Raw genomic sequence first — 71,689 nt, 5'->3', positions numbered from 1 at the left:
CTGGTACTAGGCTGCTGCCTGTCACTTAATTGCTGCTCAAAGCTTTTTTGAGTGGCTACATGTCATTTCAGGGGTACTTCAGGGCCTAAAGTCCGCATTGCACAAGGCTCTGGAGCAGAGCCCCGCAATCAGCTCCTGCCTCATTGCACTGCTGTGCCTGGCTCTGTCTCATGAAGTGACCAGACAGCCTCACTCAGGTTCACTTGTCCCTCATGGAAGATGAGGCTCAGACACTGAAGTGGCTCTGAGCAGGAACCAGCTGCTTCTCAGTGAGATCATCCTCAAAGCCACCATCCCCCAGTGATGGGGCCATTGCTTTTTGAAAGGAGAAGGCAGAAGAGGGGAAGATACGGGACCAAAATAGGGTCCTCAGTTCACCACAGAAATACATCTAAATCCCCAGTATGGGACTTGGCATGCAAGCCTTGCACAGACATATTCCTCAAAGACTTGCACACTCCTGCAAGGCTTTTCTTAGAACTAAAGATGCTGCAGCAGCTGCTGCTTTCATGGTTTAATCTGAAACAAGTAAATAGCTATCTCTCAGTGACTCCACTGTGTGCAGCTTAGCCAAAGCTGTCATCTCCCTGGGGTCACTGAAGGGTGGTAAGGTCAGCTGTGACACAGCCTCTTCCATCAACTGGTCCTAGCAGCCCTTTGCTGGCTTCGTTTAGTGCCAACATCATCTTTCTTCTCTTTCACATGCTCCTTCAGCATTATGGGCTGAAGCGCACAGCCCTGGCTTACCAATGAGCACTGCCCTAGGGAATGAACCTTTGAAAATAGGCATGTGGCCCAACTTAGCTTGCCTACCTTTGCTCTGGGCATCCTGGGATGGTACCTTCTGCCCTGGGCTTCCAAAGGATATACAAGAAGGAGAGTGACATCCAGGACATCTCTTTATGTTAGGAGAATCTGCTCCAGCAGGCAGCATTACCCAGTGATGGTATTTGGGGCTGGATGTTTGTTGGTGTTGCTAATTTACAAGAGATGGGTTTGGGTCTGAACCAAATGTTTCCAGCATATAGAAGTCTTTTCCATAAGCTCGCTTATGTCCATCTTTGCTAGAAGATCTCAAGTGGAAAATTACTGAGCAGAAACTAATGGTAAATGTGGAGTCCAGTGTACCAAATATTTGGGCAGATGAAAGGAAATTGCCTCTGTTACAGGGAGATAAAGAAAGTACAAACATAGAGTTTAACTAAATGGTTGATTTTCTCCAGTTAGTCCAAAGGAAAGCTTTAATTTCCCTAGAAAGGACAAAAGAAGGAAAAAAGTACAGCCCAAGGGAAGGGAGGAAAGAAAGACATTAAAAAGCATAAGACAGTATTTCCCATTATGAAAGGGGGTTTTTGGAGGCATAATGCTCAGAACTACATTATTACAAGATTTCTTGTGATTTATGACAAATCTTATAGCTGACAGAAAATACTTGACATAATTCAGCTAATATTACAAAAGGTCTTTGGAGCAAGCTAGCACAAGTTTTAAACTTTCAACTTTAGCTAAATTAAAATTCTTACACGAAGAGTCCATAAAGACAGCGCATGTCCCAGCAACATCATGAATGTTATGGTTGTTATGTGGACATATGCAAACCAGTTGCTGGGAATTGTGCTTTAGTCTCCTGTTTTGGAATAATCTTGAAAACTAACTACAGAAAAGAAGCCCAAAATGTGTTTCATATCCATCCTTACTTTCAAAAATATAAGCGGTCATTGCTGCTCACTGAATACTGAAATCTGCTGTCAGACAGTTCAGTGTCAATCCCACTGGACATTGCTTTTCTCAAAATACAGAGCTTCTCTCAGATTACAGAGATTCTGTGCGTAGGAGAGGACAAACAAACCCACATAATTACTCACCAAAAAAAGCATTGTCCCAAGATAGAAAATATGAATCACTGCCCTGAAGATGGGGGCTAACCTTTCACAACTGCGATCTATGAATCACTGTTGACTTTTCTCCAAGCTGTGTTTTGAACCTGTGCTCTTGGTTCTGTCTCTGTCTTTCCTTGCAGGCTGAGATAGTTTGATTGCTTTCATATTGTCTCTATTCCTGTTGATTAAATGTATACCCCAAAAAATGTATTCCACATCTCCTTGCCTTTCAAAGAATAGTGAAGTTTGCTCAGATTTAGTGATGTATTGCTGTAGCAATGAGGAATGTGCTGTATGTAAAATAGAGCAGCAGATCAAAATGAATACTGCTTTCCGTTGGAACACTTTAGAATAGAATTTTTCATGAAATAGCTTTTAAAAAAATGGTTTCAGACAAGTATAAAGATTCTTTTATTTAAGCCCTAATAGAAAAAACCAAACTGCTCACATTTTTGCTTCTTTCTTTTCTCTGGCTTTTCTACGGTAGAAAAGAGAAATAAAGAGTATGGGGTAAGGGAGAAGCTTCAGTTTAGATCAGCAAGCATGAATGCAATGTTGCTTTATACATCAGAGGATGGGTAGAGAAAAAAATTACCCCTTTAATTTACTTTAAACCATATCAAATCCCAGAACTTGTTCTGCATCCATCCAGTCTGGAGAGGGAATTCGTGTCTTGAAATGTGTCTGGAAATCAGATTATTTTCTTATTAAAATAAAATGCATTTCAGACACATCAACACATTTTTATGGAATGAAAAATCCTTTTTCATTTGACCTCATTAGACACTAATGGCACTAAGGTCTGACATGGCAGACCTCTGCTAGATACATGTATTGAGCTGATGGCTTCATGCTTTTCCCCATTCTCCCTTTCATCTCCTTCTTCTTCCTTTTGTTCTTTGGTGACTTTCTGAATGTCAACTTGTTTTTCTTGGCTGCATCTCAGGAATGTCAGTCGACATCGGATCAATGCATCTCATCTTCTTTGATTTCAAACCAATTTTAAACCCGTTAAAAATCTGAACCATTTGTCCTGTGGTGTTCCCACTCCTTCCTTGTCTCCAGAAGCTGAGATGTGTTTAGGCAAGGGCAGTAAGATGCCAAAATACCTCCCAGTTTTTGGTCTGAGTTTTGTCCTGGCTGTCCCCTGCGTTCCAGGTCACAGTGCTGCAAGTGCTGTGGTTACACAAGGCTGCTACAGCTCACAGCCTGACCCCGGCATGAAAAAGCGACCTGGGTGCACCCCATGTCCCTGATAGTGTTTTTAGAACCCCCCTCTCCAAAGCAGCAGGTTTCTGGGGGGCATTGTGGGTGAATGGGGCTCAGACCTGACGTTTCAGTCTGTAGCCTCCTGCAGACATTTTTGTGCCAGGTACATACAGGGGGGAGTAGGATGCAACTGGTCTACAGAAGCAGCAGCAGATCATTCCCACTGCCCAGATCCACAGTGGCTCCTACAAGACATGAGGAAAATTTGGTTACCTCCTTGAATTCCCCTGCACTTGGGAAATCCTCCCCTTGCTGATGATGAGGTGAATCCCTGGTATCCAGCCTAGCCATCAGACTGTTTCCCTGCTGAACTTCTTACAGCTTACACCCACAGCCCTGCCTAACTCTCACAGTCACTGCAGCTGTTATAAATGTCTAAATTTATCCTTTATGAAATGTAAGTGGCCTCGTATCAGCTCGTATCTCTCCAGATGTTTGAGGATCTCATCTGTTAGGAATGTATTTAGAATTTTGTCCCATGCCAAAATCACAAAGCTATAAAAATATATTCCCATCCTTACTAACTCCTGAATCATTCTGAAATTTCCTCTTAAGCATTGCTTATCTCCCTTCATGATTTTCCTGTGCTTTCAGCTTCCAAACCAAGGAGAACACTATCTCAGTCATAATTCAGTCATTCAGTGTCCCGTCTCTGAGAATTGCCAAGACTTGGTGAAGAGCCAAGTAAGCCCAGAATGGAAAACTGTGAAATTAAATTATTTGACCATAATTAGAGATATTCCCCAGAGTTTAGCATCTGCTCTGTGTGTTAAAAAAGTTTTTGATCCTGTCTGTTGCTGTTCATTCACATGCAACTATGTACATGTTTATTTGCTTCCCTTAAAAATCTTAGTTCTGCAGGGCAGCACATTCTGTTTTATGGTCTGTAAAGATATAGAAACTGGAAATGGAAAAAGGAGTCTCATATGTCTCACTCTCACAGTGCTGTGATATCCTTGTATTATCCATTAATATGTATTTTAATGGAGCTGGAAATTCCCCAAACTCCTTAATTTCTTCCTTCATTTCATCTTTCATGTAATTTTTCCTGGCATTCAGTTATGATTTTCTTTTGTGTAGCACAGCTGCACACTGCACTGCCTTGAACAACCATACTATGACTCATACACCCTCACTATACCATCAGTATTTCTCTGCAGTCATTGTTCAGCCAGATCAGACTTCATTTTCTGTCTGTCTAGCAGAGGTCTGTCCTCCCCCTTTGTTTCCTCCTGTTCTTGTATGAATCCCATCAACATGTCAACATCTTTCCGACAGTGGGGTTTCCAAGTTGTTGAACAGCCCTCTACATCCTGTCTAAGGAGTTTTGCTGTTACAGAAGAAGTCTTAGGGCAAAGGGAACATTAATTCATTGCCCGGGTTATTGGAGGGCAGTGAGCCCACTCCCCTTGGCATCATAAAACTCAAGCTAAAGGACTAGGGTTGAAAGGCTTAATGGTGCTTCAGTGACTAGGAATGCAATTTCCACTGGACTGGGGCCACAAGCAGGCAGAAGTGTTGCAAATCAGAGCATCCTGTCATCTGCTTTTTAGGCATCTTGCCACCTTCATGTCCATATTTCCCTAAGTGAGTTGTCTGTGCTCACTGGGAGGAGATGGAGAAAGCTAGGTGCCCAGGAATGAGACTGCAGGGGTCAGGACACTGGAGATCCAGGACATAACGTTCCTTATGTTAGATGGACCCATAGATAAAATCAGCATCTACCCTGTGTCTGTACAAGGGGTTTTCTTTGGACTGTAATGTCCCTATCAGGCATGTGGCTTATAGCTGCCTGAAGGACTAGTCATTCATGTGATCCCATGTGTGGCCCTGGGTGCTGGAGTGCTGCTGATGCTCACCTGGAGCAGAGACTCCAGTTTAGTAGTCTTTGAAGGAAATCTCATTCTCACGTGTCAGGACCGCTCTGCAAATCCAACCAGTGAGCAACAAGTGGAAATTATCAGGAAATTTGTTTACAAACTGCACTACTACTCCTGAAATGCCAGGACTACTCCAGTGTTCATCTATCAGAGATTTTATGGTCGTAATGGTGGAAACATGCCACTGCATTGCTGGACTTTGCTGTTTTCAGATGCTAAGCACAATAGTGGCTTTGACACTACAGTCACTGTGCTTGCCCTGTGAAGGAGGGGTTTCAAGACTATCAATGGACATTTTCCAAGAGGTCTAGACTCATTTTATAAAGACAGGAAGCACAAAGACTGATTGTCTCATATTTTTTTCATTCTGCAGAATCACTTGGCTTTTGGGCATGCTTTGTAAAACAAAAGGATGTTATAATGACCCAGAAGAGTACAGTCTGTCATGCTTGAGCATTTCCTTTATTATTTGTCTAATATTCTTTATTATCTGTCTAATATTTATGTAAATATTCTTTATTATTTGTCTAATATTCCAAAGTAATTTCTTACACACAATCTTATACTACTTTTGTAAAAAAAGATACTAGCAGAAGGGGAAAGAGTGAAGACAGTGGCTACGAAAGACAGATCAAGGAAGGGAAGACAGATATCAGGTGTAGGTGTAGGACGGATATCAGGGATAGGATTGGCTTTGTGAACAGAAGGGAATTAAAGGCCATGATGGCAGGAAGTAAAGATTGGGTTTAGGCTGCAACACGGAAAAACAGAGCATGTTTGAGAGTCAAGAAAAACTTAGAGTAAGGAAGAAAACAGCAAGAAGAGATAAGAAAGGAACAGTAGAAATGAAAACTCATTGAATTTTATTTTCCAACCCAAATAGACACCTTTTTTTTCCTCCTTAAAGTATACAATATGTGTTCAGGACAAGGAGATAAAAAAAAACCTCTGGTCAAAGCTTTCACTGACTGAGAGATGCAGTTTGGAGTAGCTGAAAAGCTTGTGGGTTAAGGGCGTAGATTTGGCTATAAGAAGAAATAATGATCTAGAAATGATGGAATAAATCTTTTCATAATGTCCACAGCAACTTTTGGTACTCGTTTGTGTCAATGGCAAAAGTTTAAACTCAAGCAGCAATAGTATCAGCAGTGACTGCTGCTGGTGTCATCTCAGTTGAAATAGCAGTGCATCCAGGATGCCTGTTGAAATGTCTTTATAGGAGTCCACAGGTCTTTGGTGAAAGATGTAGATGAACTAATGCACCTGGCTGCATTTAGATTTGGCAGTCCCTTTTGCTCTCAGGTAGGACACTCATTGATGACTACTCATTGGTGCTCAAAGCCCATTTGCAGACGTGACTTGGGCATTTAAGGCCTCTCAGCCCCGTAGCATTTCTGTTCTTCCTATGAATTTACTAGATCAGCCTGGTCTGTGCTGGTGAGAAGAGGCTGTGCAGAGTGAAGTTGGCTCAACTTCTCTTTCTTCTCTGAAAGCTCATCCTAAACCTCTTGGGTAAAGTTACACAGCCAGTGTGTCCTGGTGTAACAAACTGTCACTGTTCTGCTATGTACTGCAAAATGTCTCCAGATCTCCATGCTTCTGCTGGAAGTTGTGGAATCAGAGGCACACCAAGGCCTGGAAATCTGAGCTGCTTTGAAGAGGATGAAGAACCCCCAAAGGCCTCAATCAGAGGAGATCAGGCTTTTTTTCTGGCTACACTGATATTTCATGTCTTCACTGCTGCCTGCAGCGTGGTTTAGAGGTACCAAAACTAGCTGTAAGCAAGAGCTTAATACAGGCTAATTTAGCTTAATTGCTCAATTTTCAACCAGAGCAAAAGTCATGAGGCCCATGACATCTTTAACATATGCTGGAATAAGGTAGTTGGGAATAGTGTTACTTAGGCCGGTTCCTTGTCTGTCTTCCCACTCCATATGTGTTCTACGTCCAGACACACAGAACAACCAGGGCTCTCATATATAACTACTTATAAAAAATTACATTTAAAAAGTCCCTAGTGATCCGAGCTTGAAAGCAGCCCAAGGGTGTCTAGAGTAAATGTAGACTCACAAACACGAGCTACTTGAATTGGTAGTTCTGCTACATTATGCTGCCTCAGCAGTACAGACGCAGCAGGTTCCACATTTATGGAGTTCTTTCTGTTTAAAGAGTGAAGTGCTCTTCTATTTCCACTTCAAGAAGCTGACTCATTTGACTGCACGATACACTCCAGATAATTTGCTAGATGCACGTTAGACATACCCAAGGTGTATTCTTTTAAAGGTGTATTTTTCACCACCCAGCACATAGTGACACTCACACCTAGTAATCTTCAACTTGAAGTCTGACTGTAATGAATGTACCTCAAGGAGCATGAGCTCTTTCTATCATTAGATCTTTCCCCTGAGTCCTGAGTGATGAGTCTTAGTGTACACATTTTCCTGCACATCAGTCTCATACAGTCAAGGAATCATAAATATGAAATGAATTTGTCCTTTGACTATCAAAACAGAGGAGATTATTGTCAGAGACCAGAAATAGCCATGATGTCACCATGTGTGTACATCCAGCAGACAGCAAAATAATGTCTACAACAGGTGGAAACACTGCCAAAGACCCCAAAGCAAAAGCAACATCTGAGTTGAGATTTTGATACTAAGGAAAAGAACATGGGAATAGGCAGATTTCTCTAACATTCTGGAGGACAAGATTTTAAAGATAGCCTCATGATTTGAGTGTCATGCCTTTACCTTGTATATTATTCACACTCTTTAGTATATACAAACTATCTCAGATGTTTAATTTTCTGGTGGGCATACTTAAGACCTCTCAGAGGTCTACAGATGATAGTAAGAATTAATGACACTCCTTTATCCCATGCATTACTTTTTATGATTTACCTGCACAGATGTTACTAGGTTTGTATAGGGAGAAATAGAAGCATAGCCAAATTCAGCCCAGTTCTGTGCCATAGGAACTCTAGCTCTTCAGATACATGGCATGACTTACCTGAGCCCAAAAAGAGGTGTGACCAGCACATCAGGATTTCCCTGGGTATATATATGCCTGCATGGTTATACTCCTCTGTGCCTGAGAGGTTCCAGCACATCTCCAGGCTGCATTTTTCTCATTCCCAGTCTTCCTGCTCAGCCTTGCCAATCCATAAATGCTGTATGTAAAAGAGGAAGTGGCACTTTTGACCCTGAGCTAGCAGAACAAAAGATGATGTTGAGCCAGGAGGACAAATTACACCTTTTTTGTGTCTTCCACCAGCAGAGAAGGCATAGCCTGAGCCCACTGTCAGATCCAGTGCCCAGTACTCCACCATATCCATGCTGCCACATTCCCTTTCTCTTTAGCAACACTGTGTGACACTTTCACTCGGGAGTGGACAAAAGGACCAAGCTACACAACACTGAATTAAGATTGTGAGGGCAGGGGGAGGTAACACAGGTTTCTTCTCGAGTCTCGTGGAAAGGAGCAGCAGTAGTAGGAAGCCCTCTAGCAGTGGGCACCTTCCACCAGACTGGGGCTCACCAGACTGCATGGGTATCAAGACCGTGACTGGTAAAAGTGACTGTGTGACCAAGTGGATGTCCCAAAGAGAGATTCAAAAACAGAAATTTTCACAAAATTCTCACTAGTAACAAAGCCAAGCAGGCAAGAAGTGAACAAGCACAAAGGCCAAGGTTTTCCAACTTGGTTTGACCTTCAGTGCCTGCTTTTTGAATGCCCTACCAGAGACACCTAAGAGGGTGCAGGCAGACTGAGAGTATTAACACTGTATGTGCTCATTTTAGGTACCTGAAAACAGGGACACTGCAGTATGAGTGAAATATTTGGTGGGAAGGTGTCACCTTCAACCACCATCAAACCTTCCTGCTGTTTTTGGCATGCTGAGATCTGTGATTCATGTGCAGTGACTGATCCTACTGCCACCCCAGGATCATATTCAAAGATCATATTTTAGGCTGTTCTGTGTTGCATCCAGCACATGCCTGCTTCTCACTGATACTGGGAGATGTGAATGATGTGTGCTGGTTGGGTTGACACTGTGTAGGATGGCCTGAAGGCTTCCTCTGAACTGGGTTAACCCAGAATTCATGTTGTGACCTGCAAATGTGGCCTAAGAAAAAGACAGAACAGGACCCCCATAGGGTTCCACCTACCTAGCCATGCACTGCATCTCCCAGGCAGCTGCCAGGTGAATTCCCAGAGCATCCCTCCATGAAACGGCTTTGGCAAATGTGATAGTAGGGTGCAAAATCCATTGTGGTTATGTCTACTTAAAAGATAGACTTTCATGCCAGCACAGATGCAATCATTAGAAGAAAGGACCTTTGTGTGACACGGCCAGTATCTTCCTCTGAGCCAGTGCTCTTTCTTCCTTGGATTATTCCTGATGTCCTTGATGCAGATACTTTGTTTTCCAAAGAAAGGAGGGAAAATAGACCTTCTACAACACACCTCTTTGTCAGGGGAGCTGTCTCATCAGTACAGGACAGACATGATTTCTTTCATACTTTTGTGGAGTCTCTGGTACACAGAGGGGAAGGAGGAGGGCAGCCAGTCATGTCCTTGCCCTCTCTGGCCATGCCGTCACACTCAGGGCCATGGTTCCTTTCCATCTTTGCTGCTGGTTCATGGGAAGGAACTCCCTATCGCTTCTGTGTGGAGCTCTGCCTGCCTTTGGAGGCTGCGCCACACACCCTGTGGCAAGTAGGGTGGGAGCCCTTGCACTGCTTCCCAGAGGGATTCAGGGTCAAGAGGGGACCAATGCTCACAGTACCTCTGAGATCCAGGAAGGGACTTTCTATACCAACAGCTCATTCAATCAAAGTGCAATCCATTTAATCAATGTTTTTCTACATGTTTTCTGACAGTCATTTCTCACTTTTCAATGGAATCCAATGAGATGACAAAATGATAATGTACTTTCTCTAAATGCTGCCTTTATTGCTGTGTTTGATAAATTGCCATTATTTAAATTAACCTGGAATGCCTGAAGGGGGGGGATTTTCAGTCACCTAACCCTTCCCAAGTTTGCCATGAAACCACTGCCAAATGCTTCTTTGAGCGCTTCTAAACTCAGTTTGTCAGATTTTCATTGCTCATCCTGTTGATCAGGCAGATGGAGGCATGTTTTTCCAGTCTTGCTTTCTACTAATACCATTTTCCTCCGCATGAGTAGTGATTGTAACTGAAGGCTATTAAACCTCATTTAATTCAAATGTAATGCAGTTCTCAAACAGTCTCACTGGGGAAGCAGGTTCAGCAACAAGTCACTGTCCTGGAGAAAGCCCAGGAACCATCCAGTGATTGCTACTAGCTTGTGACATTAGATTTTAAGCTGGTTTCCTAAATTCCTAATCTCCATATTTGCATCTAAGAGTCCCTGCTGCTGTCTCTGCTTATTTACCTTTCTGTAAAGTGCACTACAATAGGCTTGTTCCTTCACTTTGATACTTAAGTCCCATTTATCAGGTCACCAGGGAAGAGCTGGATGCTGTGACAGCCCCCAGGACGCCTGGACTGCTCAGTAGCGTAGAAGTGAGGAAGATCACAGAAGGATGATGCTCAGGGACTGAACCAAAAGGCAAAGAGCAGAGCCAAAGGTGGTGGCGTGGCTCCACCAACATCTGTACCTTACACATCCGAGGTCCTGCCAAAAGGTCCTCCTGACAGATGTCCCAGCTGAGAAGCGGGAGCAAACACAATTACATTGTCCTGCTTTCCCATTGAAGGCACGTAGGGGAGCACAGCATGGTGATTTCTGTCTCAACAGTATCAACACCCGCTGGTAGAGGACACCTCCCTCGGTCACTGTGAACCCCAGCTTTGGGGGTTTGGTTCTGCAGTTACATCAGCAGTGAGGCAGAGCCATGCCAAGAGTCATTCCCCTATCAGGAATTAAGAAACAGGCTGTGATATGCCAGGGCTGGACAGGTGTTTCTTGGAGATGAAAGGTGTGCTGACTGCTGCACTTGATGGATTTCCAGCACAAGGCAGCATCTGGACCAGCTCCCCTGTGTGGGCTGGAGGCTAGTGAAAAGGAAACAGCAGTTTTCCTCGCCTTTTCCCTCTGTCCCACCAACCCACTCCTCCAGCCCCACAACCCACGGCTGTGGCTGCTGCTGGCTGTTGGGCTGTCCTCTGGCACCCTGCTCCCAGGTGGCAGGGTGGAAACAACAGTCAGTGTGAGAGCTTAGGAGCACTGTGCCCAGCCTCATCCCACTGCCAGCCCCGTTGCTACAGCCCATGGCCAGCTGCCTCACCATCCCAGCCACCTCTAGCTGCCCCAGCTGCTCTCCGTGGCTGCCAGGAGTGTTTTGGAGACTTTCTGCTGACTAGATGATGAAGTTGGCAGAGGTGGCATTCAGGAAGCAGCCAGCAGGTTAATCCTCCTAATAATTTGTAGGATGCAGGATGGAGCAGAGAACTGACATAGAAAGCATCAATGCTGTGGGTTTCTATAGCATTGAAATTTCATCATTGTTTTGATATTTGCATATCAATTACCCAGGAAAGGAGAGAAGGAGGAAGGGCAGAGGTTATGTGGGAGCTAAGAAAACAGTGACAGCAATAATCCAGCAAGCACAGGTCTTATTGCAAAAAATTACGCTGAGTGCCTACCAACACTTTTCTTTCTTTAGCAAGTCCTCCCCAGCTCTTTCTGTCTTTTGCTTTGCTTTATTTCTCCTGAATCCCCTATAAATGGAGCATGGGGAGATTAGCTGGTTTCCCTTCATTCCTGCTTGTCCAAAATGGATGGTAAGAAGAGAGGGAGAGAAAAAGGAGAAAAAAAACCTCAAAATGCCTGGAGCCATGACTTGTGGATAAAAAAACAGCTGCACGTGAAAAACAATTGATGTGGGTTTTGAGCTACTACAGCTTGGAGAATGAAACACTAACTCAGCCCTTAATTCCAGAAATATAGCAAAACCATTAAGAAGTATTATTGAAAATTAGGCTTGGGGGTTTTTAGCAGTGGATGTAGAGAATTTAATGCTCTTGGATCCAGCCCTCTGTGCTGCCAGGCAATCCCCTGCGGCACTGGGCTTGGAGACTGACCTTTCTTCCTAAAACAAATCCCTGTCAGAAGGCATTTTGGCACTATTAGTCAGAGAAGTGTTTCAGCTATGGGACCTCCTGGACACCTGAAACAGCATTAACCCTCTCTTCCCTCCCATGAATCCCAAGAGAGGACTGTAAGTGGAAGCACTACCTGATACTTAGGAATCAAGCTGTTTCAAGGTCTGATGAGTCAGTGAAAAGTTTTCATTGCTTAATGGATGACAGTTGGAAGAGTTTCAGTGATTTGCAAAAAAGTGGAGAAGTACAAGACTTAACAATGTGTTTTAATAGAAAGGATTAAAGATGTGGTATCAAAACAGACAAGAGGGAGATGACTTCAGACTCCACCCAAAATCCACTGATCAGATGTCAACTTCCATTGACTTCAGTGGGCTTTCTATCAAAATCATATTTTTTGTTGAAACAAACAACTTTCTATTCCTTTCTACAAAGCGCTTTTAACATGTTTAAATGTGTATGTGGTGTATTAACCTCTGTTCATGTCTAGAGGAGTGGACCATCTTCTGAGAACTGCAACAGACACCAGATCTGGATCAAATATTTTCTGAAGTCAAAAAGACTGATAATCCAGTAGATCCTTCACAGAAACACTAGCATCACCATTTCCTGCACAGTAGAGCAAAGGACGAGTACCGCTGATGAGCAGTGTGTGACATACACCCAGTTCTGCCCAAACGACACCTGAAAGGGCCGTCAATGAAAAATAAATAACAAACTGAAATAAGCATCTCTAAAGCTAGAGCAAATAGGTAATTGTTCAGCTGGAATTGCTGCCCTGCAGTTATGCTGTTCAGCAGAGATTTCTCCGATCCAGCCTCCCATCTTCCTGCCGAAGTGTGATGCTCCACTAGGATATCACCTCTGTTCCCTGCACAGAACTGAGTGGGCCATGCCCGATTTGTGGAGAAGGAGTGAATGCACTGGCAGGTGCAAGATGGCACATGTGACACCACTTAAAATAGTCAGGCATGTCTGAGGGACTGTGTTGGCCCCAAGGGCCCCCTGTTAAACTGTAACAGGAGTTCTGCATACCTACACGGATGGCAATAGAAAAAATGGTGATCTTTGAACAAGCCTCTAGTTAAAAAGTAAGTTTGATCTTTTGAATTTTTGAGATTTTTTTATGACAGAAGCCTAAACCAGATGGCTCTGACTGGGTGGCAGGTGAGGTATTCCCCCTGTGATCTGCTTCTAAAATTAGCTTCATACATTGACTTGAAAACATTACTCCCACTTCATCCTTACCCTTGGCAGGAGGCTTGCAGGAAGAGATTCAGAGAGGATCCTCTCTCCTCACACAATTCAGGGGCCTGGATTTCACTCTGACAGATCAAGCTCAAAGGCTTCTGATGCCTCTCTCTGAGGACAGCATCACACCCTCTGCCAAAGTAGGTCTTTCCTTCAGGGTATCTACTCAGCATCTCTGAGGAGGAAGAGGCCATCCTCCCAGGCCTTTCATCCCTGCTAATTTCCTTGAAACTTACTGTGGCATGTATATTCAAGGAACACCATCACTCTTTAAAGACTTCTTAAGTGTAATTGAGAAATGCAGACACCAGACAGGTGATCTCTGCATTTCTGGGCCTTTCCATCTACCTGGCTACCCACAACCATATTGCAGGAATCATAGAATCATAGGATTGGAAGGGATGAATATCATCTAGTTTCAATGTCCCTGCTGTGGGCAGGGACACCTTCCACAAGCCCAGATTGTTCAAAGCCCCATCCAACCCGGCCTTGAACACTTACAGGGATGGAGCTTCTACAGCTTCTCTGGGCCACTCTGTTCCAGTGCCTCACCACCCTCACAGTGAAGGGTGATAATGAACTATTGAATGACAGCTGTAAACATCTCTTGGTCTTCTTTAACCAGTAGTACAGTATGAACCCAAAAGCTTATGTTCCTGAAGAAAGCTTGGGGAGGGGTGAACATTCAGCTCTTTGTAACTATGTGATTTTTTCTCCTGTCACCTCAAGAGGCAACACTGACAGATAAAGAAAATAAAACTGCGCTGAAACACCTCTGTGTACTTCCTACCCTCTGCTGAACTCCCACCAGCCCTGCAAAGCAGCAAACAGCAACACCTGCCCTGGGAAGATGCCCTCAGTTTGTGGCCATGCACAGCTCCACAGGGGGTATTCACCGAGCCACTGGCTTGGGTGCATTCATGGCTGCGTGTCTGAGCAGGTCCCGTGGGGCCACCAAGAACCTGGGAGGAGGTGTCACAAGGATATGAGCTGGCCATGGCCAGAGTTGCAGACTGTGTGGCCTCCAACAAAGAAAACAAATTCATCTAGGAAGAGCAGGGCTGCTAGGTGGCAAAGTGCAACTCAGTTACCTGGCTTGTGAGGACTGAGGCATGTGAGACAGGGAGCCTCTCAAAGGAGTGGGCTTATGCTACCAAGCTCTTAAATGTTTGGATGTCCTACCTGAGGTTATCTGGAAATTGTCTCTCCAGTTTTCTATGGAATTATTCTGTTTCAGCAATATCAGGCCTCCTACCTCTGACAATGCTGTGAGCATGTCCTTACCACATGCTCTTTCTCTCTCCTATCCCTGCAATTGCATACCCACTGCATAGCCTTTCTCCTCTCATTTCCCCTCACTGGCTGCTGCTCTTCCATTTTCCAACTCAAGCTGAAGCCTGGTTGCACTCTTCCACTCCAGCCAGTGATACCACTGTTCATCTCCCTCAATATTTTGTTCTGCAGTTTTTCAGTCCAGATCATCTCCTTTCCTCCTGCCATAGGAATTTCTCCAGAGCCATCCTCTGCCCCTTGTCATCCCTGTCATCTCCTTTCAAGAAAATGACTTCTCCTGCTCATGGACCTCAACCTGCCCTATGCTCCTGACGCCAAATGGGTTGACGCAGTAGCATGAGCTCTTGCTCAGGTCCACCCAGACTTATTACCCTACAGCAGATTTATCACTTGGCACTGTTGATACAGGAGCAACTACGAGTTATGAATTAAAATGGAGATAAATTCCCCACCTGTGGCTTGCCCTTTTCCTTTCCCAGCCCTGCATAATGTGAGTGCTGCAACCTGTCTGTAACAACACAAACCCCTGCATGGTTCAGTGGCAACACATCACTGCTTTGAAAGATGCAAAGCAGAAACCCTTCAGAACACCCTTTTCCCCCATGGCCACCACCATCAGGAGGCTAAGAAGTGTGGGAACAGCCTTCCCTGTAACAGGCAGGTTGCAGGACAAGCCCCTGAGTAGCTCACAAGCAGCCGTAGGGGCTCGACAGGTCCCTGGAGGCTAGAAGCCCCTGTCTAGACGCTCTCACCTGGAGGGCAGAGAAAATGACAGCAGCAACGTGAGCAGAATGCTTCTCTGTGGTATGTAACTCAGCACTGAAAAATTAGAAAGATGACAATGATCAGCCTATCTGTACCTTTTAAGGTAAAAACACAGTGATAACACTGCTGTGTGAGTCAGATGTTTGACTGCTATCAGGAGATTATGGACTTATTACCTTTCAGGAAGCATTTTGGTGATGATATAACCACAGCAGCACTTTTGAAATGCATAACAGAAAGCAGCATGGTAGTCTTAAGATACTGTCATGCTGCTCTTTAAAACAGAATTGTTCTTAAGTTGTCCAAGTTCAAAGTGCAGAGAAAGACATAAGCAACATTTTGCAGCGCTTGCAATATGCTTGCCTCCCAGGTTAGATTCAGGTAAGTAAAAACTGTGACTGCTCGGAAGAGTTCCACCCTAATGGCCCTCTACTGAGACCTAAAAGTGGTCTGGTAGAGAAAAGGAGATGTAACTGAATCGTTTCCTATTTTCAGAGCTTAAAACTGCTGTGAGGTATGATGACCGGTGTTATTGAACCCATCGGACCATATGGGGCTTTTTGGCCCTAAAATGTGTGAACTAAGCCACAGATTTCCAGTTCCCAGGAAAGAAGGGAAAACCTCTTACAGTTACGTGGCTCCACCGGTCAGTTACCAGAAAAGAATCGATAAGAAACGTCTTCAAATTGTGAGCGACCCGGGGTTAGCTACTGTCACTTAAGTCGCTCGTTTAAAACCGATCCGGGACGGAGGAAGGCTGCGTTTCACAGTTTCACTTCCACCCTCTCCGCCCCGACAGCACGCCCGGGCTCGGAAGCCAGCGCCTGCGGGCGGTGACGCAGGGCAGCCCCCTGCCCCAGGGCGCGGATCTCTGTCTCTCCAGGGACCAGCCTGCCCGCCTCAAGGTGCCGCGGCAGAGCCGCCGGGGCTGCGTGGACGGGGTGTGTGCGGGGCGTGTGCGGGGGGTGCGCTCCGCTGCAGTACCGCGCCTGGCCGCGCACCGGCAACAGCCCCCGCGGCGGGGCGGCCCCGGCGGGCGGGGCGGGGCGCGGCGGGGCGGGGCGGGCGCGGGCGCTGCGCGGCGGGCGGCGGGCGGCGCGGGGCGGTGCGGTGCGCGGCGGGCGGCGGGGCCGCGCGGGGCGCTGATGCCGCGCGGGGCCGGTCGCGCCGCGGGGCGGCGGGGCGCGCAGGGCGGGCGGCCGCGGGGCGCTCGGCCATGGGGCGCGGGATGTGGCTGCCGCTGCCGTCGCTGCTGCTGCTGCTGCTGCTGCTGCGGGCTGCCGCCGCCGCTGCAGGTGGGTTCTCCGTCCTCCGCGGGCGTGCGAGGCAGATACGGGCCGTGTGTGCGTGTGTGCGCGCCCGTGTGCGTGAGTGGACGCGGGCGTGCGCACGGCTGTGTTTGCCCGTGTCCGCGCACACGCACACACGCGTGCACATACGCAGGTGTGCGCGCACACAGTGTGCACGCCCGTGTCCGCACATGCGGTGCGTGTCGGTGCGTCGTGTGCCCGCGTGTGTGTGGAAGGGCAGAGGCCGGGATGCGCATCCCCCCCGCATCCCGCGCCGCAGACAAAGAGCGCTCCGGCCGCGGCGCCCCGCGCTGCGCGGGGCCGCCCCTGCCCGCGGAGCCTCTGTGGGGCAGCGACTCCGGCTGGGCTCGGGCCGGGGCCTGAGCTCGGGGGATGCCCCGGGAGGGGGGCCCGTCTGCGGAGCGATGCGGGTGGCAGCGGCGGGGCGCTGCGGGCTCCGCGGGCGCTTTGGGCGGCGGTGCCCCGAGCCGTCGGGGTGCGGAGGGCGGCGGGCAGGGCGGGCAGGGTTTTCAAAGCCTCTTCCCGTAGCGTAAACAGTTCGCGTTCAGAGCTGCCCGCAGCGGGGTCCCGCAGCAGAGACACTCGGGCATAAACAGTTTGCATAACACTTCCTCGGTCGGTTGCAAGCCGAGTGCCAATTTTCTTCTTTAAAAAGAAGAAAAAACCCAGATGAGAAACAAACATTTAATCAGGCACAAGATATAAACGAAACATCACAAGCCATGTGTTGCTAAAATGCTTAAGCAGGAAGCATATGATTTTCCATGGATGTTTTACAGGTGAGTCATGGTATTCACTGCATGCTCTTACTCATTAGTGAAGATCCCGGTTCCGTGGCATGTACAGTACATAGAATGGGAGGATTTAGGTGGGCAGACGCATTAAGTGCAAGTAGGGAAAAGCACCTTTCCCAGGGCTGTGGCAGAGCAGTCGTGCTGCCAGCATGGAACTCTCCATGCTCTTGATTTGTCCTTTTACTGAATTCCTGTGGCAGCCAGCGTTACACTAGAAAGCTGTCACTTTTCATAACATGCGGTGCTCTGCATCGGTCATGCAATTCTTTTCCAATTCAAGTGAAAACAAACACCCTTTCAAAGGGGGTTTCCTCTCCCCGCTTTCATCCCCTGGGACCCACGTCTGTGTGCCAGCAGCATTTCTCAAATCTTGCTGAAGCCAAGGTCTGTTGCCCCAAATCTGACCCTGGGTGAGGAAGGGACCTTCTGTGTCTGGCCGAAGGACAACTGCAGTCAGTGACCATGCATGACCAGGGCTGGAGCATAGCCGGAGCTTGGAGCAATTAAGTACTCTCAGCTCCCAGGGTCTCACATGGGATTTGGTAGCCAACCCTTCCTGGTTGGGCTCAGGCAGAGCCTTGTCCCTCCTGCCTTGGGGACAGCTACGCCAGGCCTGCCAGGAACGTCAGTCACTGGAAACCTCCCATTGGCCAGATCCTCCTCCACTGCATCCCCAGGGGCAGCAGTCAGTGTGCAGAAAACAATAATCTCTACCTGTCCCACGGTACTGACCGAGCCCTGCTCTTTTTCTGCCACTTCCCAAACCTCTTTGCAATCCCACAACTGAGGGAACCGCAGTAAATGTTCATCTACTTGTTTAGCGGCTAACTGCACTGTGTTACACGTAGCCAAAGAATCCAGGAAAGCAGCCAAAGATATAAATTAGGCAAACTACTGGCTGGCCTAACTGATAATATGATAATAGCACTTACTTACCTATCCCTCAGGAATGCTACGTAGTTTAGTTAATGTTTATACAACACTTTGAAAAGGATGTTTGGGAGATGTAAGTGATGTTGCATTAACCTTACAGTTCTATTTGTTTACTTTTCTAGAGGAAATATGTTCTGCACTGTTACTATAGGTCATCTCAGACACAGCTTTACCAGCACCCCATAGGAAGCTAACTTGACTGAGCATTTCTTGTTCACTAAAAATTTCCCAAGACTGCTTACCCACTGAAATCCAGAGACTGGATTCAGATGTGCTTTGTACTGGGTTCGTAGTGAGCATTCCACATATGTTCTGAAGAATCACTATTGAAAGCCTTTGGTGGTAGAAATGTTTTTTATCCAGGGTGTTTCTTGAGGAGCAGTAGAAGTGGGGGACACTGTCAGTCTTAGAAGGCTTAGCACTGCTAGTGCGTAATATAGCTTAATTGCAACTATGACACTGTAGACAAAAGCTGAATTAACCCCAGAGAAAGGACTTATTGGATGCTAAACTGAAATGACCTTTGGACATAACAAAAATGCCAAGAAGACATTAATTGGTGCACAAAGCTGACTATGTATGACTGGCCTGGTGATAAAGAAGACGTTATGCACCTCAGATGCTTTGGCCTGCACACACAAGAGTCATCAGAGATTTTTTTTTTTTTTGTGTCAAATAGTTATAGTTCATCAAATACAGCCTTGACCTACTCATATCTATTAATAAAGAAGTGGAGACCCCCTAATCAAACATTCCTGCACCAGGAGAGTTATGTTGCCAATGGTTTCACCTTAAACCCCATGGTGATTTTATTTTTCTTTGACACTTTAGCTGTGGATTTTTAAATCAACAAGGCTTCCAGAAAAACTTGAACAAAAACCACAGAGCCTCAGCTGTGAGGCAGGTTGCCAGCATAATTTCAAGCAAAGATTATTTTTTTCCTCCCTTTACACACATCAGTGACAGCCTTTCCAAAATTAGGCAGTGATTCAATTAAACACTGAAGTCGGCAGCAGTTTGGGACTGTGGGGAGATCTGGGGTAGGGATGAGTGGTGGGAAAGGGCATGAAGGCTTGAGGTCATTGCTGACAGGAGATTGTCCTGTCTGCCCTTGCAACCCAACACCTGATCTGCTGCATGGTGAGCTGGATCACAGCAGTGCCATCCTACGTGGCCATCATGACCATCTCCCGGCCTTGTGGTGGCATGTGGCCTTGGCAGCAGCCTGTCTTTCTTGTGCTTTTCTCCACTTCCCCGGGATCACCTGGATCCCTGTGGAAGCCTCGGGGCGTGAGTGGCATGCCCACTCATTGTCCCCAAAGCCTCAGCCCTGCTCTGGTCCCTCGGGGCAGGAGGGCAAGTTGGAGGCATCTCTCCCACCTGCTGCCTGCTCTGCTCTGCAACTCATGGTAGGGATTTTGCCAAGTGCAGGGAAAACCTGAGGGGTTTTAGGTTTTTTTTTTTTTGTTTTCATAGACACACTGAGCTCCCCAGTAGGGAGAGCTGAGCAGCAGTGCCACACTCTCCCCCAGCCCCGCCAGGGCTCAGCGGGTACCAGCATTACGTGGTCTCGGCAGGAGCAGTGTCCCTGTAAAGCGTGCTGCAGGACATGGCTGCTCTGAAGGGGTAGGGTGCTTCCGCCTCAGGAGCCAACTTCAACCCCCCCCAATCTCTGCCTTGCAGGTCTGGGCGGTGTGGCAGGAGCGAGCAGCCCCTGTGAAAAGGCCTGCAACCCCCGCATGGGCAACCTGGCGCACGGGCGGGCGCTGCGCACGGAGACGTCCTGCGGGCGTGACGCCGCCGAGCCCTTCTGCACCTACACCGAGGACACCGAGCGCCGCTGCAAGCGCCCCACCTGCGGCCGGTGCAGCCGAGCCCACGCGGGGCTGGCACACCCCCCCGCCGCCATGGCTGACTCCCCCTTCCGCCTGCCCCGCACCTGGTGGCAGGCAGCCCGGGATGCCCACAGCGAGACCATCCAGCTGGACCTGGAAGCCACCTTCTACTTCACTCACTTGATTATGGTCTTCAAGTCGCCCAGGCCGGCTGCCATGGTGCTGGAGCGCTCCCAGGACTTCGGTGAGACGTGGAAGCCTTACAAATACTTTGCTGCTAACTGCTCAGCCACCTTTGGGCTGGAGGATGATGTGAGACAGAGAGGAGCCATTTGCACTTCTAGATATTCGAGTCCCTTCCCCTGCACTGGAGGAGAGGTAAGTCTGCCTGTGCTGGGACAAGAAAGCCCCTGCTCCAGCCCCCTTTCTGTCTGCAATCTCTGCGCTGGTGTTTATGCTCCGTATTGCACCAGCATCCCTTGTCATCACACGTATTTCACAAGGTGAATTATCGCAATTCTTTCCTAGGTGATATAGGCACCGCCCTGTGTCTTGCTTTACTGAGTTCATAATCCCCTTTTCCAAAAATTCCTCTCCTTTCACCTGGTTAACTCCCCTACACAACTGCAATCTAGGCAGATGCTGCTGATTCCTTGGAAACGCCAAAGGAAACATCATTCTAGACGACCTTCTCCAGATCTTGCAGTCGTGTGGGTTTGGGGTGATGCAAATCAGTCTGACTTTGACCAAAATGCAACTACGTTAAAATTAAAAGTCAGCAGATTAATTTCTAATAGTGACAGCCTTCACTGAGGAGTAGGCTTGTAACCAGGGAAAATAGCTGCCAACCACACACTGAAGTATGGTTCCCATAAACCAGGTTAGCCAGGTAATTAAGGAACTTATATCTTGTCTTTTTTTTTTTTTTTTCCCCTGTGCTCACTTATGTGAAAAGAACTTGGAAGAAAAACATCACATTTGCTTAGAAAAAAAATATGTGAAAGTCAGATGATTTTCAGCATAAAAAACAGCAGATAGTAGCAAATGTTTTGAAATGGTACCAATAATAGTCTTCCCTTTGGTGCTTAAGCCTGCCCCGCCTTGCTGGAGAGCCTCCCCTGGGAGCCACGGCCATGGGGCTGCCCTTCTGGGTTCCCACTCATGGGAACGCATCCCCGCTGACCAGCTCTGGATTTTGAAGGCTGCTCCCTCTAGTGGCCTAATTTAATGAACTTGCCTGAAAGTTTAATCAAACTTAAAATTCCCCTCTGGCCCAACACAAAGAAAGGAGAAAATCTGGTTGGTGTGTCAGGGAGTCGCTTGTATAATTGCAGTTTCTGCTGACAACTGGTTTTGATGTTGAAGCTTGGTTCTTGGAGACCATGTTGAGAAAAATCGTATTCAGACCCCTTTGCAGTCATTTGGGGTCACCTCTAGCCATGCTATGCCTAGGAAGTGACTCTGCAGAAATACTGAAAGCTGTTTGTTTACCAAAGTGCATCTCTTAGCTGTGTCTCGGGAGGCAGACAGTGTCTTGCTCTAGGAGAATCTGCTCCATGTTCTCATCCGCTCAGAAACAAGGATCTCCAGACCTGTCAGACAGACCCAGGATGATTATTTCATTAGACTTTAAATCGAATGGCTGGTGAGAACAATTGCTATCTTTCTTTCTTCTGCTGCCACCTTTTGCTTTTGTCCCCCAAAAAGCTGCTTAAACTTCCTTTCAGAGTGGAATATATAAATTATAAGATTTAAAAATATGAAACTTATGAGAAAAGTGAAGAAAGACCTTTTGCCATGGTCTGTTCGGACAGGACAAGAGGCAGCAGTTTCAAACTGAAATTTATTTAGATTGGACATAAGACATTTTTTGGGTATGAGGGTCATGAGGCACTGGAACAGGTTGCTCAGAGAAGCTGTGGATGCCCCCTAACTAGAAGTGTCCAAGGTCAGTTTGGATAGGGCTTTGAGCAATCCAATCTACTGAAATATGTCCCTGCCCATGGCAGTAGTGTTGGGCTAGGTGGTCTGTAAAGGTCTCTTCCCATTGGAACCGCTCTGTGGTTCTAAATCAGGGCTAGCTACAAAGTGAGACCTACAAAAGAAAGTATGTACGTACCCCACTGGGAATTTTTCTGGCCCTCAGCACTTGTGCCAGCCTCTGTGTCGCACCGCCTGAACCATAAAGCTATGCCAGCCTGTGATGCAGGGAAGAGACTGTAATCCACAGCTCTTAGGCCAGCCAGCGGGACACGTCTGGGGTATATAACTTAAGCACTCCTTTTTCATCTTTTTCAGGTATTGTGACTCAGGGATGAGAAACCCAGGGCATCATACAGGGCAGCATTTGCCTCATTTGTGTTAGGTCCCACGTAGCTAGCACCCCAGTGCAGCTTTCATTGTGGTCACACCAGGATGGGGGCTGTACTCAGAGAGAACCTGTGCATATCCCGACCTCAGGCCAGCTCCTCTGTGGGTTGGTGCAATGTGTGGGGACAGCAGAATCAGGGTCTTGTGTGTAGAAACCAATGCCCACCTCAAGAAGAAAAGTTTGGTAGTGTTTGATGCATCTGCAGTAGCATGCTGCAAAACCAGGCTGTGTACCGAGCTTGCTCCTGTGGAATCTCCTTTGGGCATCGCTTTAGTCCGTGCTATTGCAAAGAAGCTATAAAAGTCAAGAGCATTTAATTGCTCCAGTTTTTAAACAAATGTTGCGTCCAAGAGGCTGGAGCTTAGAAGATTATGCTTGTATGGCACACTTCAGTTCTCTGCACTTAAACACCACTTTTTACCTGCAGAGTAATGGCAGCAGCTCTGTGGTGACCAGATGGCAAGCCTGCATGCTTAGCAAATATCACATTTAATTTATTACAGTGTGCTACATTCCAGCAATTACTTGTAGCTGCCAATAGCAACATGTATCTCACCTAAAGAAACATCCTAGTTTTGTGTTCCGTTTGGAGTTATGTTGTGCTTTACTCCCACTTCTGGTAGTACCTAATTTCAAACATATGGAAACAGTAATTTCACTTGAAGCAGTGGTTTCAAATACACAGTCGTCTCAAATGTCTGAAGGGTACTATTTTTTGCAACTCAGTTATCAAAGTTTTCTTTAAAGGACAAATACAAATTCTGTGAGTGCTACCGGATTTCTTTAACTTTTTAGATTTTCTTTAACTGCGATGTAACAACTGTAACTCATGCTCCAAACTGTGTCACCACTTTCTCACACTTCAAACATTTCAACACCCCATGTGCATTTCTGGGCACAGTGGAAAGGCTTGCAGGATTTTGCAGGATGCTGGAATCTCTGCATGCAGCTGGAGGCTGGCTCACTGCTGCCCAGCCCCTTGGATGAGCAGTTTGCCTCAAGTGAGGCCTCAGGTGGTGGTGACTCACCCCAAATGGCACAGACCTGTGGCTTGTTGGGCTGGTGGTTTCTGGTTCTAGCTCTCTGCAAAGAGCAGGTGGTGCTGATCTGCCTGTGATTCTGCCTATCATTACAGTGCCTGCAAGCCCCCATTCAAGGGAGCAGTGTGCAGAATCCCACAGCACTCAGGGGCTTGTGGCCTCTTTTCAATATGTCACCTGTTTGGTCATTTATTAATTTGGGTCAAAGCTGTATTTGCCTCGTTTTTTATTGCAAAGAAAGATCAGACGTTTTGAATTCTGCCTGCATCATCATGAGTCATGCCTTAGATGCCTACTTCAACTCTTATGACAAAAATCCTCCCTCATCAGAATTTGCCCTGATGTTGATCTTGAGAAGATTTATGATAGTGCAGAAAGCAAGCTGCCAAGCTTCCAGGTTCATTTGAAAGATCAAGACCTCAGAAATGCTGAAATGGCTCTGGGAGACGCCTTTCATCCTTCCTCTGTAGTAGTGCAGCTCTGGGCTTCCCTTTGCAATGGTGGGACTGGGGTGGTGGAGAGCACTGGGAGAGCAATACGTTTGGAAGGTGGCACCACAGCGGTGGGAACCAGAAGAAGTAATTATGTCACACGCCACATGTGGCCCTTGGAAGGTCTACTGACTTGGCAGGTCTCTGCTCTTCTTTGCTACTTGTCCCTAATGCTGCAAAACCACCAGACATGGTTACCATCTGATCTGGATGCATCTGAGTGCTCTACCCTGAAGCAGGAAAATGATGGAGGACCTACAGCCCAGTGGTGGGATTAGGAGGGAAAGGACAGGTCTGGACAGAACTGCAGAGGAAAGAGGTTGAAGACGGCATGGCATGTACTGATGTTGGGAACACTGCACTAATGCCCTAGGTTTGATCTAGATGGCTTTCTCGGTGGAAGTAAACATGAGTTCACAGGTCAGCGTGTGCTCAGAGACTCTGCTGAGCTGATCCCTGTGCTCGAACAGCCTGGTTGTAGGCTGGCCTCATGCAAAGAAGAACCGTTGTTTCAACAAGCAGCAAAGCAGTGATTTCTCTGCACATACAGAGGAACCAAACAAATCTACTGAGCCCCTCCCTAGTAGGGAAAGGAGGCAGATGGTGGGTGCCCAACTCCTGCCCTGGCATCCCCAGACATTTACTGCATCCCGTTCAGCAGTCCACCTGCGGGCTGGCACTGCTTTCAGGAGCTCTCACTATTCAACACTTTGGGCCAGGCTGTCCTCCACTATGAGGCCCCTCTAGTGTAGGAGAAGGAGAAGCAGGAGGGAGGGAGAAGCCTTGCTACAATCAACTTGGGTTTCCAGCAAGCTTCAAGCATCTGCCTACTTGAGGGGTTGGATTTGCAACATTGTGAAGGGGACAAGAAACTGCTTCTCTCTCAGGGAATAATTTCAGACCACCTGCGTGTAGAGGGGTCATTATGGACTTTCCCTATGCTTAATTCAGTGAATTAATTGTTTCACAGCAGAAGCTTGTTTAGCATAGGCAGAAACCACAAAATGCTGGCCTTTTATCATTAGTATTTTAAGAGGAAGGCTAAGGTCAAGTTTTAGCCTGAATCACACAAATATGCTACAAATCCTGAGTATTTTCATTGTTTTTTAGGGTGTAACCCTTCAGCTACATTGTTGCAAGGGCAATCAGAACTGGATTCACCAGCCAAACTAATCTGATCTAAGTAAATATGACGCAGAAATAAACTCTTTCAGCTTCATGCTCAGACAGGAATACTAATTTTACTACTATGCATAAAAGGCTATCTTCCCTCCTGCAGTTCAGATCATATTAATATTTCCTTTTTGACACTCTGATTTTAAAATTATCCTCGGGTAGAGATCACTGTTGAGGGCTCATCGACAAGGGGCCCTTAACAGATGTTAATTCTTTTACTGTGAGTGAGAGTGACTGTCCACTCTGCAATGCAATTATCTCATTCACTTTATATTCCCATCTGTGGTCAATTCAGATTAGCTCGCCTGAGTGTCCCCATTTAGACAAGCTCCAGGATAAAAGGGCTTACTGAAGCAGAGTCTCCTTGACAAGATTTTAGTAAATTAGTAACTTATTTTAGTGTTCATCTATTCAGAATACTGCTAATAAATCACTTGGAGACCTCAGCTATTGTTGCTGTTTGCTATTAATAGGAGAGGCATATTTACAGCTTGACTGTATTCCAGCAACAAATTCTAACGTGCTTTTAACTTGTGAGACATCACATGCCACTGTTTTGCTGTGGGATGTGTGTCTTACTGAGCATTTTATTGATCTCATGCCTTCTGTATCAGAAAAACCTTCCTATGTTTTGCCTTGCACTGTTACTGCATCCAGCCTATCTCTGTTCTTTAAGGATTTGGACACTAATCCTACTGGTTCTACCTGAAACTTGCTGTGTAGAGCAGAAGTAAATTGTGTCCTTCTACTCACAAGTCTGATCCTGACAGACGATGAGGAGTTGTAACACTCGCTGACACAAACAGGAGCTAAAGATGATCAGTGACTTTTAAGTCCTGATTTTGGGTTGTAGAAATTTCTGCCGGTTGTTTTGTTTGTTTGTTTGTTTGTTTTTGTTTTTGTTTTTTGTGGGGTTTTTTTTGCCTTTTAGGCCTGAATAATCTTGGTTTTCAAGTTTATCATTGTTGTCCTTAACACATTTTAACTGTGCTGAGATCCTCCAAGGATCTTGTGAATAACAGGAGATTTGAGTTCTGTGACTTGGAGGACTTGGGACTCCACAAAGAACCTGGGAATATGCAAGAATAACCTCAAAACAGCCCAGGATATCAACCCATTAGAGGGTTGATAAAAAAAGCAGGCAGCTTTTTTTAGTTGCCCTGTGCCACTTGTGTCTGCACAAAGGCCCAAACTGACAAGAAGGAAAGAGGGATCCTGCCTGGTGTTCAGCAGTGCTCAGGATGTGCAAGGACGTAGCTGGGAAAGTATGTTTTGACGTCCTATCTCTACACTTGAAGTATACTTTGTAGGAAAAAGACCTTTGTAACAGCATCTTCCTGATGATCCCGTCTTTGGGAAAACATGAATTGTTCACATACAAAGTAGAGTCTGTCCAGCTAGGAGTGACTGAGGTGGTGGCCAAACTCAGTCCAGCTCTGTGTATTATATCAGTACATCCAGCAAGGTATGGAGACCATTATTTCATAAGCACAAGAATAGTGATTTCTAGGGGAAAAGTTAATGAGATTAAGTAAGTGAAGCCAGACTGGGGTCAATTCAATTATGTAGGAGCCTCAGAGTCCCAGGCTGTGACAGCTGGCCGTTCAGCATGAGGTGACTGTGATGGCAGGAGCAGCACACCAGCAGGACACCATCTCACCACCACCCGGCTTGCTGATGGTTGGGGTGAAGTTCATCTCTTGGCTTGGCCCTCAAGCTTTCCTTCCTGGCGAAGAAGCCTGTCTTCCCAAGCACTGTGTGGGGTTACTGCTGGATTGGAAACCTCAAGTTTCCAACAGTGGAGGGGAGGAGCTTCTGCCTTTAAATAATGGGGCAGCAAAAAGTGAATTCAGGGGAAACCTGAGCTTAGTTTTCACCTGTACCCAGAAGGACAGGAGACAGGAGCCATTCTGGGCACATGTGAAGAGGAACCTTTGGTCTCTGGCAAATTTTATCATGGAATATACTTTAGAGCTCGGTCACTGACAAGGCAGAGCAACACAACTGTTGTTTTCTGGACACCAGCACCTGCCTTTTAAGTTTTCCATATGTGGCCTATCAGGCATGATATTGCCAGATCTGTGGACCGGGTTGTGATAAATCCCTCCCCCTCTCCCACAGGCCATCCAGGAGAAGTGACATGTCCCGTTACAAGGCCCTCTGGATGCTCAGCCTCTCTGGAGGACCAGGGAATGTGAAGAGCAAAATGCTTCTCTGATCTACCCCATGATCCTCTGTGTAATTCCCCCATTACAGCTAGCCCATTGGACTGTCTCCTTTTTCTTTCTGGCTTTCCCTGTGCTTTTGGCACTTGGAGGTTGGCCCTCTGCTTGGCCAGCTCCTGAAATGCAGCTGCCTCTGGGATGGAGCATAGCCAGTGTTTAACAGTGCATATCAGCAATCCCCCATTTAGAGCAGCAAGTTTTTAACTGCTTCTGGATCAACCTCCAATTATGGCTAAAACAAATTATTCTTTGGAGAAAGCTTGACCAGTCTATGAAAGGGGGTATATTGTAGGCTGCCAACAGCAGGAGGGAATGGGTCCCAGGGCTCCAGGAGACCCTTTCCAAACTTCTTATGTAGGACGTGAAGAGTGCTGTACCCACATGAAACAAGAGGAGTTTGGGTAGGCAGAATTTAATTCTCTAAATTGGCATCTGGCCTTGTTAGCGGGACTATTGCTTCCCTTGAGAAAAGTGCCACAGGATTTTAACGGTGCCACCGGAGCCTCTCTTCAGGCACTGCACCCCATGGCTTCATTTCACAGTTCATTTTTGGCACGAAGAGAAGACTAGCTCACTTATTCAGCTCCCAGTTCTCTGGCTGGAAAGTAGGGCTGCCATGTTTCTCTTCAGGGTTCCTGGATGCGACTGGTTACATGGGAAGTGTGTAACCTAAAGCAGTGTATTGACAAGTCTCAGAAGTTTTGGTTCCAAAGCTCATTTGAGGTTAATCACCATGCAACAGTGGGTGTCAGTGTGAGATATTTAATCTAACAACTGGATATCCTGCACAAGTGGTGAAGTCCTCAAATTCTCTCTGAGCAACATTTCCAGGAAGAAAATAAGTTCATGTCCAAAACCAAATTTACTAGACACATATGCTATGAGTCTTTTGTCACCAGTCTGTCTGCAGCATCCCTCATTCCAGTGATCAAAATCTATAGCTATGGGTTGAAAGAGGTTTCTTGTGACCTTTCTGACTGTGTGTATTTACATGTAATTCAGACAACTCTTCTTTTACCTAAAATTAAGTGTAGCTCATGGTAACTGGGTGGTTTAAACAGCCAGTCCTACAGGCACAAAGCCTTTTCATTATAAACAAGAGCAATTGAAAAATATTCATGAAACTGTGCTACTCTTAACCTGAAAGAAATCCCCTTGGTCCTTAGTACCGTTGCAGTTACTGAAACACTAACCTGCTGCCTTTCAGGCTTTTGCAGTGATGTGTTGTACTCAGAAGCTTTTAAAGGGGTTATTTTGCATCTCTGGGGAGTGAGCCAGCTTTTCTTACAGTCCTGCCAATGAAGAAGCAAGTCCAGTTCTTTGTCTGGCTCTTTGGAGGTAGCTCCAGGTTTTCTTGGTCTTCCATATGCACAACAGGTACTGCCGTCAGGCCAAGGCTCAGAACATAAATCTTTGTGGGGATGGGGAAAGGAGGGGAATTGCTGGAGGGAAGAGTATTTAAATACCATCTTTCTTGCTGATGGGTCAAAGGACTTCTTCATATTATCCACTGAAGTGTGCTGGTTCATTTTCCTATGCAGGATAGTGCAGCCTTAGAAACGGTGATTCTGAAGATGAGAAAAAAGCAGCAATTGTTTTCCTTGTCAGTGCATAGCCAATGATATGCATCTGGAGGGTTTTGTGAGCCAAGAAACTGAGTGTTCCTATCTGTTTGAGTGAAAGTAGTGGTTAGGCAAAATGAAGCTATGGTGGAATAAATTGCCAATTATTGGAGAAGCACTATTAACCGGAGATGAAGAAATCCAAATGTTTTGAGTTGTAGAGATTTTTTTTCTGATATGAACATTACTTTTGTGGTCACCATGAAGACAGGAATGACCTAGCAGTGTTTCATTTTCATCTAATGAAATTGTGTAGTGGGATGTTGAAGAGAAGCTGAGAAGAAGGCTCTCACTTGATTGATTATTACCAGAGATTTCAAGGATTCTGGTGAAATCCCAAGGCTCTTGACTAGTTTTCCTTGTGCCTTTTCCAGCCCCTCACTGGCCAGCTGCTGCATGTGAGTAGGAGCTCTTCTCATACTGCTTTTCGCTTTTAAGAATGGCAGAAGAATGCTTTGAGTTTCCCAAAAGATAAAAGTTGCCGTGGTATAAATTAATTTGCAAGGGCCAGTTATTTGAAATAGCTCGATTTTCCTCCCAAAGTTTTTGTAAGATTGCATAACTTTTGGGTGGTGGGACGAGATTATTTGCCTGACTGCAGAAAGCTGTAGGCATGGGCCAAATGCTGTCCTTTGTATAGCTCCATGAAACAACCTTGTTAAGGTTGCTGCAGGAGTGCCATTTCTCCAGCATCTCAGGGAGCTCAGGGACTGCTGGTGGGGGGTACACGGTGAGTTTCTGTCATCGTTGCTCGGGGATGTTGGTTGAGTGCTTAACACTGTGGCCTGGAAGACAGACTCTGCTGCTCACTGTGATCTTGTCTCTGATGGTCTCCTCTCCAGAGCAGCAAGGCAGATTTTCCAATTTTTGTTGCTGTTTCATCTCACCCAAGTGATGCTGAAGTGTGCACCGTGGGAGTGAGTGGTCAGACCTCTCCACAAGAAAAAGACAGGCTCTTCTTCCCTGAAGTCCACTTGATCTGACAGGCAGAAAAACAAAGAAGTATATTAGAGGAGCTGGTGGATAATACCTGCCCAGCTTACGCCGATAAACTTCCCACACTATGTGAATAATTTGTAGCATCTACCAAAAATTCTTTTTTCAGCCTACAGTGATTGCAGTGAACACACTGATGTACATAGATGAACACACTGAGCACATAGATGTACACAGGTTTCTCTCCTACAGGCTTGTTGCTTGAAGTGGTAATACATGTTTTGTTAGTAGAATGTACCAGTATTGTGGCTGTGCAGCCTTCTTCACATGGAACAGTGGCCCACCAGGCTTGATTTTATGAAGGAATGGGATTGTTTTCATAAAACTTTTAGGAGCTTAACACCTTTAAGGTACATCTCCAAAAGGTGGTTGAAGTTAGACAGTGGTTTCAAAAGTTTTTGGAGTGGACTGATGGACACACACCTGGATATACGTGCAGTGCAATGACACAAGGCCTATTTCAGTAGGGAGCTAACTTTGCAAGCAAAACACTCCCCTGCAGACACAGCTCTCCCCTCAAGACAGAGTCAACGAGAGAGCCAGGCAGAAATTGACCACACTGATGCAGAAAATCCCTGGAAATTTAAATACTGACTGGGAGGATAAATGCTAGCGTGGAGTTGTACTCTCAGTACTGAAACTGGAAGACAAGAAAACCTACCTGCAGAGTACCATGCATCTGGCAGTCAGGGTACCTGAGCTGCTCCTGCATTAGCAGGGCTGTGGGAGCCCCGTTAAACCAGTCAGCTCCTCTGTCTGAGGCTTCCCACTGTAAAAAAAGGAAAAACAAAAAGTCCTCAAAGGTGTCAGGGCTCCCCATAGGTACCAAATTAGATTAACTGCTGAAGGATTCTTGCTGCATGGCACAGCAAACCTTGGAAATCAAGCTGTCCTCACATGAATAGTAAAACAGTCTCACCTCAGTCCCTCCTGCATATGTGGAGTGAGAAGCTTAATTACTCTGTCCTGGGGAGGCAGGGGGACACAAGCACAGAACAGTCTTAGCTCCAAGGTTCCTCTGCAGCACTGAAGGGTGACTGAGCAGGGGTGTGCAAAAGAGGTGTGAGAACACCCTCTTTGAAGTGGGAGCACCTGACTGGCTCTGGATTTCTGCACATAAATTTACATCCACGCCCATCTGATCAGGCTTTTGTGGTGATGATGAGCTTATTGCTCCTAATGTGGTTTCTTGGGTGGAAGTTGAAAGCAGGTTGACATTATAGACAGCCCCAGCTGGCACACATATTGCATCATTTTTAATATTTTTTTTTGTAAAACATTTCTCCAAACCAGCCTTATTGCTGCCTGTGAGATTTCTATAATGTTTACCAAGAGAATTTACTACCTTTAACTTTTACATCTATTGAGCGGGAAAGCTTAATTGTCCCAGCAAAATTTCTCAACTAAGGTTCTCTGAACAATAGCAGCCAAGGCTAAGACCAGTTACCACTTTTGAGTGGTCTCTATAGGAGAGGTCCTGGGCTGTTGGACAGCCTGGGCTGGTTGTGGAGGGAGACACAGGGGAACAGGGTGCAAGCATGTGGTGGTTGGGAGATGGCAGAGACGTACCATACAGAGGATGTAACATGGATCACCTCAGTTTGCTCTGCAGCTGCAAGTAACAGCCATGGCCTGTGAGCACAAGCAGATGTGAGGTGATGCTGGACACCCAGCTGGAAATCCTGGAGCCAGGACATCAGAGATGGGGGCTCACCTTCACCTCTGCCCCAGCATCAGGCAGGCTGTGCCTAACCTCAGCTGCTTGTTGTGCTCGAGGGAAATTTTTCAGGAGGCAAAGGGTTGAGATCCCGGACGTGCTGGCAGAGCTCCATGACTGCATTTACTGCCTACATTTTCAGAGCCTTGTCCAAGCACTAAATAAATCAGACCTCTTTCAGTGATGTGGAGATTCAACAGGGCCCCATAATGCAGGCCAATTAAGCACACTTATTTAGTGCCTGCATACCAAGAGTCACTGCAGCCTCCTAAAGCAAACCTTAACTTTTCTGTTAAACACTTACCTAGACATCACATGCCGTTTAGTAAGGGGGTGCACATGCCCTATTACTTTTGCCATCTGGAGAAGACAACAAAACTTACATTCTTTTTATTAATTTTATTTTTTCTAATGTTCCTGTCAAATGCATTGAAAGGAATAAAACTACCAGAAAAAAAATCAAATAAAGCATTACTGAATTTATCAAATGCCATGAGCCAATTAAATGAATCACTAATATGGATAGGCCATTATTGTAGGGTACTTACAGATTCATTTTCATGCATCCAGGTCAGACATTACAGGCTAGAGTTCATCAGTTTCTTTTCATTTACAACCAAATGCGGTTATGTTTTTAATGCTTGTTTATTGCTTTTATTTCTACCATATTCCTGTTTATTGACTTGTTCCCGTATGTATATGCTTCTTGAGTTTCCCATCCACTCAGTCTCTGTCATTTATTGACATTGTCATTTCCTGATGCTTTCCTGGCTGAGGCTAGCCTCCCAGTTGGAGGTTGGATGTGACACCTCTGGCCAGGTGCAGGGACCCAGGAAACAGGCACATGCGTGGCAGCTGCCAGTCCCTGTCCACAGCCTCAGTGGCTGGGCCTATTTCTGAAGGTCTGTGAGGAAGAAGCTTTTTGTGGGTCATACATGTCTCTACAATACCGTGGCCATTTGTGTCCCAAAGGGCCCCATTTTGTCACTGTGGACACTTGAGTCCTGGCAAAGATCTGGGCCCTTACAGCTGCATCCGGCGGAGGCTGCAGCAGTCTGAGATGGGCCCATGACTCATCAAAAAACCTTTGCTCCTGGCAAATCTTTCATTGGTTTTGTTGACTTCCTCAGGCAGCTTTGGCTTCGGAGCCTATTTTGTTGCTGTCAGAATCATTCATTAGCATTTTCCGTCCCACTGTGGAGATATATATAAAGATGTTCTTTCATTGCCTCGCAAGTAAACATAGTAGGGTACTTCTTGCAAAGGGACTTTATGTATTTATATATCAAGGTCACTGTGGTGCACGCGGTTACTTGAGTGCAATCTGTTCATGGCTGCTGTTTTATTTATATACAGGGCTACATTGTTGCATCTGCAGAATGGCAAGAAGCTCGGGCTTCTTCTGCCACTCAAACTTGTGAAGTAATCAACAGAGCAAGAGTTGCTCACAACAGCCCATAAGGAAATTGAAACGCTGTGGAAATTTAATAGAGGGTGTCTCTGTAATGATGTGCCCAAACTCCAGACAGCTGCAGTGGTCTGGCTGAAGAGCAGAATATTTTTACTCCATGGCATTTGCAAGGCACTGTAGGACAGCATATCCACTTCTGCTCCCCTGGGAGTGAAGTGGGCTTCCCCTAGGAGTGGAGTGGGCTCCCTCCTGCTGCCACCAGCCATCACACCAAGAGGGTCAGGTGAACCATACCCTCTTGAGGCATAGCAGTGGCATTCCTCAGTCAGTGATTGCAGACTACAGTTCCTATTTGGCTGTGTAGAGAGACCACCACTACACCAAAAAAACCCTGTGCAATTTGTAAATCACTCCTCTATTGATGTTACTTCATGCAGACATTGCATTTATAGGACGTGCCATCCAACAGCATCATTCTGTGTGATGTGGGAGGAACATTACCCCAAATAGTAGAAAATTTGTTTTAAAGACAGTGGTTCTTTTTGTTTGCCTCCTGGTTTGTTACATTTGTGCTCAGATGTGAGATATTGCCAGATAATTTTAAATGGAAGCTGAGATAAAAATTCAATTCCTGGTACTGTGTTTAAGAAGAATCCCAAATATCATAAAATTTATAATGAGCTAGCAACACTGGGAATGAAAATGACTTTCAGATAGGATATAATATGGCATGTAAAGTATAGAAGTGCTGTGGAGTTTCAGTGTATTACTTCTGATTTGTTTTACAAAATATAATTTTTTTTTTAATTAGTGCATACATTTCAGAACTGCTGATATACAGATCCAGGCTTCACAGTCCTTGCTGTCCTATATAGTACTGACTACTTTGTAAGTCACATTGCCTACCTAATGTTGTAGTGATGGGTTTTGACATTTTGTTGGCAAGCCTCATAGACAGAGGCAGATTTGAGTGGGAAAGTCAGGTCACCATGGGGTGCTTCCTGTTGAGGCTTGCTGCATGCCATCGCTCCACCACCAAGGGTTGTGTTCCCCTGTGCATGGCGGAGCTATGTCCTGGCAAAAAACAAGCAATAACTTCTCCAGGGGGCAAGAGGGAACTAAAAAGTTGACATGACATGTCCCCACACCAGCCAAGACCACAACTGTGGTGACAGAGCCACTGAGGAGCTGAACCTGGCACACCTGTGTGGTGTTAGCAGGATAAACCAGGAGGGCTTTGGGAAGCTGTTGAAAAGAGGAATGGCTGTGGCTTAGATACCTCATCATGAGTGTCCCAGAGCAGCTGGAGAACACTGGCCCAACAGAATTGTAGATGGGCAGTGGGACCGAAGTCCTACGCAGTGGCACCACAAAGATGCATCGTCAGATGCACGTACGTGTTGGCAAAGTGTTCTTTTCAAATCGTTCTTAACACGCTTCCCCTGCACCGTTAAAACTAAACAATAATTTTGGTTGAGGTGGCCTCTGACTGTGGTACCTGGGAGAACCAGAGGTTTGAAAACCCAGTCAGGTCTGCTGTGCAAACCATGGCTCACTCACAGAGAGGATACCATAGCCTTGTGCCTAACCTGTTCTTGGGAAAATTGCACAGAAAAGCCCAAGAAGAGGTAAAAGCAGGAAATTTGGCACTGCCCTTGTGTCTACCTGGATCTGAGGTGCTGGACAGCACAGGGGTTCAAACCTGTAACAGCTGTATGAGAGCAGTGTAGCCCCAGCGATGTGCTAACTCCTGAGATGGGCTGGGAAAAATTAGTGATGTAAATGACAGAACAGGGAAATCCTGCTGGGAAACACGTCCTTGACCTTATTATGCAGTGTCTGGGGGCTTGTAGAATTCCAGCTTAATCTGCTGGATCAGAGCAGAGCATTGCTATTTGTATGGTGTCCTACATGTTATAATGACCAGTTTGTATTTTATTAAAGCAGAGCTTCTAGTGTCTGGGACAGAGGGATGATGATGTTTTACTGTCTTGGCAGCAGTGACACCAGACTTACCCCCTTAGGTTACACTGCTGCAGGGTGCAGCGTGGCTCCGAAGCCGGGGCCGGGGCTGCTGGGCACAGCTGGAGCAGCACAAGACAGCCACAGGAAAGTGGCTGAGAGCCCGCAGCCCTTGGGAATTACAGATAGGGCTCATGTTTAGCATCACTGTTTTCATGTAGCCATAAAAAGAAATGTTTGTAGCATTTTAGGGTCTTGGATGGAATACTGGCTCCATTGAAATCAGCAGCATAACTCCCCCTGAATTCCACACAGACAAGATTTAACTCTCTCAGTGCAGAGGCACTAGGGGTTATTGATTTCCGTGCTGTGATTGTCTTTGCTAGAACCACAAGCATCAGTCACATGCGTTAAACAGGGATAGATAAACAAGGAAAACCGAAAACATAGAGGAAAGTCTACGGCTCTGTCTAGCATAAATTGTTCTTATTTGTGTATTTCCTTCCCTGCTTTCATCTGAACAAGGACAAACAAAGAACTGTCTGAGATGCAATTTATGTAATAACAAGAAACTCAAAATGCTAGTTTTTACTGAAAATTCTTGACCTCTCATTTTCTGTCATCTTCACTAAAAGGAAGTCAATGTCACCAGTTTGGATGTATCCCAAGGAATTTTCTTTCCATATCTGAAAGCATCGTGTGTTCACAAAGCCAGTAACAAGTAAATGTGATCAGAATGATTTAAATTTGGGTAAATAAGAAGCCTTAGGAAGAGGTGCGGGACTTGATAGTTGGGTTTGTTTGTGTTTCTATTCATATCTGCTTTATATTTTTATTTCAGGAAAGCAGAAAAAACTCTGTGTATTCCTGAAAGAGAGGGGAAACAAAAAAAACCTTTTGAAGTGTGTTACTGTTTATTAATACCCCTCATCAGACTCAACACTTCTGCACAAGGAACATGCTGCTCACCAGCCTTGGCCTCTGACCACCTCTCCTGGTTAACCTTCTCCCATATCTGAGTCTTTCTGGCAGAAGATGCTCAAATACCTTTGGGAGGGAGGGTTTGCAGGATGGCAGCGCAGAGCTGCCGCTGTGATGTATTTGCCAGCATGTGACACCCAGCTCCAGCACGCCTGAGCCCCGCTGTCACCGCCATGCTGGTCGCAGCTGTACTTGGCAGGCTGACGGGGCACGCAAAAGCATGCTGCCACCATTTAGCTCCAAAACAAGGGCTAAATCTCCTTCCAGGCTGAGACAAAGCTTCCTCCGGTTGGATTCTGGCAGCTCTGGAGAAAAGCCAGGTCCTGGCCAGGAGCGGTGCCAGCAGTGGTGGCGCTGACGGAGGCAGCAGCCGGTAGGCAAAGCGTGCGGGCAGGCCAGCTGGCAGCACTGTGGTCATTATTTTCAGGATCTGTGAATCCTGGTCAAATAAAATAGAAGCCTTCATCAGCTGAAGCATATCAGCCATTTCTTTTGAGAGGAGTGGATTTAGAGATAGGAGGCTGTGATCCCTGACACCAATAGCGGCAGGTTCATGCTCTGCCTCTCATCAGGCAAGAAATGATGGTCACCCTTTGCTGCCACACACCTCCTTGCTGTCTGTAAGATGCTGGCTGACATTTTGGGTGGCGTTGGTGGTTATCAACAGGGCAGCAGGGTAGTTTGAGGGGGTTTTAAGTCACTGCTGGGAGTGGTGCATTGAGTCATTAGGCTCCATCACACCCTCAAACCCTCAAGTGACTTGATTGAATGTTGTTTATCAATACTGTAGTTCATCAAGCCTTCTGTGGCTGTTCAGTGAAGAGCTATTTAACTAATCTGAAAGTGTCACTGTAAGTTAAATGTACCAGTAACTAATTGCATGTGTCATAAATGTGTTGGTTTATGTCAATCGTAGTCATATGAAGTATATACTGTTTCTGATTTCTCACTGTAGGCAGCTAGACTAACAACTTTAAAATAAACCTTTTCAAGAAAATTGGTTACTTTTGTCTAGTGCTCTCAATTTTCATCTTGAGCCAATATTTACCTATTCAATCAGAGTGAAGTTAAAGAATGACTGATAAGTATTTGTTTAAACTTTGGAAGCCCCCCAATTTTCTTTCTTTCTTATCTCAGTTTTCTCGACTATCGGCTTGCTGTCACTAATTGCCATACCTAATCACTTTTCCACTAGGAAGTAGCCTGGGACTGATAGGAACCAAATATTTGGAAATCTGAGCTTTATTTGTTAAAAAATACACCCATTCTGTGGAAGGGAGTGTTAACATAGCGTAACCCACCTGAGCATCACCTGCAGGACAGCTGGTCCCTGTGCTGGGCCATACCACGTAGCAGTGGCAGTGGCACCCATTAAAGTTAATGGTGAAATGTAACTGCACACCCATGGGGTCCATACTTATTGTGGAGAGGGACATATGGGATCACCTGGTGCATACTGGGCTGGAGGTGGATTTGCTGCTCCCACTGCTTGTGGAGGGGGAAGAGCATCATGAGGACCTGGTGCATGTTCCCAGAGGAACTCCATGGCACACCATGGGGCTGGCTGACAACCTCATTTCTGCTTCACCTGCTGTGTTTCTCTGCCCAGGTGATATTCCGAGCCCTGTCACCGCCCTATGCCGCAGAGGACCCTTACAGTGCGGAAGCCCAGGCGCAGCTGAAGATCACCAACCTGCGAGTGCGGCTGCTGGAGCGACAGGGCTGCCCCTGCCTCCCGGCCCCCCAGTCCCCACAGCCCACGCCATCCCTGCACTTTGCCATCTATGACTTCATCGTGAAGGGCAGCTGCTTCTGCAATGGCCACGCCGACCACTGCATTCCCGTTGCTGGATTCAAGCCCGTCAAGGCAGCTGGTGTTTTCCATGTGGTATGTGCATGCACCCAACAATGTCTGAACTGCAGCAAAGCAGAGTTTTAAAAATAGTAAGGGATGGTATAGGTCCAAGTATGAGGTATTTGACATGAGGTGCCCTGAATTCCAAGCACAATGGGCAGAAACGATCTTTACAAAGGAGGTGATCTCCATGTGAGGCTGAAGCACTGGACTTCCTTTGTGCCTTGGTGTGGGACTCTCGTGCTTCAAAGGTGCTCCATACCTGGAGTATTGTGTTCAGTTCTGGGCCCCTCAGTTCAGGAAGGATATTGAGGTGCTGGAGCGGGTCCAGAGAAGAGCAGCAAGGCTGGTGAAGGGACTTGAGCACAAGTCCTATGAGGAGATGCTGAGGGAGCTGGGGTTGTTTAGCCTGGAGAAGAGGAGGCTCAGGGGTGACCTCATCACTCTCTACAACTACCTGAGAGGAGGTTGTAGCCAGGTGGGGGTCGGTCTCTTCTCTCAGGCAATTAGCAATAGGACAAGAGGGCACAATCTTAAGCTGTGCCAAGGGAGGTTTAGGTTGAATATTAGAAGTTTTTTACAGAGAGAGTGATCAGGCATTGGAATGGCCTGCTCAGAGAGGTGGTGGATTGACCATCCCTGGAGGTTTTTAAGATGAGACTGGATGTGGCACTGAGTGCCATGATCTAGTAATCACAGTGGGGTTGGATCAAGGGTTGGACTTGATGATCTCGGAGGTCTCTTCCAACCCAGTTAATTCTATGATTCTATGATTCAGTAATTTATTTATTTTAGGTAGATCCTTAAAAAAATTAAATTGCTGATTCACATCTTCCCCCAAATGCTAGCTTGCAAGAACACAATATCTAAACGATAATAAATGCAGGGCATTTTGATAACAAAGTAGGAGGAGAGCTTCTCTGAAGGTACTAGGCATCACATGACTGCCATTGCTTCTGGAGGATCCTCAGATATTGGATTGGGTCCCGAACCAAGGGGACAGCGAGCTGGGTTTTGACTCTCACTCTCAGGCATTTTATTGCACTTTGCAATACCTTTCTCTGGATGAAAACCCTGTGCTCTGGTTTCAAGGGGACTTCATCGCAAGAACTCTGAGCTCAAATCCCTTGGGACCCATCAAGACCTAAACCCCAGTCCCCCCATGATCCAAGGAAGCAAGAGCCCCTAACCCACTGGGGAGGTGATGGGCACAGCAGCAGCTGCCATATGCCTGTGGCATGGCATGCCTGCATCCAGCCAGTCCAGGGACACTTGCTGCCCCCAGCACATCTTATCCTTTTTGCCCATCCATACTGGTTCAGAAAACCCTGGATTTGCTGGCAGAAGAGTGGTAAAGCTGGGTCAGCCAAATATATTGTGCTGAATAACGTTAGAAAGGGAACAGATCATTAAAAAAAAAAAAAAAAAAAAAAAAAAAAAAAAAAAAAAAAAAAAAAAAAAAAAAAAAAAAAAAAAAAAAAAAAAGGCAGTTACTCAAGGTAGGGAGTCCAGCTCTTCAGGGAACTCTCAATCTCTCTTTTCACTTAAATTACAATCTCAGACATGGAGCAGAGAGCATGTTTCCCTTCTAATAGTGCTAGTCTTGCAACACCTTGAAAATACACCAGTTTGAAAGCATTCAGCACTGTGCTCATGATTATTTTGGTGGGATACAATTGCACAGGAGAGTGCCCTGGAGCACCAGTGAGAGTTGTAACAGAGTCTCCAACCAAATAGGCTTCCGGTATGGCTATAGTGTATGGAAAGGAGAGTGTGCAGGTAACAGGCAGTGCTGTGGGAAGGAAGCAAGTGCCAAAATCGCGCTGAAAAACAAAGCAAAAAATAGCAACAAGCCCCTGCACTGGCCCCGAGGGGGAAATTCAACTCTGATTATAAATATTTATGTGGCAGGAGTCCCAAAGGTGACGTTTCTACAGTGAGGCTGACTCATTTTACTATGTCATACAGCTTATTCTGCATGTCCCATGAGATATGTGTTAGTGTAGGGGTGACATAGCCCCATGGTTTGCAGGGAGGGTGAAGGAGTGGCAAGAGGTTTCCTCTACCAATACCACCTCTTCCATCATAGGACTGAGCTAGTTTTGGCTGAGCCTGGTCTGTGCCAGGCTCCTGCTTGGAACAAGGCTGCTGTTATTTGGGGACTGCAGTGGCAACCCACTCGTGCATACCATCCTGGGGGTTGCCAGTGCATTGCTTCAAGACTGGAAGAGAAGATTATTTTCAAGATAATAGGAAGACATGAGTGTGAATGAACAGAAAAGGGATGAAAGATTCTGATCTCCATGCTGTTTAGCTGGGAGAAGTCAGAAAACTACTGACTTAGGATTTCAGAGAGGGAGCATTTTTGTACATTTCACCTGAGAAACTCAGGGAAAATATAATTCTGAAGCATTATGGTCAGTCATTCAAGAGAGAGATGGGGACTTCAGTCTAGTCTTTATGTAACTTTATGTTTCCATCTGGGGTTTTAGCAGAACCTTCACTATAAAACCAAGGAAAACAAAACTGGGAAGCACATTGTTATTTCACCATATGATTATAAAATCTGGTTCTGTTCTTATGCTTGTTTAGACCAGAGCACTCCTGAAGAATAAGTTAGAGAGTTAACATCAACATTTAAGCAAGTTTAAAATCCTTTAAAAAAGCCCCCTTCTTTTCAAAAAAATGTATGTGTAAGTTTTCTTAACCCTCTACTTGGTCTCAGTGTACAGGTAAAATCCTAACTTCCAAGCATTCACTGTGAGGTTATTTCACATTATCCCCAACAACAACAAAAAAAATAGCCAAGGACTGATAAAAAAAGAGATTTGTTTCTGTGCCGTCACCACCATCCAGCTGCAAAACTCTCTGTGCTGTTCCCCTCTTGCTGGCAATTCCCCTGCCCACCCTTTCTCCTAAAAGAGAATGGAATTTATGTGGGAAAGCTCCAGTTTTGTTTGAGAATCGGGAATGCCATGTCAGCCTTTTGGTGAATTCTGCTCTAAATACAGGTGGGACTTCTGCTCTAGGGGAGGGTATATCTCCATGAGCTCCCTAGGAAGACTACAGAGAAACCTTGGTTGCCTTCCAAGAATGGTGAGGGCTGCCCCTCATGGGTAGTATAATCCTGACTGTCCCTTGTTGTACACCTGTGTGCCACAGACAGCTGTCAGGTTGATACAGATACACTTTCTCTCTTTCCTACTCCTCCCAAACTTGTTCGAAGGGTCACTACCCAAATCTCATCAGCAACAGCCCAGCGCATACCCAGGAAAAAATGTGCATGGACGAACAGACCTCATACCACTATCAACTGATGACTTCATTATATCATTGATAATTCACTGTTATTAACTATGCAATGTTTCCCACTCTGTCCTTCCTTTCCCCTCATCCATTACCTCTAGTGAAATGCTGTCTGTGCATCTTTCACCTGCATTGAACAGAATGAGAACAAATGAAGCCATCCAGTTTTCTTCATCCTCTTGTTCTCTCTTTTCCTCTATAACATGATACAGCAGCTATCTTTGCTCGGAAGAGAGGAAGTGGGGAACTAGAACTTAGTGATGAAGAATCTTCAGTGGACCTAAAACATGTGCCCAAAGCATGGTTTGGTGTGGTGCTGCTGCCATGCCGGAACAGCACTGCTGCAAGAAGCTTATATGCTTCTTTAGTAGTCCAAGGTGCTGTGTCAGTGTAAGTCAGGGACTTTTCCAGGAACCGTGCTTTATTTTCTAGACTGAACAGAGAGACCCATTTGGAACCTGATCCGTAAAATACATCTGAATTTGATTTCTGGCAGCTACCCTAACAGTTAGGCACCAAATCCCAGATATGCTTCACTTCATGTTAGGTATGCATTTGATGTACCCAAGTTAGCCAGCTGATCGCCCCAGGCCCCTTCTATAGTTTTGAAGGGGTGGGATGCTAAAGTATGGTTGGGATCCTGGGTGGACTGTGTACTGTGCTAAAACACTTCTATGTAGTCAGGCAGAGTGAATATTTCTCCCCCTTCCTGTGTGGCAGCCCAGTGGCTGTTATAAATTGTTATCGTGCTACTGACATCAAAAGATGCTCAAGGTCTTCTACAGCAACACTGACAGAAGCCTATTGTACAAGGAATTAAAAAAAAAACACCAGACAGCCCCTACACCCTGGACAACAAGCTTTGCATTCTTTCACAAGAACGAGGTAGGATATGAGAATTTTCTCATGCATAAATTTGGTTGTCTGGTGCTTTGGGAAAAGAACACCTCCCCACGTGCTGACAGCAGCCAGTAGGCATTGGTTCTAAAACTGGCACAGTGGTTCGAACGCAACACAGTTTAAAAGCAGTGTGAATGCTGTCATTTCTCCTTAGGCTGATATCATGCCCATTTTCCAAGAAAGTAAAAAAAAAAAAAAAATACAGTTTTAGCAGTTCCAACAAAGAAATTCTCTCAAAAGCTGTTGCCCCTCCCAGCTGTTTAGCCTATTTACGCTATCAGGTCTTTGGCTGATTTTCTTTTAGTGTGCATTTGTGTTGGACTCTATACAGTGAGTGAGTTCCTGCAATATAAATCAATTCATAACAGGATATTGAAAGCATTTTCCCCCCAGTGCAGCATTTCTTTGTCACTGCCCAACATTTTGGAACGTGATAAATACAGGCGAAAGTATTTTATAGGATTTGACTAAGGACAAAAACCTATATATTTGCAATCTGAAAGGAAGCGCTGGAAGGTTATAATTCGGCAACAAAAGGCTCTGGAAGGAAGCATGCCCTAGCAACTGTCTTTGTATAGAGAAATCAGACACTCGTTTATCTTACAGAAGGCAACTTTTGTAGCACTGTTTGCATTGTGCCCTCTAATGACTGACACTGTGACGGGGCTGTCAAGCTAAGAAGGGGAACAGTGTGAAAGTGAACTGGGATATAAAGACCCCATGACAGAATGAAAAATGGTATAAGAAGGCTTTGCCGCTCAAATGAGTCAAGAGCTGTGTGAATGCTTGAAGGGATGAGACATACTGGGAATTGTGTTTGTGTACTTAGCAATGCTCCATAATGACCCTGGTGGGTACGCCTTACAGTTAACTGTAGGTTGAGGTGAATGAAAAGGGAGGAAAAAATGTTCTCTTTTCCCTGTCAATACATAGGGATCACATTCTGCTTTCAGAAGGGTGCTGAGATGCTGGAGAAATCCTGAAGGCCAGGTACATCATTTTCCCACTCTACCTTGGGTCCCAGAAGAGCTGCTGGGCTGGTTTCTCAGCCCTGTCTCCCAGCTGCTCTGTGGCATGACAGGGTGTTTACACGGCAGAGCAGTCTTGCAACTGGCCCTCCTACAGCTCTTATAGGCATTAATTTTACTTGCTGTAGACAGACTGTTGGCTGTTTTTCATCTGCCACCACTTCTCATTTCCTTGTATTATCCCTTCTTGTCCTGTCTTTCTCCTATTTCCATCTATCAGAGTATTTCTTTATAACTAAAAGAAATAATCTCTGCTTATGGGCTGCAAGAAAGGATTTACTAATTTTCACCTTCTTTTGTTGCTTCCAACACATAAAAATGTTTCTGTCATGCTGGAATTATGTAAAAGAAAAAATGTATTTTCTTCAGTGGGATAAAGCTAGGATGGAGAGATAATTTTTTTAAAGCAGAGCTGTTTTGGAGGGTTAATCATTATAACACTATTGTAAGATAATAAATACATCAGCCCGAGGTACGGTTTTTGGAAGCACCTGGGTCCAACTTTCATTAAACTTCTGTGAAGAAGGTACTAACTAAATGGTTGCACTGAAAAACAAGCTGTTAAAGACCCTGTTTCCTTCCCCTCGCTGGTTTGACTGCCCATTTAGCTGTTCAGCTTGTTCATTAGTAGGTCTGCACCCCATGCTCTGCCTGGCCGAGAGGGGTTGGGACCACTGTGAGACCTGGGGGGACCCTGGGGAGGCAAAGTTTTCTCAGTGTCTAGACTATTTAAGTAACACCACTTTAAAGGCACAGTACCATTGGAATTGGGAACCCTACTGCCTTTTCCAAAGCTTACTCCCAAAGACTGAAGTAGCTGCATCTGATACAGAAGCAGGATCAGTTGGCCCATTGCATCCAGTGCCTCTGCATGTGTTCACCCAAAAATGAATCCCACTGAGATGGGAGCAGTGAGCAGGGGTGCACAGGTTTGCAAAGAGTGCATGGCAGGCTGGGCTACTGAACAGCCCATGCTGGGCCATGCTGAGGTGAGCAGAGGGGGTGCAGGATCCACAGTGGGATCTGTGCTTGGGAGGGAGCAGCCAAAGAAGGCACTGACACATCTGGTTGTGATAAACCCTGAGGAAAAGAAACTGCAAAGGAACACCCTTTTGATAAGGACTGGTAACACATGGTTCTTCCTGACCCAGTTGCAACAACATCCATCGAGTCAGCTGGGGAGCCCAAGCCTTCGGGCCTTTACAGAGATGTGACAATCATGCTATTCACGTATTTTTTTAAGCTTCTCAGACAGAGCATTTGTTTCCTTCCACCGAGGTGCATTACAGCTTTACAAGCAATCAATACCAGGAGCATCACGCTATGCTCTGCTGCTATCTAAACACCAGCTGGCTTGATTTGCATCATCTCCAAATTGGCTCTTTTGCAGCTCTCCTTGCCACAGCATCTGAGACCCCACAAGCCTTCCATTGCTGCAACAGTTTTTAAATTTTATAAAACCTTTTTCTTTAGAGTTCACATACAGATTAATATTAATATTAATATGTTGATGTTGGTGCATAGCTATTCAGTGGCTTACATATTAGCTCTGCCTGCCAAATTCATGGTGGCACAGCAAGTTCTTGGGATACCCATCCTCTTCTGTTTTATTTTCACCCACCTCCCTTTATTCCAGCAATGTGGCATGCTCTATTATACAGCACTTGGGCTTTCAGAAAATGCGGGCTCTGACTCTTCGGAACTGTAAATGCTCCTCGGCAGGGAATTTTGCCTCTCTCTGTGCTGGTGTCTTGGGATGCTTAATCTTTTGAGAGTTTCTTAAATGCTCTGAGTTTCAGATGAGTTTTTGGATTATTAATGCTGAGCAGCCTCCAGCTGATTGATTGGGTCCCACTGATTCTTTGTATGGCTTTGGCAAGGAGGAAGCTGAATTTGGGGGGTGAGGCTACGGGCTGTGGGCACGGGCAGGGGGAGACAGTAATCCCAAGTGTCCCAGTGTCTGAGAGATACACCTGATTGCAATTCTTCTCCCTTGTCCTTCTCACTTTGGCATCATGATTTTCAAAGCGCCAAGGGACCATCTGGTTCTGGCCGTGGCACCCTCCGACTCACTCAGGTCAACTTCCCTTCCTGTTCACATATGTCCTGGGTCTGATGGGTCCCTCTATCCTAACAGCTGGGACAGTCCTGCGAGGAAGGATTTCTGAAGGGTTTCTCTGCCACATATGGGGTTCTAGTACAACCTGTTTAGCCCTAACTATTCAATGGCCAAAGGGCTTGCAGGAAACTCCTGCCAAAAGTGGCATCAAAGAGTTAGAACTCCATCAAAACCACCAGATGATCTTATGACCAATATAGGTTTAGCAATTTTCTGTTTCCATGCAGGAATTTTCTGTTTCTATGCTTTTAAATGTGCATGAACCTCATGCATGTTACATGATGTTACATACATGTAACATGATGTTACACCTTGTAACATCAGTCTGTGTGTAGACCTTGCCTAAAAAATACGAGAGAGAAATTTATCGAAGAGTTGTAATTTAAGAAAGTGAGGCATCTGAGAGTTTGAAGAACATTTTGTAGGTGGTAGCAAAAATGAAAATATGAAAACACAAGACACACTTTGACAACTAAATATTCCCTCCACAAATCTGTTGTTTCTTTTCTTTCTTTTATTTCTCATTCTTTTCAAAAGTTAGCACACTTTTAAGCATATATCAATACAATAAACCAGACAGACCAACTAGTATCTGCGGTGAGACCAATGGATACCTGCAATAAGGCCAAATAACACAGAAAACAATGTATTTTCACTTTAGTTTAGATTCTTGTGCATTCTGATTTCATCTGTACCTATCCATTGCTTGCACAGCCCAGTTGTTGTTCTATATTTTCCTTTGATGATCTAGACATTTTAATAAGGCTGGAATGGATTGCTTAGAAAGCTCTTGAAAGGTTTTGCTATTTTCGTTGCTGCTGAAGAGTCTTTGAAGGACTTTCAAGGTCAGTTTTGAAATTTTGTCTGTACACAGGGGTTACATCTGACCCCTGTGAGATACCAGCTAAAATCTATTCATTAAAAGTGAATAAATCAGAAAGTCATCATCAGGCAGGTGTGTGTGTGGTGTGTGCCAATGTAACAAGCAGGAGCTGTTTACAACATGTTCAAGATCCTCTTCTGTTTTGTTTACTGTTCAGGTTTTTCACAGGAACCTTTTTTGTGGCAGTCCCGGCAGCAAGTCATGCAGTTAGGAACAGCACGCTTATAAAACCGCAAGTTAAATAGTGTGGAAGGCAGAGTTTTCCAGTAGCAGTTAAAGCCATGCCCCAGCTCCAGGCTGGATCACCAGGCACCCCAACTGCCCTCTGTTCCTCTCTATGCCAAAAGCAGACGGCAGCTGGTGTAGCTCCATTGGTTTTATGGCCAACTTGTGGCATGAGCGCAGGGCCATGCTGGCAGGGCAGACTGAGGCCTCCGTCTCACTGCTGAGCAGCAGGAGAAGCCGAACTGTGTATTTAAAAGCAAAATGTTGAGCCAAGCTGCAAACACAGACACACACCAAAATAGCTACAGTAGATAGTTACCTGCCATGCTCCATGGGAAAAGGCAAGGCTATCATCCTTGCCAGCAGAGCCATGCTGCTGCAGAGCTCGATTTCATTGCATCCAGGCACTGCTGGGCTGCTTGTGCCCTCTGGCTACATCCTGTTTTCTTTGCGTTTGCCAACAGGGTGAGTAATGCCAGCGACTGACAGGGCAGCTGGCACCAAGTGTGCTACACTGGCCTTTCATCTCTAATTACCTCCTTACACTGGGCTGTCTAGCTGTTAAATTATCTGTCATGAACATGTCCGAGAATAGTCAGTCATGGTCCTTGTGCTGTCCTTGGTTCTTCCTTTGTGGGGCAAAAATTCTGCCTATAATGAGTAGATATTTATGTTTCAGGTTGTTGAATTTCTTTTTTCTTGTACTTATTTGTGTTGGTGATGGCTGGGCACACAGAGCTAGGTGCTGAGGTTGTGGGTGCTATTCCTGCAGCACTACAAAGGTGTATTCATGTTTGGGAGGGAGAAAAAGAGAAAAGTTTTACAGTGTTTCTCAAGGATATTTTGAATCTTGGCTTTTTTTAATCTCTTCTGGAAATTCATGTTGCACCTGGAAACTGCTAAAGATCCTTTTAGATTTAAAAAAAAAAAAAAAAAGTGTGATTATACAATACCATGACATGCAGATCCACAAATACTGATTGAATTGAAAGTGTAACTGCAGAATATTTGCCCTTGGCTGCACTGATCATCGAGGCAGACATGGTGCTATCCCTCTTTCTCACGTATGTAATAGCATCTAGCTGGCATACTATCTCCTGTATGTGGGCATTGCTTGTGCCCTTCAAACTCTTTGAGCTTTTCTGTGGGTGATCCTTGCTCTCTTTTCTGTACTAGGTCCATGGGAAATGCATGTGCAAGCACAACACAGCGGGGTCCCACTGTCAGCACTGCGCTCCGCTCTACAACGACCAGCCTTGGCAGGCTGCCGATGGCAAAACTGGAGCCCCCAGAGAGTGTCAGTGTAAGTAACTGGTCAGGAACAGTGTCTCCAGAGCCTCTGCCATAGGGAAATGCTCCCTCCATATGTGCCTTTCTCCCGTGTTTCCGAGAGGCAGCAGATACTGGGGTGGTGGGTGCTTGCAAAGCATCTCAGTGAGGGAAGAGCCAATGTCACGCTTCTGCCCAGCACCCATCCATGTTTGTGTGGCAGGAATGGCTCTCTTTGCACTGTTTTTGTCTCCCTGCACTAGCCTGACCATCTGTGGCTGTCCTTGTACTGAAACCTGTATTGGAAATAAAAGAGTTGAAGAAAATACTTTTTCTTAAATGTCACTTCTAGAATCTGGGAAGTAGGCATGAAAATGTCATGATACTCCATGCCTTTGAGTGAATAACAGATGCATAGGTAAAATCTCCATTCCAAAACATGGCTTGGGTTTTTGTGTCTCTTTTTTACAAATCAACATCTTTCACTGCCTTAATGAGTCTTTCTATTGCCTTTGGCTTCATCTCAGCGTGCAAGTGTAACGGGCATGCCGACACTTGTCATTTTGACATGGATGCATGGCTGGCATCAGGCAATCGCAGCGGCGGCGTCTGTGACAACTGTCAGCACAACACAGAAGGGCAGCACTGCCAGCGCTGCAAGCTGGGCTTCTACCGGGACCTCAGGAAGCCCTTCTCTGCCCCAGATGCCTGCAAACGTAAGTCAGAAACCTTTTACTAGTGAAGTGCTTCTCAAGTGGGAAAGTGTCAAATGACAGGTGAGATCTTCCTGCCCCTCCTTGGAGTGATCTTCTTGCTTCACTGAAGGACAGAGAGCTCTTTGAATTGCCTTTGTGATGCTATTTGCAAAACGCAGTGGTGATATTTGCGGGGTGAAAGTCTGCAGATGCGATTGACAAATCTATCTTGATGATCCCTGTAGCTTGAGGGCAGAGGAAGAGACATGATTAATTTACTTTCTCCTTTTGCTATTTTTGGAGAGCAAAAGCTGCATCATGTTTTCATGTTCACCTTGTTTGGTGATTGCTGCAACCTCAGAATCAGGTGCCTCAGCAAAGAGGGGTGCAGCTGACAAATAGCATTGCCCACCAGTTTGTGTTCGCAACAGCAGCAGGTGGGTGTGGAGGGAGGGACTGACAGGAACAAGTTAACTGATTCTTCAGACAGTGAGACACCGAGGCCGCCAGGCCAAAGGCAATGACTCAGCCACATGTGAAATTAAATATTTCCCCAACAAAAGCAGCAATACAAAAGCCACAGGGACCACTCTGGGGATAGTGACTTACCGTGGGGGACTCTGGATCCCCAAATCGTGCTGATCACATTACACTGATCAGCCAAATATGGGATTAAGACATGCTCTCTTCTCTGAGCCTGCAGCCGCCCATTGGCTTCACCAAATTTCACCTCACTGGCCCAAATCTGAAGGGGAACCTTCATAAGTGACAGAAAAAAATGTGACTGACACCCTGCCCATGTCATTTGAGGAGATGCTGAGCACAACTCCTTCCTCCCAAGGAGAACTACCTGCATTTAAATAAAGAGGAAATCCTTCTGCGGTGGGAGCTGTATCCCAGGCTGCAAATGTGTGCAGTTTCACCTTGTTCTTTGATGTTGAGTGGGGAACAACTGCTTTTGTCCCACTCCCTCACTGCATATCATCCTCACGAGATTCCCAGCACCCCCACCAGTCTGTCACAGAGGTCCTCCTCCTGTCCACCCTTCACCCATTGCAAGGAGGAGCAGCAACACCTGAATCCTAGTTCTCTTTATGAAAACAGAATTTACCACAGTTCTCCATTACTTGTGTAAATAATTACTTCACTGCTGTAGTATGTAAACAATTTTTTAACAGTGAATTTAATAACTTTTTCAAGTTCCTTTACCTACTTGTGTACATCAAAGTTCCAAGTCTCCTTCTCTGAAACATCAGATACTTTCCCTCCTTGATTATTTCCAGAAGTTAGGCAATGAACTTTTGTTTTGGAGTCTCATTAGTAAAAAAACAGATTTAAGTCTTGAATTTAGACCATAAGCAGAGGCTTGATGGTTTTTTCTAACGCAAGGATTCATCCTTGTTGATTAAGAAAAGAACCAATTGGATTAATTGACTCCTGGTAGATAATGTAAGACAGAAGACTGAAATTAATTCTGTATGGGACCCTCAAGCTCTGAAACATGCTTTTACTGTGGTTTTTGTACCTTTGCTAGAGTTGTAATCCCTGACGGAATTATGTGCCAGCTCCCATCAGGGAGGAACACACAGTTTTCCGAGGCCATTGAGGCCAAGTGAAGCTTTGGCACTGAGTTGAGTGTGGTGTTCTGGACACCTAAAAACACCATCCTTCACCTTGAAAATGGCCTCCTGTGTCATCTCATGCAGTCCATTGAGGAGACGTAGTTTCACGAGGGACTCATCGTAAGGTTTTCCAGGAGCCAGAATGCCCAATTCATAGTCTGTAGCTGTTTGGAGGGTCCAAGAGGAAGTCAAATGGCAACTCCTGGGTTGGCCAGCGCAGAGCCTCCCTGCCTTGCAAAGCCAGATGGAAACAAGAGGTCTTGGGACATATCGCTGCAGAACAGCCACAGTCCAAAGGGAAGGCTGCCAAAACAGTGTGTGTGTGTGTGTGTGTGTGTGTGTGTGCGCCTGTGCCTGTGTGTAAGTTAAACCATCGCTAACAAAGTCAGTCATTTGATCACATCATTAGCTATATGTTAGCCAAATTCCAGGGTTCTTGATTAAAATGTTTCTCTCAGTCTTTCTGGGCCAGAGGAAGCTGTGGAGATCAGATGATTAATGAGTATTTTTTTGACATATGCTAGTGCTTGGTTCTCTTGACTTTCTGCATTAATCTCTGAGTCACTGGCCCATGGCATTCCACTTCCACATTTAAAAAAAAAAAAAAAAAGTACCCCCATTACCCTTTAATACAATCATCCAACCTCTTTATGGATCACTAGGTATTCTTGAACTCTGGTATTTAAAAGCCAAAGATAACATACAGTTGACAAAAACTGTAAGATACTCTTGAGTACAGTAAGAAAAAGTCTACATTTATTTACCTTCTGTATAAAGCACGTCTAGTTTGTTGCACCCTTTTTTTTTTCCCTGTATTTATGAATTACAGAGCATAAAGTACTCAAGTTCCAAGAAAGACAACTTTTCCTAGCACAAACTGGGTTCCACAAATGTAGGGATTATCTGAGTGCTTTCTTTTCAGAGACCCTATTAGTACAAACTCACACATGATTTCTCTCTGGGCTTTTCAAACCCTCACAGATGTACTCCTCCCTAAGACCCCTTCACCTCTTCATTTCTGGTCTCCTGCTTCCAGGACTTCTCCCTGCACCCAGGGACCCAGCATCCTGGGGGATATGGCAGCTGCAGGGCCGTAGAAAATGACTAATGACTGTTAAATTAAATTATATAAGATCAATTACAGCCTATGCCTGGAACATTTCCAAGGACCATGCCATGGTCTGCAATAACAAGAGGCATGCATGGAGCCCTGTTATTCTTTCTGGGGAGGCCATGGCATTGCTTTGGCTCAAGGTACTGTTATTGTTCAACCATTGAAAATTTAAAAATGCCTAGGTCAAAGTAAATAAAGGAGTTGTTAAGCCATAATCTTTAAGGATACTTTAAAGATTCTTGTAGGCAAAGAGTGTATATAATATTTGCTCTGGAGAAGGTGTGTACCTGATAAAATGAGACATTCTGACGTTTAAAGCACCAATCTGATGACTCTTTCCCCCTGCCATACCTATCAGTCCTTTTCTTTACATCCTCATGAGTTTTTAAGCCTCAGCTACAGTAGAATTGCAGACAATAAAATCAAGTTTTATAATTAACGAGTTTATTTTTGCTTTTCAGATGTAGATTTTTCAGGGTAAATATTTGTCATTTCAAAAGGTAGCTGGCAGCTGAAGAAACCACAACAGTATCACCAATCCAGGGTGGAGAAATCCAGCTTTGCTAGCATCTTACTGTTTTTCCATCCTGGTCAGCACATGCCATGCTAGGACAGGCAGCTGTTAATTCATATGTGCATGGAAGTCACATGCAAAATACTACTATATATACAGGGTGGTAAATCAGCATTTTTAGCAATTCTGCTTACAAATCAAGAAGTAAGCAAAAGATCAAGCTTGTGGAAGGTTTCTTTTGGTCCAAGGCTGGTGCCTGGCCAACCCTTCTCTTGCAAGAGCTCACTTGGCTGTGGAAATCCCCAGCCTCCCTGGTGAGGTGGCCACAGCACGAGACAGGTACTGTCGGAAGCCTTGCACTGAGAGTCTTGCACTCTGCACCTGTGTATCCACAATGAAATGCCATTCAACACTGTTTGTAGCTGCTTTATCTGCTGCTCAGCTGCTCCTCTCACCTTCCTGGACATGGGTCTCCTACCATCTGTGTTCCAGTGAGGTGCAGATTGTGTGGAAGGAGAAAAATGGGGCCTAAAACCAACACAGCACAGCTGCCCAAGAGGAAGCACTAGCTCCAGCTTCCAAACATAATATAATCAGTCCTGCAGTCTTCTTCTTCCTCTTCTTGCTGTAGTATGGAAGCATTCCATCCTGTTTTCATGGATTTCTTTCAAATGGGATACAACGTGTTCTGATTTGAGCTTTAGTGTCTCATTTCTGTGCTGAGTGTGTAGTGATGGGCTTCACTTTATGTCTGCATTTCCCAGCATGTTCCCACTGCAGCCCATCACAAACGTTTACCGTGTTGAAAATTTGCCACCCCACCATTCAGATTATTGCCATTTAGTGTCATCTTGGGCCTCCACCCAAGATGCAAGAGCAAAAAGCTTCAATCTGCTGGCCACCATTGGAAAGCTGATTGGAGCCTTGGTAGCTCATAGAGGAGCAGCCAGGAAGGATGGAGTCCAAGGAGTGGGTTTGCAGACCTGTTAGAAGTTACCAACCTTTACAACCCATCTTTTTGTGGCTTTTATTAAAAGTATAGCCAACTACATTCTCAAGTTACCTTTTTACTTGCCTGTGAGCTTACTACTCTATTTTTCACAACAGCCTTTGTAAATGTAATATTCTCCCTCCACCATGGTGCTGCTACTGATCTTAAATTTTCTATTACGAAAAAACATGTGTGAAAGAATTTTCTAAAACATAAAAAGCTCCAATCCTAATAGGGTTGTCTGTAAAACTCAGCTGAAACCCAAACGAAACAGGACCAAGTTTCTCACTGAGCTGTGGGTTTATCTCCCTGACTACGGGAGAATAGAAGAGCCTTGAGTGCTTGATATTTCCCCTGAAGGGGCTGAGGAATGCCAGAAATACCCACCACATCTAGTAGGACAAGAGAGCATTTGGCTATATGTATCAGGTGTAAAACACTTCACAGACTTCAGGAGAAAGGTATGCAAGTCTCAGTGAGTGCTGTTGAAAACTATGCTATTAAAGGTACCGGAGTTCACTGCCTGCGGCTAGTTATGCAGTTTGTGAAGAGGCTTTCTAATCTTTTAATTTTATATAATTATATTTGTTTGGGAATGGAAAGGGTGGGGAAAATTTGGGGATTACTTTGGCAAAGATGTTGGAATTGTAGTCACCTCTAAGTTAACTGCCAATATTAATCTATCCTTTAATATTTTGAAACGATACTCCAGGTATGTCAGATTCCTGAAACCACAAAAATGTTGTCAGAACAAAATTAAATATATGTGTGCAGCAATAAGCATTTTAAGAGAAAGAAAGGCTGTGTTGCCTGCAGTGGCTTTTCTGCTTTATTGCCTTTGCAGTTGCAAAAATAAAGATTGATATTATGATTTAGTGAAGATTTTCCCTCCAGAGGAAATTTTCTCAGGAAATCTAGTTTTTATGTAAATGAAGTTTTGGGCAACATTCTTTCAGCAGGGAATTTTTTTGCCATAATGCACAAGATTGACCATACCCTCTCCTGGTCAGAGAACCAAACCCTGAGGTAAGGAGAGCACAAGTCACCACATTGCCTGCTGGCCTGGCCAGATGGTCAGAGGTTTGACTTATGCTTTTGATAACCCTATTTCTGATCTTTGAAAATATTAATATCTTTGGGGGAAAGTAGTCTTGCAAAAGACATAAATTGCATTTATGCAAAAGAAGAATCCAAAGCAGCAGGCAAGGAAAACTTTACACCACCTGTTTTAGGGCATCCTAAACCCTCTGTGTCCCAATACACTTCTAGTGTATTGTTCTGCTGCAAGGGGAGAGGAAAGAGAGCAACTGGCATTTCTGACATGCACTCTGAAAACCTGTGTTCTGGAGTATATGCAAAAGCATATCCCTGAACTTTTAGTGTCCTCATTCTTTTTTTCTGATGTTTTTAAATGATGGCTTTAAAAATCAGACAGAGACAGAAGGGTACTTTATGCTCAGCCTCCACTTTAATTAAAATGACTGTTCTGAGGGGTTTTTTTAACCTCCTGGATTCAAGACAGTTGTTATTACTTGAAAAAGCAATTACGCTCTGATTCATTTTTGCAGTGAAGCACCCGCAGCTGCTTAAATTCCACAGTGAGCCAGGCACATCCACGGGTACTTGGCTGGACTAGAGTCCAGATGCTGTAAGGAAAGTAATAAAGGCCTGTTTGGCAAAACATAACACGACACCGGGGTAGGTTGATTAATTAAAATAGATCACAGAAGTTAAAATAATACAGATTCCAAAGGGAGATTCTGTGCAAGTTTGTATGGGTGAGGGGGGAAGAAAGCACAGAAAACCCACCAGCATCCTTAGGCAGAGCAGTGGTTTGTCAGGCATCTCCTGTACCTTTTCCTGGAGAGCTTGTGCACTCACAGATGCTCTGCCTCTCACGGTGTCCCCTGCAGCTTGCTCATGTCACCCCCTGGGATCAGCTGTGCTCCCCCTGGGCCCCCGCACCTTCTGCGACCCCAGCACTGGCGACTGCCCCTGCAAGCCTGGCGTGGCGGGACCCCGCTGTGACCACTGCCTGCCCGGCTACTGGGGCTTTGGAGCCTACGGCTGCCGCCCCTGCGACTGCGCCCGCAGCTGCGACCCCCACACCGGCGACTGCCACAACAGCAGGTGAGTTGGAGGGCTTGCCCACCCTCTCCCGGCCTCACCATACCACCGTGATCTTCATTCCAAGGAAGGCACTATTTAGGCGTGGCACACAGGCTGAAAAATATCCATTATGTAAAACATTTTGGGCTTGGTATGGTCAAGAACTGGGGATAGACTGTGAGCTGAGGCTGTGATTAACCTGGGTGCCTGGCACACCATGGCAGGGCACCAGCCATGTTGAATTTTTTGCTCTCAGTGGTGGTGTTCGTGTATCGGGTGTTTTGCATAACCTTCACAGTTGTTTTCTCTCCACAAGCAAAATGTAGGCCTCAAGGACATATGAGTTAGAGGAGACAAAAGGCTTAATATTGTTGCTGTTGTAACTCAGCTTAAGTTGACTGGGTTGAACTTGGAGTCAAGCTCTGACTTTTGGAAGACAGCAGATTTTAATAATACCCCACACTCCAAATCTTATATGTTGGTTCTTTTTACCACATTGGGGATATTTATGGTATATAAATCCCTGTAACATATTTTAAACCCAAAATGAATTCGTAACCCACTCTGACAACACTCAACCTGTTCACTTTCCAAAACTGCCTCTTGTGTTTAACATCATCAAGACATGCCTTCACACTGTCCATAGTTGGTAGTGGCCCTGCTTTCTGCAGGCTCCAGAAGGAAGGCTGACCATCTCCCTTTCCCCTCAACAGCTCAGACGTGACCTGGCACAATGAACCACCTCCTTTCCAGCCAGTGCTCAACGAGAGTGAGCCCACCTGGGGCTGGGAGGATGAGCAGGGCTTCTCAGCGCTCCGACACTCCGGTAGGATCATAGGTTTGCATGTGTTTCACCTGCCCAGTTCCTCCCATCAGTCCCCTGCACTGGCATGTAGCTAGCACCCTGGCAGTTGCAGGAGGGGGTGGACATCCACCCACTGACATGTGGAAGAATGTCCTTGTGACCAACTCCTTCCCCTCCAAGAGCCAGAGGAGCCTTACGGCTCATCCCATCTGCACAAGGACATGCAAACCCATGAGGCAGATGCTCCGTGCTGAATGCCTGCACTTAGCATTTAGCTGTTGGTAAGGCAAGAATTTGCAGTCCTGGCTTTTATTTTCAAGGCTGAATACCCTCTTTTTTTCACTTGACCATCACGTTTTAAAGGTATCTTTATATTCACTGGAACTATTACATGTTGGACAAACCAGCAATTTTATTTAAAGAGTGGGGTTTACCACTTTGCTGGCAGGTAGTTAGGAAATCTCTAAATTGGAATTTATTTCCATGATACCCACAACAATTTTGGCACCAGTTGCAGCTTATGATGCAATTTGAGATGGTCTAGCATTTCAGCTTCAGCTGGAGAGGTTATTTACTTCTTGTGTCCCTAACCTGCAGGACGTGTGTGCTATATGAGGTTGGTGCAAGGCAGGTTGTCCCCACGGCGCAGCGTCGAGCTGCCCTGCCTTGCAATCACTGCATGCAAGCAGGCAAGAGTCATTTCCTCCATTTTTAGAGAGTGGCATGATAAAATCTCGAAGATACAATAATTGAGTTAATTGAGGGGAAAGCTCCATCATTTGTCTGGGCGACTTCATTTTAAACGTAAATAAGTATATCATGTTATTCTTTGTTCTGAGATCACGGAAGTCATTAATCTGCCTTAACCTCTGCAACATTTCCTTTTAAAATTTTGTCTGGTACATTATGGTGTGGAAAATACCGCGTGTTATTTGCATCCCCAGGCAAAATAATAAGGCCTTTGTTTCCCTTCTCTTCTAATTGTAAACAAGGAATAATTGTCCCTGGGCTAAGGCTGTATATTTACTCGGGATCTGAAAATAGTTGCAAACTGCTTTTTTTTGCATGGGGCTTGTGGGCCACTTGAAAAACCTCTGGCAGGTCCTGGGCCCTGCTTGCGAATGCTCCTGTCTTTGAAGTACAATCCACAGCCATTTGCTTCCTTCTCTTTCCTCAGGTAAATGCGAATGTAAAGAGCAAGTTTTAGGGAATCCCAAGGTCTTCTGTGGGATGAAGTACACCTATGGTGAGTTGCGGGTGAAGGGGCTCTAAAGGGAGGTGCTGCAAGGCAGTGCAAGAGTGCATGCAAAGCGTGGGAGGTGCCACTGCATGAACTGCTACATCCTGGCAAACCCAAGGGCTTCTTAGTCTGAGGGCAGATCTTTGGCCTTTCCAAAATGTATAGACATCATGGTGCCAAGTCAAGATGGGTGAAACATCTTGCTCTGTTTCTCTTGCTACCAAAATACCCTTGTACCAAAATCATGTGAGCATAAGAGCTAGAATTGTCCCTGGGAGGTTGTCTAGGTCCAAGACAGACTATAAAGCACTGTTACCAAAAACAGGTCACTGAAACACTGTCTGTAGACCAGGTGCCCCCATCGTAGTCTAGAAATCACCATACCTGAATGATACCAAATGTAAGGAGGGATGGTTATCACCACACAAGGCACTACTTGGAGAAAACAATTCACGCAGCCACTGGGAACTTCCCTCTGTCAAAAAAGTTCAGCTGTTGCAACGGGGTAATCTATATTCCCTGTGTGTCTCTGGGATTTAAATGAATGAGAGGAGGAACTTTGTTTCCCAAGACCTCTCTGGTGTGTGCCAGTAAACTGCCTCCTTCATACCATAGCAGAGCAAGGAATGCTCTGTGCAACCCTCCCTTCCTTCAGTATTGTAGGGATCTCTTGCACCTGTTTTATCTCATACTGGAGTTGAAAAGGAATAGAGAGATAACCCATACCTCTGCAGGCTGCAGAGCAACCAACAAAGGGGAGTTCAAGGGGCTGCCAGTTGTTGAAATATTGCCCTGGCTTAGTGATATTAGGAGAAAACCTGATTCTGCTTTACTTTGCTTCCTGGACATAATGATGACTGTGTTTGGTCTTGCAAAAGATACAAAATTAAAAAAAAAAAAAAAAAGGCACAAAACCTCCAAGTTCAAAAATTGTACCTAAAGTGCACTCAGGATTCCTTCCCTTTCATCACTCAACATGCAAAGGTGTCTGGAGAGACAGATGATATACAGAGCGAATCATGAGCTCCAGGAGGCCATTCTGTGAGAGGCTGCCCTGAGCTTCCTTAGGTATGGTGCTGAATAAAGCACCACCGTATGGGGATATCTTCCAGTGTCAGCATCAGCATGGTCAGGTGGAGGAACTGAGCACCTCCACCACATGGACTCAGCAGTGGAATGCCAGTGGGAGTGTGCCTGTGGGTATCTGTGAGCTCAGGGTACTCCATGATTTGCTCCAGTCTCCACCAACATCTCATTCTCCTCCACTGTATTTGGATTTGTCAGTTCTGCAAAGTGGGAAGACTAGCACCAGGGTGGGATGAGCACAGCTCCTCACACTCCTGCCTGCTGCCTTGGCTGCCCAGGCCAAGGCCAACAAAGTCCCCATCCCTAAATCCAGTTGATTTCCAAAAGTGCTAAGGAACCCAAAGTTTTTTCTGAGCTCAGGGAGGAAATTGGACCCTCACAAGCTTTGAAAATCAGGTCATTGTACCTCCTCTGTGGCCCATGTGGCAGGTCCAGGAGCCACGGCCAAACCAATGGTCAGCATTTCTGGCCTTGGGCAGGAGGATGTATGTGTTGTGCTGGAAACTTAACTGATCCCAGGCTCCCCAGCAAGGAACATTGGGTAACTCCACTGTAATGAAGCAATTATCCTCACTGCTTCACCCAGACACCTGCATTAGACCAGGAAAAAAGAAAAAAAAAAAAAAAAAGAGGGAGCACTGTAAACAGTTTGTATATGCCTGTTTGGAATTCCTGATTTTCCAGTGATCAAGGCGAAGATCTTGTCAGCTCATGACAAAGGCTCCCATGCAGAAGTCAATGTGAAGATTAAGAAAGTCTTGAAATCTACAAAGTTGAAGATTCTCCGGGGCAAGAGGACACTCTACCCTGAATCCTGGACTAACAGAGGCTGCACTTGTCCCATCCTCAATCCCGGTAGGTTTTACTCCCTGAGCAGTACATCCACACCACATTTACACAGATTTCATTCCCACGCCTCTATCCCCTCATGCCAGTGAGCTGAGATTGCAGGCCAGTGCTGCTTAGAAATGCTGTTCCATCACTTAGATTCCAACAGCAGTCTTCATCAACTGGAATTCAAAAAGAAAAACTTGTAGCATAGTAACAGTCTTTCAGTTTTACCAGTCTCAGTCTGTTCCCAGATGAGGGGAGGTGCACATCATACCTCAATTGTATGACATATCTTCCAGAGCTAAAGCTAATTTGAATCCATAAAAACACATTTAAATCTAATTTGAGTGATGATATTGTACTGCAGTTCTAATCTAAAGTCAAGGGAAGATGTCTCTTTGAAAGTAAACTGATTTACATCTACAAAATTTGGAAGATATTTTTTTATGCAGTGAGATGAGAGCTCCTCAACTTCTTCTCATCTTCTTTCACTGAAGTGAATATACCCACTGGGGGCTAAATAGTGTGTACAGTCTCCAGTATGGACAAGGACATGCAGATTCATGTTTTTCTTCCATAGAACAAAACTAAGCTACAGCTGACGCACCTTTCTTTACAACTCCAAGATAAATCAACAGTTACCAACTAATTCAGACAAAGGATTCTCTTTCCATGAGGTGCACGCACCACTTGGAAGTCAGCAATCACAGCACTGACTTTGGTACTGAGACATCCCTTACATGTGCAGCACTAGGAACTTCTCTTTGGGTGAAAGGGCTGTCTGTGAAGCTGGATCATGCAGAAGAGTTACTCACTGATGAGGTGTTTGCAGTCTTCTTTCATCTCCACTGGAGTGACTGTCTAGCTTTGGAGGCATGCTGCCGTGATAGCACAGCTGTAACTAGGAAGTCTCGTCAGGTGCAAAGGTTGAATGAGTCAGCAGCACTAGGCAGGGTTCTGCTATTTAAGTGCAGTAAGACTTTGAATGTTCCTAGAACACCATAAATCCATAATCAAATAGCTATAGCTATTTTATTTTTCTACATGCAATGGAAACGTAAGCAAGACAGCCCAGATGCAGCTGCATTAATATGAACCTGGAGAAATGCTGTGGAAGCTGTCTGAAACCGAGCCTGCAGGGCAGCCCCACACCTTACACTCAGCTTTGTCACTCCACTAGCTTTAGAGGAGCTTCACTGATTTTCCCCGACAGATGAAAAGATGGCAGCAATCACAGAATCAATTAAGATCTCTTAGACAGCAGCAGAAGGGTGGATATGCAACTTTCTTTAGGGATAATTCAGGTGTGTGACACATCAGGTGTTACTCCCTTGTTACTCCCTTGTTACTCCCTTGACAGCTCTCATAATTTACACTGCAAAGCTTGGTATTGTATGGAAATGCAGCTGCTGGTCCCGTGAGTATAAATTAATCTCAGCCTTCATGTTGAAAAGAAGCCATGACATTCAGTGGTAATAGGAAACTTGAAAACATACAGTGAGTGCATTTTTAAGATTCAATAATTTCAAAGATGGGGGGGAAGATCCCAGGTATTTTTAAAAAACTCATTATTTTCTTTAGCTACCACAATAATTTCTGAGTTGTTGGCAATACAACATTAGCAGATTTAACCCTCTATCAGAGAAAGAGCTTATGACCTCCGGATGAATAAACCAACAATAGCTGGATGAAAAGTCAAGCTGATATAAAACAATTCTCTGACATATAACTATAATGGAAATCACATCTCCCAGAAACATATAGGAGACCAAAGATAAACATAAAAGTAAGACAGACGTGGGTTTATATCTCTGTGGGCTGTTTTCAGATGATAAACATGCTTAAGTTCCTTCAAGGTGAGTCCCTTTACCACCCTTGCACACCTTCCCCTCTGCACACACCCACAGAAGCAGGTTGGACTTCTGTGGGGACACGGAGCTGAAAGGTTTAAAGGTCTCAGCTGTCACAAGGGAAAAGGAGACGTTCCCCTCCCTGGCTCTGCCAAGAGCAGACACAGATAGGCAGAGAGCTGCCTGCCACTTGGCTCAATTTTACTCTTCTGTAGCACCAGGTTGCAAATCTAGAAAGCTCTACAACGATCAGCAACCGTGGCAATATTTGCTTGCTCTCTGAGTGTGAATACCACATTTCTCTCTCTCAAGGGAGGTAAATGTAGGAGCCCTTGAAAAGTGATGTTTTATAACAGCAAGATGGCCAAACTAATGTCTTGCAAAGGGTGATGCTGCCATACACATATCCTGTGTTTACTTGGCAGAAGAGAGGATGTGTGTGCCCCAAAACTCAGATGAAGTAGATAACAAATTGTATTGAATTAAAGGAAAACATCCTTGGCTTTTAACTAGGAGGCACTCACCCTTCATTCTGAACCGCAAAAAGAAAACTCGAAAAAAACACCAGCAGACTCCCTGCCAGGATGGAGCAGGATGAACTAAGAGCACATGGGGAGATCCATCTCCCCAGGCTGGTTCATACTGCCATGTTGTGCTCCCTGGACTCGGGTAAGAAGGAGTGAGAACAGAAGGAAGCTAATGCTGGCTGCACCCTAAGTGTGCTGCGGCAGAATGCTGACCCTGGCAGGGAGCTTCTCCTACCATGGAAAGGATTGTCCTCCTTGTTATCCCCATTTATTCCCCATTTGTGTCTTGTTAGGCTGTTTGGATACGTAGCAGTGTTTATTTAGCTAATTTAAGTCAAAGTCTTTGCTCTGTCCCTCTGCTTAGCAGTTATTACCTGATTCCAAGTGCTCTTTGAGTCATGCCCTCAAAGTCAAGTGCAGACCTGGATGCACAGGGTAAGCAGCAAGGCGCTGTTGGGATGCACTCCAGCCCTTTCTGGCTGCTTCTGGGCACCACATAAGGCTTCGTCAGACCCTTCTGTCATATCTCTAAAACATCTGGCAGAAGCAGAAATTAGCAGCTCTTTTCAGTGTGACTGCCACCCCTTCAGGCTCTTCAAGGATGCTTGTGCCAGCAAATCTAGTGTTGCCTCTCATTGGGATCTGGTGTGCCTTTGCCTCCAAGGGACCACTGGCTACCTTGAGCAAGGCATCAGGCACTGGGCCATTCTGCACTCCTCCATTGCTGGAATTTACTGAACTTGCCAATTTCCAGGCCCAGGTGTATTCAGGGAGATGTGAGGCTGCCAAATGAAGGTAATAGCCGTTCCCAAAAAAGGTATAATAATTTGTAGTGCAGCCCCAGAGTTCAGTTTCCATTAGAAGCTAACAAAGTCACACTTTGGATAGTGCCTCTCACTGACGGATAACCACAGGGGTCATTTTTCCATAGTTACTGATAGAGCAGTAGATATACAGATATACATGAGAAACAATATGTATATACATTTCTTTGTATAAGTGCTTTTTTACATGAGACTAGATATCCAGGCTGACTTTGCAGTTCAATAGGCCTCTTAAGCATAGTACTGTGCAGTCCTTGACAGATTTGCTGCTTTGCAGGCTTGGAGTATCTCGTGGCAGGACACGAGGACGTCCGAACGGGCAGACTCATCGTCAACATGAAAAGTTTTGTCCATCAGTGGAAGTCGGCTCTCGGAAGAAAGGTCTTGGAGATTTTGAAAAGAGACTGCAACTAGACGTGTGCAACAGTCTAGGGAGTTTCTTTATGCACAAAATGCAACACCCTTCACAGAGAGAAGACCTCTAGGATGAAAACTGGAATGTAAGAAAATAGTGCCAAAATGTGTAGTGAGGCATTCAGAGTTGTAGGCGCTGTCTAATTTAACCCCTTCTAGCCAATGTTCATTCACTTGCCTGTAGCTTCCTTGTTAGGGGCTTAGCTGAGCCCACCTCATCATGTTGTTGAGAGAAATGGAAGGGCAGATGCTTGTCTTGCTCCAGTGCAATGTTGGAGTAACTCCTGTGAAGCCACTGATCACCCAAGACTAAATTGCCACCCTGGAAGAGCTACAGATAAGAAGCAAAACACCACTGCCAGTGCCCACTAGTGCGGATCTTGAGTGACTTCCAGAGGCTCACAGAGAATGCTGTGGGGAAGGCGATGGCCACAGCGGTGGACAGGCACTGGCAGCAGCGTGGCAATGATGACCGCGCTTCAGAAACACCCCCTTACAGGTTAGGACATGGCACCCATCAAAGAGAATTGGATGCCACTTGCTTTTAACCTCTTTGCCCTGCTGAAGGTTTCAGGGGCTAGATTTTCTGCTGATGCTGTTGAGGACAGAGCTGCTGCAGTGGATTGAATCCTTCTGCTTTGGCACAAGTGTGACACAGGGCAGAGGCCAGCTCTCTGCCCACTGCCTGGCTACAGAGAAGAGCCAGCTCCAGAGGGTGCAGCATCTCGGAGCTTTTGTCCTTGAAGTGTTAAAAAATGAACCTAGCCCTAGTGTAAATATTTCGTTGTATAAAGCACTTTACTACCTGCCACTCCACAGTGCGGGAAGTCTAATTGTGTTGGGGAAAGAAGAGTCTGAAGGTAGCATGTGAAAAAGCCCCTGAAACAGAAGCACTCCTGAAGAATCCCCCCTCAGTTGGATAGCGGTATAAAGGGAACGGCCAGCCTGGCAATGGCCACTCAGAATATCTGAGGATGCAAGATGAAAGATAAGGTATTTGCACTGAAGTCCCAGCTTCAGACCAGCACTTGGACTCCATGGGCAGGACTCCACCAAGACTTTGTAAACAGTGTGAGAAGAAGAGACTTTAAGATAAAAATGCAATAGCCAGAGGAGTAAAACTCTGGTTGCAGGAAAAGGAGTGGATGCGGAGAACAGAAAGGACTTGCATTCACATATCACAACTCAGCGATTCATGGTGGGCCTGGAGTTTATTTTATTTTTATGTTAGTATTTAAAACTGAACATTTTATTTGTTTTCTTCTGTGATATTGTTTGCAATATATATGGCCATTATACTTCCTCATTAACATCAGTATGAAATATAGCACAGATTACTGCAGTTTTCAGCACTAAAATATATCCTTTGTGTAAAGCATCTTTAAACCACATTGCAAAATGTATTTTGTTCATGAATGTGAGGGGAAAGAAAAGGAAGAGACCTAGAACAACAGAAAAGTCACAAGTGTGCCAATCCACTTTACGTATGTATTTTTCTTTCAAGGTCCTGTGGACTCACAAAAAAAATTATACTATTTTGGTAATTTGTTTTTATATCTCATGTATGTAATAAATGTAAAATGATTTAAGTATCTTCTCCTGTTACTGCTTATGCCACTGGCAGCAGGGTCTTCATGCTTGCACTGAAGAGCACAACAGAGATAGCACTGGATAAGGAGAAGCTGCCATGGGGGATATTTTCCTCTCTGGAGATGGGTAATAATCAGCATGGGGTAAAAAGCCAAGTAGCATGAATGGCTCGCAAAAATCCTATTTCACCTCTTATTTTGGGAGGTTTATAAGCTCTTCTCATAAGAAGGAGCACTGTACCTAAATATTTTCAAAACTGGCCAGATCCTTGCCTCACACAGGCTTGATGGCTGAGCTGCAGAGCAGATACTTATAAAAAGCAAGTCGGGGATGGCAGAAATAAAACTTGCTCCCTGTATTTGAAGCATTTGAAACTATAAAGGGAAAACAAAAGGCTGTGGGAAACAAGTGCTATGGCAAAAGGTCTATAAAAACATTTCAAAGTGAAGTCAAGCATCAGAAATTAGTGGCCAGGGGGTCAAGACGTAATCTGCAGTATGGGCAGCACCCCCCCAGGTGGGTGGTTAATCAGTGACTGCCAGGGCACCCCACTGTGGCAGCACCCATCTCCCTGGCGGAAGAGAGGGCAAGGAAAGGCTCCTCCTATGGCGACCCTTGGAGACTAAGAGCATCCAATATCTCTCTTGATTTAAAACTGGGGGTTTACCTGCTTGACATATTTTTAGCTTCATTTTATTGCCATTAAAAATGCATTTGCAATGTCTAGTTGATTAATGTGACTTTGTGAAAGCTGGAGGGTGTGAGCCCATAGGTCCAGCCAGCTTGAGCACTGTAGGAAACCAGGATGGCTCCAGGAGCAGATGCTGCTCATGGCACCCTGTCTGACTCCTGTCCTAGACTTGGAGCTGAGCACTGATGGTTTTAGGGAGGAAAGGGGTTAGCTTCCATAGGCAAATCTGCCCATGAGAGATTTCTGGAAGGGAATTTTGGCTGGAAGGGGAGGTGTCCCATTACCAAGAGCAGAGAAGCTGCGTATCATAGAATCAATTAGGTTGGAAAGACCTCTGAGGTCATTGAGTCCAAGCTTTGACCAATCACCACCTTACCAACTAGACCATGGCAGTAAGTGCCACATTCAATCATTTGTTGAACACCTCCAGGAATGGTGACTCTATCACCTTCTTGGGCATTCCATTCCTATATTTAACAATGCTTTATGTGAATAAATTCCTCTGATAGCCAACCTGAACCTCCCATGGCACAACTTGAGACCATTTCCTCTTGTCCTGTCGCTAGTTGCTTGGGAGAGTCTGAGTCCCACCTCTCTACAGCCTCCTTTTGGGTAGTTGTAGAGAGCGATAAGGTCTCCCCTGAGGATCCTTTTCTCCAGGTTAAACAACCTCAGCTCCCTCAGTTGCTCTTCATAGAACTTACCTTCCAGACCTTTCATATCCCTCTATCCATATGAGATCACCTCACAGTGATGGTCAGCCAAGTCCCTCTCAGCAAGAAAATCTTGTTTAGACAGGAAATCTTTGCAACTCAGTGAGTTAATGGAAGCAGCCTGTCTGGTTTATCTGTTAAATCCCATCTGTTATGTGTATAAGAAGAGGATGTCTGTGTCTGCCCACTTGAAAAGCAGATGTATTGCTTGCTGACTCCAGGAGTAGCAATGCCTTGACCAGTCCTTTTGCAGGACAAAAATCAGTGGCGGGAAAATCAACCCAGTGGCAGCAGCACATACAGAAGGATCTTCTTTTCCAGAATTGCCCCTCTGGCCTTACAGGCAAGAATTGCTGATGCAGGCAAAGCTGGCAGCTTCCCAGAGGCCAGACTGTCCTCTGGATTGTGCTGTTTCTGTCAAAAGGGGAGCAGAGGTGGGCTCCGGGTTTTAAGGGACCAAAGACAGGAGTTGCCACAGTTCTTCCTAGAGCATCCTCATGCTGTCCTTATGCCTCACCTGTACCTAAGAGCTAGTACCTCCCTGATGCTGAAGGAAGCATAGTGGAGTCTTCAACAATTGCTGTTTTTTTTCAGTGCTGGAGGTTAGATGTAAGCAGTGGCCAGGGGTCAGGGCTGCCTGAGCCCCTGTGCTCCTGATTGTCTGTCAGAATTGCAGGAACGACTCTTGGTGACGTGCTTGGGTTGGCAGAGGTAAAGCAGATGTGTTAGAACTAGCTGACACCACAACACAGACCCTAACTATATGCAGCAGTACAGCCCCTCCAGTGTAGCAACATGTGCTCTGAACCTGTATTCCCCCAAGGCACTCACAGGACACGTCTTTCACTCGTTCTGGTGGACAGGAGCATTCCGCTCTCTGGCACATGAGCTCAAAGCAGATGCTTTGGCACAGAGAAGGGAACACCTGGTCCCAACTAGCTTTCAGTCCCTCCTTTCACTCTCCGAGGCAGATCCTGTGCCATAAGTATTGTCAGGACCAAATGCATACTCCTACACTGTGGGAGCGAAGTCTCCAGTATCGGGTTGGAGACCCAACTGTCCTCTGCCACCATTGCTATCAGTGAGAAGAAGCAGGATAAGCCCACCCATACCTGTCTATTAGTTTTTACTAACCTGAAGCCAGGTGCTTGGAGGAGACTGTACTCAGAGATGTCCCACATCTTCCCTCAGAGAGTAAACATCTGCAAACAGGGTGAGTGCTCCCCAGCTGTGCAGGGCCTGCGTGATGGGTACCTCTGTTGAGCCCATTCATCAAGCAGCTGGAGGTGACCAGAGTCTAACAAAAAACACAGGCGTTTAAGTGAAACATCTGCTTTTATTCTGTTAAAGACCATTTTTCTTTTTGGACCACCTCAACGGACACTAACCGCGCCTACAGGCTCTGAGTGCAAGGAGGGACAGTGGAGAATCCACCTGCAGCCCCAGCCACATCTGCCCCTGCAGCAACAGGTGGCCACAGAGCCCCAGCAGCATATCCCCATCTCGCAGGAGGTGCTATTGATGAGGCCTCCTCCATCCCATGCCATGGTGAGAGTGCAGAGAGGACCAAGGACTTGGGTCTGTGCCACCTGTATGTGCATGGGGCCTGTCCAGTCAACCGTCGCTCGCCCCAGAGGAATGCAATCTTCCAGTTCCAGTGGAAAATTACAGGCATGTTTAATATCGTTGCTCCGTCAGGCTAAATCTACTGGGATATGACCATGTTGCTGAAAATGACTGAACATCTGGGACTACAGGCCTGCCTAAATATAAAGCCAAGCTGGTATGGGTAAACATAACAACTCGGGAACAAATAGCTGCAGTGTATTTTTTTTTTATCTTTATTTTTAGTTATTGTATTTACTTCAGTATCAACACTGGATAGAATAAACATCTCAACAATGTCCAGTGGCTGCTGCCCCAGTATCCAGAGGAGCTATCTTTCCGATAAGGCAGGAGGAGATAGGCTGCCTGTGGGCCTTCTGGGCTGATGTGTTGATTTTTCAGTGACGGTGTTTCCAAAGCATGGCCTTGCTTGCATGGGGTCACAGCTTCTTGCTGCTCTTTTCCCACAGTTCAGCACAGAAACTTCATGAATGCCCTTTATTGCTTCAAGGGAAGGCAATGAGCCCTCAGGAAGTGCTCAGTCCTGCAGTCTGGGAGATATACTATATATGGGAAACTTGTTGGCATATTGAAAATGTTGGCATGGCCAAGAGGCCAGTGTGCTGCAGCAGGCATTGGGACAACCATTCTCTGTGTCCAGTCCATCTCCTCACTTCTCCATCACTCTGATGTGTCCTCTGGAACAAAAATAATGCTGGGTTACTTGCATATTTATTTATGTGCTCATGGGTGTGATGTGTTCACGGGAGTGATGTGCTCATGAGAACACTTAAAGCCCAACTGATGCTTGTATCACACAAAAATTTCATCACACCTGACCCTTGTTCCCTGCAATGCAATATGTAGTTCAAGGCATCTCCAAGCTCTGCCTGGCCATGTTCTCAGCTGCAGAAGATGTGTAAAAGAAATTTACCAGGCTGCTGAGAGGTCTTGCAGGAAGTGTGGGTGTGGGTGCAAGTGTGTGTATGTGCATCCCCGTAGGACTGCTCACTGCTTCATTTCCCCGATGGTGTTTGCTCCTGTCTCTGAGCTCTCCCTGACCAGGCAGTTTGCTCATACTGACAACACTTCTTTATTTGACCTCTTCTCTCAGACTTATTCATAGAAATTAAATACGTTTTTTGTGCACAGGACACAGATTTTAAGCCATCTGGAAATCGGGCTTGGCAAAAGGCCTGCAGGTCTGTATGAAAATTTCTGAGAAGAAATAAAGTTTCTTCCTAAACCAAACAGTGACATTTTCTTGAACTGACTTGCTGTGGACATAGATATGCACCCCTTTCAGCAGATGAAAAATGCAGCCCAGCTCCAGACTTGGGACACACACTGAATACAGAAACATGGGAAAAACAGATCAAACCCAAACAACCATCCATTAGGCTAGTGTTAACCCGGAGGAAAGAGCAATTCTCATTGTATTTCCCATGGCTGATTCAGACATATGATCTTTACCTGGAGCAGTAATAGATATTTCTACCATTATAACCTTAAGATACATACCTGTAAAAAATATGGTTGTTGTTCTCCACCTCTGCTCCTTGTCAGAGCTTACCTTCCTTTGCATCAGATGCAACTCACTTCAGACCTCAAGCATTTGTGAAGCCTCCACGTGGTCAAATCTGCTACATAACTTCTGCTTGGGCTTTATCTGAGTAACACCTGTAGGAGATAAGAAAACATTATTTCAGGCACACAAAGAAGCACTGGAGATTTGCCTTACGTAAAGTTACCACCGGTAACAGGTGGCAGTGACGACAGGATCCCCTGATCCCCTCAGGGTCGTAGTAGAGAGGGAACCATTGCAGCCTGAGCCTAGTCATGGCAACACACACAACCTGCAGTTGCTTAAGGGGGTGGAAAATGCTAACATGGAGCTATGTGTGCAAAATAAACATGCCCAGAGCTTCTGGAGTATAAACAGCTCTGCAGCGTGTACAACACCTGTCTCTGAGACAGGCATTCTGGGAGGGACACTGGCCCTCAGCAGTCTCCAGGTCAGGAGGGGATGAAGCGGTTCTGGGCAGGGCTGTGCCAGGAGCCATGCTAACAACTCGGCGGTACAGATTATCACCTTTCAGTGCCCGGAAAAGTTCCTGAAAACTATGTAATTTATTTGCATGTCTGTACCTCCGGGGAAGCAGCACATCCTGCCCCGTGACTTGGCCCTGGCCGCAGCCAACAGCTACAAAGGCAAGAGGAAAAAAACAACAACAAGAAAACAGAAGCCAAGTTATGCAGCAGAGGGGGAATAAAAATATTTCCCTGGTCGCGGCGGGTGACCGGCAGAAACCCCGAAAGGCACTGTAAGTACAATGTCATGCAGCTCGGACAAACAGCCTGGCCTCGGCGCTCCGAGGAGCCCGACGGCCGGCGGCAGCGCCCCAGGGACCAGGGACAGTGGCGGTGCCGATGGGACGGGCCAGCACTCCCAGTCCTGCAGCCTGGGGACATAAACAGGACGCCCCACCTCGGGCTGATACCGATCAGCTGGACAGGGCAGAAGAGGGAAGGGGCCGGCCCCCGCTGCACCCCGGTCACCTCTGAAATGACAAAGCACTACTGCAAATGACAAAATACAAGCAATTCTGCAAAGAGCTTTGAGACCGCAGGACTAGAAGACGAAACAATCCCCAAGACTTCTGCCGCAGACTGCAGTGGGCTCTGCTCCCTCGCAGTATCTAACACACTAAAAGCGATAACGACTGAATTCTTCTGAGCAAAAAAGCACTTTTAATTGGATAATGGCCACTGAGCATCAGTAGCTGGATTGCCTTAAGCCTGAAGGAAACCATGAGAATTTTTTTTCTACCCACAGAACTATTATGAAGCTGACAAGGTCCTGCTCTCTGCAATTCCCAATAATTTTACTGCCTGCACTACAAGATTTATGACAACTTTGTCTGACATTCACGGGGCAGACAGGTATTGTTACATGCCGACATAACCCAGGTAGCAGCCACAGATTGTTCTCCACAAATGACTTAACTCCAGTCAGCTTTGGAAAACTCCCAGATTTTGTATAGGGAAACACTAAATAAATGGGAATTGTTTTAAATTTCAGTTTCCCTTTCCACCCTCAGGGAAACCCAACATATGCCAGCAAACAGGGATCGCTGCTTATTCTGTATTCAAAGAACAGACAAGCCGAAATCCTTAGAAATCCTTGAATACCTGGCAGATGATGACATACACTGAGGCCATACCATACCTGTCATTTAAACCCTCTGTGACTGGGAAAAAATCAAATACACAGCAGTTATACTAGCCAGGAGCAAAGGAGAAGTGACCAGCTGGCACCCTCATTCTTCTCCTTCCAGGACTCTGATTTGTCTGGCTGTGCAGGGTCTCTTTTTTTTCCTCTGTGTAACATCCAAAATAGAGAGAAATAAAATAGAACTAAAATAGCAACAGTACAAGAGAAAACACCATCAGGAGTTCCTGTTCACAAGGCTATCCTGGCATTCATCTGGGGCTGTTGACATATTTAATAGCCACCCAATCTCTGCCAGCTGGATGCCAGCTTCGAACTCGTATCCACAACTGTGATAACTTCTTGCTTCGTGTTACAATTTCTGCGCTGTTATTTTTTCTGCAGGGTGAGTCAGCAGCTTAGCTGATTCTCATGAACAGCTATCTGAAGGCATCCTGAAAAATATACCTACATGAGTAATCTCTGAGTTCCCTCACCTAGGCAAGAAAGGATTTTGCTTTCATATTATGTTAAGGATGAGGTTTTTCTATGAATGCCTTGCAATAAAGAAAACCTATTGCTTTGTTGTCAAAGGACTGTGAATGTTACCATGCTTTTAGTATAGTTTCTGAAACGTTACAAATTTTAATTATCTGTAGTCCATGCAGTTTTCCCAATCCCTCCTTCCCAGCTGGTGCAGAACTGTACCCAGCTCGTGGGTGGATGCTGGTGCTGGGTTATACTGAGTGCTGTCCAAAGGAGTTTTCCCCTAGAAGACAGCAGTGTCTGAGGGCTCCAGGTGTCACTGAAAACTGGGAAATAAACTCTCCAACCAGTTTGTTAGCTTAGAAAGCCGACAGTACTTTATTCAGCATTGAGGTACATGGGGGATCACTCCACCTGACACGTACACACCCTTTAAAAATTTATCACTACTTATACATTTCAGCAGGTAAATTCATGTTCATTGGCTATAAATGACATAATTCTTTTTATTAATTAACATTCTATCTTCCATTATCGATTTCTCGCTTCTCATGCTAATTAGTCCACATTTTTAATCTTTTTATTTTCTTTTTCCCAGATAGTGTTTCAGCACAATTGCTGATTTGTCTTTGTTAGTTTCTTCCTTATCTTGTGAGTCCTACCAAATGTCCTTGTCGCCCATAAATTCTGCATTCTTTGTGTCCATCGTCAGCGGTACATCCTTCTTTCCAAGCCACGTTAGCTTCCTCCCCCGAGTCTGAGATCACTGAAGCACTCCTAGCCCTAAACTTCAGTTTGTTTTTCTAACACATGGACATCACTTACAGCTTGCTTGTTAAGTACTATCTGTTTCATGGATTAAATCTCCCTTCTTGTTGATTAGGTCCCAGCA

At 45.6% G+C, this 71,689-nt stretch overlaps 1 protein-coding gene across 2 annotated transcripts; it reads left to right on the top strand.

The window, feature by feature from the left end:
* The first annotated feature begins 16,641 nt into the window (after positions 1–16,641).
* Positions 16,642–64,090, top strand: NTN4 (netrin 4). 2 transcript variants are annotated; one of them, XM_027887447.1, is made up of 10 exons: positions 16,642–16,725; positions 20,151–20,680; positions 37,904–38,182; positions 47,787–47,913; positions 48,407–48,595; positions 54,729–54,945; positions 55,638–55,750; positions 56,907–56,975; positions 58,740–58,910; positions 62,365–64,090. In XM_027887447.1, the coding sequence occupies exons 1-10, from the start codon at positions 16,647–16,649 to the stop codon at positions 62,499–62,501; spliced, it is 1,911 nt and encodes a 636-aa protein (XP_027743248.1). In that variant the 5' UTR covers positions 16,642–16,646; the 3' UTR covers positions 62,502–64,090. The 2 variants fall into 2 exon arrangements, with proteins under 2 accessions (XP_027743248.1, XP_027743249.1); XM_027887448.1 differs by lacking the exon at positions 16,642–16,725 and adding an exon at positions 17,108–17,519.
* Positions 64,091–71,689: the final 7,599 nt, after the last annotated feature.

Source organism: Empidonax traillii, unplaced genomic scaffold (assembly GCF_003031625.1).
Source record: "Empidonax traillii isolate 1590-97213 ecotype Southwest subspecies unplaced genomic scaffold, ASM303162v1 scaffold210:size766637, whole genome shotgun sequence".
NCBI lineage: Eukaryota > Metazoa > Chordata > Aves > Passeriformes > Tyrannidae > Empidonax > Empidonax traillii.
Note: the sequence above shows the minus strand (reverse complement) of the source record. Positions and strands in the feature narration are given on the sequence as shown.

Excerpts from the sequence above, each read along its gene's own strand:
- NTN4 (XM_027887447.1), top strand. The coding sequence starts at position 16,647 with ATGGGGCGCGGGATGTGGCTGCCGCTGCCGTCGCTGCTGCTGCTGCTG. Across the intron at positions 47,914-48,406 it reads AGCCCCCAGAGAGTGTCAGT|CGTGCAAGTGTAACGGGCAT; the intron begins GTAAGTAACTGG and ends GCTTCATCTCAG. Across the intron at positions 58,911-62,364 it reads TTGTCCCATCCTCAATCCCG|GCTTGGAGTATCTCGTGGCA; the intron begins GTAGGTTTTACT and ends GCTGCTTTGCAG.